The 53676-nt window shown below is 29.7% G+C and overlaps 4 protein-coding genes and 1 pseudogene across 9 annotated transcripts; 2 read left to right on the top strand and 3 right to left on the bottom strand.

The window, feature by feature from the left end:
- Positions 1–4452: 4452 nt before the first annotated feature.
- On the bottom strand, positions 4453–7082 carry LOC120086723 (cytochrome P450 86B1-like). The gene is made up of 3 exons (XM_039043502.2): positions 6050–7082; positions 5205–5685; positions 4453–5127 (listed from the first exon to the last, which is right to left on the bottom strand). The coding sequence occupies exons 1-3, from the start codon at positions 6856–6858 to the stop codon at positions 4726–4728; spliced, it is 1692 nt and encodes a 563-aa protein (XP_038899430.1). The 5' UTR covers positions 6859–7082; the 3' UTR covers positions 4453–4725.
- A 9199-nt stretch (positions 7083–16281) lies between these two features.
- On the bottom strand, positions 16282–18702 carry LOC120084572 (cytochrome P450 86B1-like; annotated as a pseudogene).
- A 13021-nt stretch (positions 18703–31723) lies between these two features.
- On the top strand, positions 31724–40566 carry SCPL34 (serine carboxypeptidase-like 34). Its single transcript, XM_039040952.2, has 10 exons — positions 31724–32260; positions 34817–34927; positions 35517–35612; positions 36657–36749; positions 36850–36938; positions 37020–37310; positions 37390–37526; positions 39147–39239; positions 39461–39566; positions 40212–40566. The coding sequence occupies exons 1-10, from the start codon at positions 31972–31974 to the stop codon at positions 40359–40361; spliced, it is 1455 nt and encodes a 484-aa protein (XP_038896880.2). The 5' UTR covers positions 31724–31971; the 3' UTR covers positions 40362–40566.
- Positions 40567–43243: 2677 nt separating this feature from the next.
- PPH (pheophytinase) lies at positions 43244–47118 on the top strand. Of its 6 annotated transcripts, none has more exons than XM_039042817.2 (8): positions 43285–43478; positions 43593–43642; positions 43817–43887; positions 44039–44746; positions 45126–45352; positions 45459–45650; positions 45748–45904; positions 46693–47118. In XM_039042817.2, exons 4-8 carry the CDS (start codon positions 44054–44056, stop codon positions 46906–46908), a joined length of 1485 nt encoding a protein of 494 aa, XP_038898745.1. In that variant the 5' UTR covers positions 43285–43478; positions 43593–43642; positions 43817–43887; positions 44039–44053; the 3' UTR covers positions 46909–47118. The 6 variants fall into 6 exon arrangements, with proteins under 6 accessions (XP_038898744.1, XP_038898750.1, XP_038898747.1 ...); XM_090317613.1 differs by having other exon boundaries at positions 43338–43478; positions 43593–43665; XM_039042816.2 differs by lacking the exon at positions 43817–43887 and having other exon boundaries at positions 43244–43478.
- Positions 47119–50066: 2948 nt separating this feature from the next.
- GLYI8 (Lactoylglutathione lyase / glyoxalase I family protein) lies at positions 50067–51312 on the bottom strand. The gene is made up of 2 exons (XM_039043683.2): positions 50759–51312; positions 50067–50672 (listed from the first exon to the last, which is right to left on the bottom strand). The coding sequence occupies exons 1-2, from the start codon at positions 51122–51124 to the stop codon at positions 50424–50426; spliced, it is 615 nt and encodes a 204-aa protein (XP_038899611.1). The 5' UTR covers positions 51125–51312; the 3' UTR covers positions 50067–50423.
- Positions 51313–53676: the final 2364 nt, after the last annotated feature.

Raw genomic sequence — 53676 nt, 5'->3', positions numbered from 1 at the left:
TTTACAAACCAAAAGATATATGATATTTATGACATAAACTCCAACAATCTCCCACTTATCCTAAAATGAGTGGGTTGTAAAGTATTAAATACATTACAATCAAATGGAGTATAAATAGTATCAAATACCATGAGTGGGATGTACAGTATCAAATACAATACAATAAACTAGGGCATACAATATACCTAAAAAAATCTCTCACTTGCCCTAGATTAGGTAACTCATATCTTGTAGACCCAAACTCTTTAGGAGACCCTCAAACACTTTAACTATGAGATCCTTTGTAATGGATCAACAACATTGTGCTATGAGGCAATCTGTGTGACAATCACATCTCCCTGTTGCATAATCTCCCTAATGAGATGATACTTGCGCTCAATATGTTTTCCTCATTTATGGCTACGAGGCTCCTTGGAGTTCGCCACTGCACCACTATTATCACAATAAAGGGTGATAGACCTAGTAATATTTGAAACGACTTCCAAATCCGTCAGAAAATTCCTGAGCCAGATGACTTCTTTAGCAGCTTCACAAGCAACTACATATTCTACCTCCATAGTGGAATCCACAATGCAATCTTGTTTAATGTTATACCATACTATAGCCCATCCATTTAGAGTGAACATTGATTCTTATGTGGATTTTCTAGAATCCTTATCAGTCTGAAAATCAAAGTCATTGTATCATGCAAGGATCAAATCCTTAGCCCGATACATGAGCATATAGCCCCTAGTTCTCCGTAGATACTTGAGGATCGTTTTGACCGCTGTCCAATGATCTAATCCTGAATTGGATTGATATCCATCGACAATTCATATTGCATAAAAAGTGTCAGGTCTAGTACATAACATTGCATACATAAGGCTGCCAACGATCGATGCAAATGATCAATTCATGTATTTGTTTGGTAATTTTGCTTATCCTATTTTATAAATTTACTAGTTTGACAATTTACTTAATTAATCCAAGCTTATATAAACTCATTTTATATAATATATATTAATTTTAGAAAAGAGATTTTCAAAAATAGAAAAATAAGGGAAACTAATTGATGGAACTCTTATCAAAGAGGATTTATGAGCAGAAGCAAGATCGTTCCAAATTCATTGTGACAGAAACACCACATTCACAAACAAACATACAAGTTAAGCATTTAACAAAAAATTTTGGCATGCTTTTCAAACTTAAACAACAAAGGACCGAGAGACATACCTCTTGAAGAACTTTTCTTCTTTGATCTCTCGCTCTCGTCAATCTCAGCAACTCTCGTTGTCGCTGTGCACGCCAAGGCTATCGTCCACCAAATCTCGCTATCGCTCACCACCGAATGGTTTTCTACACGAACAAGGCAGCAAGGAGGACACCACTATTCAGTAACCTCGGTATTCTCAGAGTGAGAATCCAGAAGGTGTGGGCTCTGTTGGATTTGGTAGAGTGGAGGAGGAAACTACGACCATTTACCAGGACCAAGCAAGTGGGAGAGATATGGAATCTATTGTATAGACGGATGCTTGATCGTTTAGCAAAAAGTGCACGGTCGTTTAGTAAAACGGGGTAGATCGTTTAGGTAAATCTCTTGCGTGCACGATCGCTTAGAAAAGACTATACGATCGTTTAGGACAACTTGAGCTATCGTGTATGCTCAACTATCGTTTAATAGACGATGGACAGTGTACTAATCGTGAAGCGATTGTCTGATCTTTTCTGCAAAAAATGAAAACTATTTTCATTTTATCCTTCAGTTACAAAAACTGAATGCAACCTCTCACTATCTCATAAGGTTATGGAGAAAAACCACCAACAATTATCTCATAATTGTTTAATTAAAAATAAATAAAATCATATTATATTAATAACCAATAGTTTAATATCACATCATATGTAACATATAAACCATAGTCATTTTCTCCTCCACTAGATATCAATCATATTTATATCTTTTTCCTCCAATTAATGTATCTCATACATCATGTCAACTATATCGTATATAATCGACCAATTTAATCATATCATATATAATCAAACTCCCTTTTGTCAATTTGAACACTTCAAACTGACCCAAAAACTGATTCTCAACTTGAATCCATTGAGCTACCAAGAGGACCTTATGGACTTGTGGCTCGAAGCCCCAACGGTATATGAATAGCTGAATAAACTCTTTAGCCACGATATCTACCATTCGTTAATTGCCAGGCATTCCACTAAAGACCGACAGCTGCACTCTTCTCACCATATATATATTTCTACGTCTATCAGATATAACCAATCAATAGTACGATAACCCTTCATAGATGCTCGTAAGTACAACTGGGCCAATTTATCGTTTTGCCCCTGTAGTTACATCTAACTTCTTAAGTACCACCGATCCCTCTAATGAACAACACAACATAGTTCTACTATGTGCGGACACCTCTTGGACCATGAAAAGATGTGTGTTACCACATCGTTCAAACCCCAAAATTAGCCCTTAAGGGAGCAATCTATCTACTTACCTCTACTTTGGGGAAGGAGTGAATTCCATTTTGTGTAGCCAAGTTCCCAGCTCCCAAATCAGACAAATCCCCAAAGTGGTAGGTTTGAGTCGGCAATCTGGCTACTCGAACCCATGCAAATTAAAGGATCGCCTTCAAAGGTAGGAGTTCCCAACTCATTCAGGATTGAGGTCATGTCACCTATGGTCATCCTAGTGAAGTGAAGTATCTGTCATGAACGACGTTATATAACGAGACTATAACACTTCGTGGTCCGATCTTATACAAATTCCTTTGTATAGGATGCCTCCACTCGCATGTCTCCACATGAATGATCAGGATCAGACCATCTGTAGTAAGTCACAACACTTGTAACTATTCTACAAAGCGGGTCGCATCTGTAGTGTCATCAGGATAAGATTTCCCTCCTATATCCATATACTACAGACCATTTTGGTTATCACTTAAGGCATGATCCACCTGTATGTCTCCACATACATGCTTAAGTTACAACGACAACCAAGGATCTTAGTTTATTGGTTTGTGGTAAAGTAATAAAAACATCCAATGTTTCATAGACAATAGTGAAGAAAAATATCATATATTATTACATCACATGAGTTTGTTCAATACATTGTTTACAAACTACAGGACCCAACGAGAGTTTAGGGCATCAACCCTAACACTAATTACACAAAATAATAAAATTTTAATCTTATTTGATAGTGGGGGATAGAGGCTGATAAAAGTCTATTAGTGTCTATCAGTGATAGAAACTGATAGAATTCTATCACTGATAGACGCTAATAGAAGTCTATCAGGGTCTATCAATGTGTTTTTTTGCTATTTCTGTAAATAGTTTGACATTTTTTCTATCTATGAAAATTTTTCTGTTAAAAACTTGTTGTTAAACGGAAAATTTTGGATTAAACACAAATTGTCACGTCATTTCTCAAATTAATGATGAAATTAAAAATTATCAAACTTGAGACTAATTAAAAGTCGACACGTGTCCTAAATTGAAATTGAAGATAGAAGTTGATTGTTCCCGATATTATCGTTTGTCTTCGTTATGACCTTTGGATCAAATAAACTAGGTTGGTCCAATTAAATATTAGCATTTGGGTCTATAATCAATTAAGTCCAAAAATAAACTTAATTTGGCTCAAAGGCCAACCAACCCAAACCCTAATTTATTGAGTCTGAGGGCTAAGTCCATGGACCAATTAAGCCTAAGCTCACTTGAGACAAATAGATACTCTATAAATAGGAGCCTTACCCTTCATTTTTGGAGAGGATATTGAAAGAACTGAAAACTGAAGCTCCTCAAGCTCTAAGACTAAATTACGCCACAAAAAGATTTAGAGAATCAAATATTAGATATTGAATCACACCCACATAAATCAATATAAACACAAGTTTAGTTCCACAAAATACATTTATTCAAAAACCTCATCAAAACAATTGTAAACTCATAGATGAATACTACCCAATGTGAGCATAATTCATCATAAGATATGCATACTATATATAAGTACTTTTCAAAAAAGAAATCCTGGTTAACCCCAAATAGTCATTTCTATAATTTATTGTTTTACACTCTGTACACAAACTTTGAGCTTTCATAAAACTAAACTCAATCATTATCGTTACACCTCTCCTAAGTCCTTTTCAAAATAATAATAATAATAAATCTGAATATATGTTTATCAAGGGTGTGATCTAGCTTTGACACATATAAAAATTAATTTAATGTTATTTTTAGTAAAACAAATAGATTTGAATTCTCTCCCACGTACTAAAAAATTAATAATAAAAGATTTAAATATTTTTAAATAATAATTTTATCTTATATATATTTTCAGAATTTCAAAATAAAGATGTGAGTCTCTAATTGAGAAAAGGAATATTTTAATAGATGAACTAAGTTTTGACCTTTGAACATGCTAATTACTAATTAGCGTCTAATCTACTAGCTATATTTGGCCAAAAATATATATATATAAATAAAATCAAACATTTAAAAAATATACATTCATATGGTTTCCTTTATTTATCAAATAGATACACCATCTCAAATCCAAAACTATATCAATCAAAGCATATATAATTCCATCCCCAAATTTTCCTCCTTTTTCTTTTCACTCTTTCACTAAAACAAACTTTTTTTTTTTCAAATCTAAAAATAATAATAAAAAAAAAGAAACTATAATTATTTCGAATTATTAACACCCCTCCGATTTTTAGGGCTCAATCAATTTAACTTCATGTATTTCCAAATCTGTCCCTCTTCTCGTTTAATCAAATTGACCTTCAACCCGTTCTTCATGTAGAAAGTTAGGGCAAGCTTCGGCTCCACCGGATGGCCCGTCACCACCGCCACTCGATACCGGCTTATGGTAGAAGCGGCGACGTATTTCATTTGATAGTACGCAAAATCCTTCCCCAGACACAAGCGAGGGCCGCCATTGAAGGCTGTGAATCGGTATGCGGATTCGCTCATGAATCGACCGTCTCTCATCCATCTCTCAGGTTTGAATTCGCAACAATCTTTCCCCCAAATCGCTTCCATTCTTCCCATTGCGTATATTGCGTATATGATTTTCGTTCCTTTCTTCAGAATCGTTCCGTCTGGGAATACATCGTCCTCCACAACCTGAATCAGACAGATAATTGATTAGATTTATGAAATTTGCTTTGAAATAGGAATGTTTATGAGTAATTATTAAATACCTCTTTGTGATCGACTGGAACTGATGGATACAATCTTAGGGCTTCGGAAATGGCGGCGTGCAAATACTCCATTTTCTTGATTTCCTCTGGTTTGAACACTAGCGAATCTAATCGAAGCTCTCTGGTTTTGGCCTCTTCTCGTTCGCTGACGATTCTGCAAATTTCTTCTAGAATTTTGTGTTCTACATCGGGATTTTGATCGAGCAACCAGAAGAACCAACTCAATGCTACGGAAGATGTGTCTCTTCCGGCAAGTATGAAATTGACGCAAATATCTCTGAGAAACTTGTCGGAGAATGGCCGCCCTTGCTCGTCTCTTAGCCTCATAAATACAGTTAATAGGTCGGATCTTTGATCATCGGCCTGCGGTTGTGCCGCCGTATAGAATTCTCTCTTCCTTGTTTGAATCACATTCTCTGCAAATTCGTCTACGGCTTTGATCGATTGCTTAAGCTTCTTTTCCATTCCTAAGTTCAGGTACCTGCTTAAATCCATTAATTAATTTTAATTAGTGTTTCTTGATATATATATATAAAAGAAATTACCACATAACATTCAGAAAATTCATTTATACTTTATTGTCTCAAAATTAAATAATAGTTTCTTTTTTCTAAAACACTTCTGATAAACTTTGTCTGGAATATTTTAGGTTAACCATATCAAAATTTTAATTTAAGCATTTTTTAATACAATTTAACCAATATTTTATTAGAAGTATGGAGTGAAAATTATATGTAACTAATTCAGTTAGATTTTGGTTGGTTGGTCTGTAATAAACTATTTTTAAAAAAAATATGAAGTATTTAAAATTCAATTAAAAAGTTAGAAAAAAAAAAAAAAAAAACCTCATGACTTTCCATATGAAAGTAGGTGTGATGAAGCGTAGAACAGTGACTTCAGTGGCATCCTCAAAGGCCTTAGCAAATGGAATCTCCGGCAAGCCACCGCGCAAGCAGCCAGGATCCACCCCAAAAGCAATCATACACACATTGTCAAACGTCAACCTTAGAAGAACATCTTGCAGGTCCACCACCTCCGACCGTCCGGCGAAATTCTCCAACACCGGTTCGAGCCTCGAGTGCACGAGCTCCACCAACGAGTCCACCGTCATTTGTCGGAACCTCGCCGAGTGAAACTCAATGCTCGCCACCTTCCTTTGTCGCTGCCACGTCTCATCATCGGCACCAAATATTCCGTCACCGAGAAGGTCCCTCACCGTGTCGCGAAAAAATGACCCTTTTGGGTAGGAAGAAAATTTAGTCTTGAGAAGGTGCTCTAAGTTTCGGGGATCAGCAGTGACAACACAATGGAGACTGCTGAGCCACGGACCTCGAAATTGAAATGTGCCCTTGTGACGGTGGAGGAGCTCAGTAATCCATTCGTAGATATTTCCCCTTGCTGCTGTGATCAAAGCTGGTAACATACCAACAAGTGGCCATACAGGCAAGTCATATCGTCTCTTCTGTCTAACAACATGGATAACCAAGAACACAAAAAGAGCGAAAGAGATCTCCAAGATTTGGACATCAAGGAGCGGCCGGAGCCTGAAGTTTGCGACGGAAATTGGAGGGGGCAAGGGGGAGGAGGAGGAGGAGAGGTTGCCGGAATCCATCATAGGTTTGTGATGAAGGAATGGACATGCATGGGAAAACATGAAGTTTTTGTTGGAAAAAGTTGAGAATAAGTGAAAGAGTCATGCAATATAAGGCAGCAGAAAGCATGCAAAGTTAGCTTGCTTGTTTTTACTTGTTTTGGCTGAAAGAACAGTTTTAATTTGGTGAGCTGAAAATGCTTAATTTTCTAAGTTGCTTGAAGGAGGAAGATGGCCTAAATAAGCTAACTTCATCTTTTTTAAAAAAAAAAAAAATCACTATGATCAATATTGAAGAGGTGAGTTGGAAGTTATTTAAGTTTTGGTTTTCAAAATCATTTTGAAGAATTACTAATTTGGTGTAGATTGTATTCAGCCAACAACACAAAACAACTTAAATTATTCTAGAAAACAAGAAAGTGCCATTTGCAAAAACATAAATTTAAAATTTTGAAAAGAAAAGACGAAGAAAAGTTATCCAAACAACTTGTGAGTGCTTTAAGAAACAATTTATTATTATTATTATTTTAATATTTTAGAATAACAATTCAGTTAGGTAACCGTTTATTATTTTTATTTCTAGTAGGTATCATTTATTGGTTAAAGTACTATTTGGGTTCATATGCTTTCAGTTTTATACCATTTTAGTCTCTCTTTTTTTTTCCAAAGGAAATTATATATACACTCAAAGCGAAGAATTAAGCACGGAGAAAAGGCTATCCTCGTTTAAAGTGGAGGATAACCACTCTGGAAAATTTGCACACGAAAACACCTCACCTCATCGTCTTCCATAGAAGAAGACCCGTTCAACTCAACAACATCTTCCAACCTAGTAGCAACCCGAGCAAGGTCATTCGTGAATGGTGTGATTACAAAATGAGAAAATAACACACTCAAATCTTCGAGTTAACACAAAATTTTCATCAATAAGAAAATGAATTTCCGACAAATCAACAACCTCACCGTTCAAAATTTTTACCATTTTAGCCTTTTAACTTTGAATAGTTATTGTACTTCTAACAAATCTTGAATTTTGGCATTCAAAGTTAACTTTCATCGAAATCAGTTTAATAATAATACTAATATAAGAAGACATTAAGGGGGTGTTTGGCCCTTCAAGTTGGGTTGGGTGGGTAAGAAAAACTCACTCACCGTTTGGTTCACCAATTATTAAAGAGGTTTATTACCTCGTTATTCGTGTTAACTCACATTTCTCACCACGTTATTCGCATCAACTCTCCCAATTACTCTCCTCCTATAATAATTACTAACTCAATTCTGCATGCCAAATGCCCCCTAAGTGAATATAATACTTTCACAATTTATAAAAGAGATGTTTTTTTTTTTTTTGAAAAAACAATAATAATCTAACTACATGGACATATTTTAATATTTAATAAAAGTACATGACCTTAAATTGGACATTTAAAAATACAATGACCCAAATAGAATAACACATAAAGTACAAGGACAAAAAAATAATAGTAACAATAATTAATCCTAAATTACGAGAACTAAAATGATATTTTATACCACTGTTTTATTGTTTTAAGTTTTACAATGTATTCCCAATTTAGTCCTTTTTGCTTAATAAAATCTATTAAGTACAAAATTTACAAATTAACCTATTGTTTACAAACGTCTAACCTTTCGATTAAGGTTATAATCTTCCTTTCATAGTTTATTTCAAATTCATAATAATCTTTCCTTTTACGTATTCTTTTGAAATTATTTCAATTTATTTTTTGAAAAAGCAAACAAATGATTTGGGTAAGTTGAATAACTATGGAAAGAATTTTGGTGGGAGTTTGTTCAAAGGCTTAATGGAAGTCAATTTTTTGGGAGACAAGGTGTGTACAAATTAAAGATGAAATTATAACATTCTATTTTATTTTATTTTATTTTATTTATTTTTGGTTTTTTGAGTGTCCATTTTGGTTTGGAGGATGGTAGGGTGGGTGTGGCTGATAACCTACTGATTAATCAATTCCAAACCCTAATTTTAGTGGTTGATTTTCCCCCCTAACTTTTCTCAAGTAGACCAATTTTTTAAAATTAATTTAAGAACAAAAATAAATAGGATATAATATTGTAGAGGAGATTGAGAATTTTGGTAAAAGTTTTTAGTTTAGAATTTGAAATCTGGCAGAATGATTTTTTTATGGATAAGATTTATTGCTAAAAAGGGAATTTTCACACACAAAAAAAGAGGGAGAATAGTATAAAATTTATATATTTTAATCCATTTTCTAAAAAAATAAAAAAAGAAGGTTTAGTCCATAACATTTTGAAGGAAGAATAATATTAAGAAGCTAACTAAAAATTACAGGGTGATTAATTACTTTTCATTGAAGCAGTTACTTCTAAAATTTTCGAATTTATTGCAATTAAATGTACAAATTATCATTAAATTATGGAGCCTAGGGAACCTAAACCCTAAACCCTAAACAGTAATATAACTCACTAAATATTATAAAGTTACTATTAAACTTTCAAACTTATGATATATAGAGATTAATTGCAATGATGTTTGCCTAATTACTTAAATATTAAAATTGGAGGAGACGAACACAGATACGAAAAAACTTGGGTGTACTATGCAGCCTGGTATCCAATTGAAAGCTGTCGCATGACAATGGATTGTATTAAAAAATAATGTAATTTTTTAAAATAATGACAAAAATGGTATATATAGGAAAGAACTTACAAAACTAAGATAAAAAAGAAAAGTATTAACAAAAATAGGGTAACAAAATCGTGTACCCGTACACCATTATTGTTGTAACCTCCATGTTAGCGTAGGACTTGGTCAATGAAAATAAAATGATTTGCTTTCAAAATCCATAAATATTAAAAGTAACTTTATTTTTCTCAATACTTTCAAACCAATTTTGTTTTTGTCAATAAATATTAAAATAACATCATTTATTTTAAAAAAAAAATTAAATTCAAGTCAAATGTAATGTTTGTTTTTAATTCATAATTCATGAATTTTTTTTTAAAAAAAAATGCATAAGTAGATATTGTAAAAAAAAATCTCATAAATAGATTTTAAATTTAATTGATATATATAATACTATTAGTGATAGAATATGAAAATCAATATTTTCAAATTCTATAACAAAAAAAATTCTTAATCTTTAATGATCAAACATTAATATCCCTTCCATTTATTTTTTTTAAAATTTTTTTAAATGGTCAAACATTAATGTTTCTTCCAAAATGGTTAAACTTGATTTAACCTTAAATCTTTACTTGACATGTGGTTAGGAAATCGTGCATTGGGTACACGATTTATGTGACGGTCTACGATTTTACAATCCTATTTTTGTTAATACTTTCAAACAAACTTTTGAAAATATTTACAAGATATAGCAAAATTTTAGAACTATCAATGCTTCTATCCATGTCTATCAATGCCTATCATTGATTGTTATAAAATTTTGTTATATTTTGTAAATATTTGAGCTTATTTTTCTATATTTAAAAACAATAAAAAAAAAATCCATGATAATTTGTTTTCAAAAAAGAAAATTATTAAAAACTTTTTTTTCTTTTTTTTGTAGGAAAAATGGGTGCATGACTTAAGTACAGCCTAAAAAAGGTACCCTTTTATTTGTTTTATTATATATATATATATATATATATATATTGTCTGACCCAAGTAAATAGAGCCCAAATTTACACGAGAAATTAGACTATGTAACAATATTTTGAGTTTCATTTGGAAGATTAGCGAAGCCTAATTCTTTTTTAATACAATCAAAATAAAATAAGGGTTAACTCACAAACTTAATCTTCTAATCTAATGTCTGTCTATTAATTTTTCATTTAGTCATTTTAAAAAAACCACTTAAACAATTTTATTTGAGTTAATCAAGTTAGTCAATTTAAAATAACAAAAATATAAGCAACACAATTTTAATTTTGAGTTTTTTATATTTGAAAAATATGAAAATTAACTTATTTTAAACTTAACTATATTAAAATAATTAAGATGGAAAGTTTAAAATAATCTAAAATCTAACTACTTATTAGATACAAGAAAATATTTCACAAATTAAGATTTATAAATTTACATTTCATTTCCACGTTTTTCCTAAACCTACACTCCAAACACATTTTCTTAAACCTAGGCTACCTAATCCTCTTAACCTAATCCACCAAGCTTACCATTTTCAGACTTAAGATACCAAATCTGCTCATCAAAATACTTCCTTGGGGTTTACTTACTTCTCCCCTTTGAGGTTGTCAAATGAAGGTATTTGTCTCTTTCTCTGACACCTGATTGTGTTTATGTGTAACACCAACGATATCTGGGTAGTTGCAACCCTCGAGGTTGTAAAGCGATAGTATCGATTTCGACTCAGTTTTTTTTTTTTTTTATCGGTATAATTCCTTCAGCTTGAGCAGTCGATCGAGAACTTAAGAGTTTGACTTTTCCTTTCGGGACGTGCATTCACCAATGCCATCTCTCAGTTTTCCTTCAACTTTAATCTTATTTGGGACAATCTTCAACCATTTGAAGATACAAAATTTGAATTTAGACTTCAAGAGAAGAAATATACTTTGATGGATGAATCATCACTTTTGAAAATGGTAATTACTAATCAATGTCTAATTTAGTTGCTATATTTCGATTTAGATTTAAATGGGAAAATGAAAAGAAGGTATAAATCAAATCAAACATTTAAAAAATATACATTCATGTAAAGTACTTTGTTTATCAAATAGATACGCCATCCCAAATCCAAAACTATATCAATCAAAGCATATATAATTCCAATCCCAAATTTTCCTCATTTTCTTCGCTCTTTCACAAAAGCAAATATTTTTCTTCCGATCTAAATAATAATATTAATACTAATTATAATTATAAATAAATAAACTATAATTATTTCAAATTATTAACACTTCCATCGATTTTTTGGAAAAAAAATCACAAAATGACCAAAAAATATAAACATTTTCTATGGCTGAGCTTATTCTAAAAATTTTCTTATGAGGGACCTTTTTGTCATATGAAATATCAGTTATACCCCCAATTTTAAAACACTAAAGTCAACATTTTGTCCATTACGGTGGTGTTTGACCTTCTTCCATTTACGGGCAGTAGTTGGGTTAGCTTTATTCCTCTTACCAACCTTCTTTTTATCACCTTTTAAGCCAGAAGTAGAAGTCCTAGATTTTACACTAGAGGCTAAACCTTTGTGAAAACTTTTATTGACAACATTTGCCTCTCTTTATTGTTCTTTGACTTTCATAAAGAACTCATAGGTCTGAAGTTCATTAAGTAGGGTGTTAAGATTGTAGTCAATTTTTTTTATAACAACATTGTTATAAAATTGTAGAAAACTCTTCAGAAGAGTCTCCAGAATAAAGCTGATCTGACTAGACTCGTCAATGATAATGTTATTCATCTCTATTATATTAAAGTGGACCATTATTTCGAGAATATGTTCCTGAACTAATGTGTCCTCCTTCATCAGTGCATTGAAGATGAAATTTAGAGCGTCATGCTTAACCTGTGAGGGCGGTTTTCCAAACATATCTTGCGATAACTATATGATCTCACGTGGAGTGACTATGCTCTCATGCTTCTTGGCCAAAACATCAGTTATGCTTGTCTAGATATACACTTGAGCCTTGTCATTGGTCTTTGTCCAACTATCATATGCATCACGAACATTTTGTGATGCATTCGAGCCAGGAACTTAAGGACATTCCTTAGTCAAAACGAATTTTAGGTCATCAATCACAAGGATTGTTTAATATTCATTTTCCAGATAGTGTAATTTTCGTCAGTTAATTTTTGAGAGGCAAGTAACGATATTATTGAACTTGACATATTTAACAATTGTTGAAACCAAAACAAAATTATTTATATTAGTGTCTTGTATAACTCTTAATTAAATCTAATCAATTTTAACAATTTTTTTAAAAAAAATAATGAACCCTAATTTCACTTAATTTGCAATGATACTGCAATGATTAGAATAACAGTCATAGAAGGGTAGTCAGTTAATCCTTCACTGAATTGAGACGATCTCAACCAATTATTACACCAGAATAACTTTTATTCCTATAACAATTAGTTACCATTTACTTGGTCAAGGAATTATTAGACTCACTCATGCATGAGTAGATTAAGAATCATTCTTACAATTCTGCTTTATTGATTGATTGTAATTAAATTTCATTCTTCATTGCAATCTTTATTTTAATTGATTGTTGAGACTGGAGTAACAACTTTGTAACTGGAGCTAGCATGTGTTTTATGTTTGCTTGATTAGGTGTTTCTACCTTGCTCGGGATGAGCAATAATTAAGTTGGGGGCATTTAATAACTCTCAAAAAGTGCTTAACTCGGGCTTGTTAAGAGATTTTATGTGTTTATTGTGTTATTTTGTAGGTACCAAGCAATCAAGAGGTAGAATCGACCATTTGATGAGAATCAAGCTTAATTGAAGCAAATTAGAGTTGATTTAAGTATCTGGACTTTAAGGGAGTTAAAAAAGACCAAAATGCCCCTGCTTCAACGTCGCAAAGCTCTTAATTTGCTTAAGTCCAACATTCGCCTAACGCTTGAAGACAGAATGTTGATATGTAGGGTAGCGTTGTGACACAACGAAGTTTTCCCAACGCCACCGTTCCAACACTCGGGGCTTGATTTGTCGAGCGTTGCTATGCTCTTCCTAACGTTGCAATGCTGCGGTCGTTTCCTATAAATACACCCCTTTGGATTTAGGTTATTTTATGCTAAAATTCATGGCAGCTGAAGACTTGTGAACTTGAAAGCTATGGAGGTCGAGGAGAGGTTTTACTATCTTTTATCCCTTTGATGTTTTCGATATCATTTTGTTAGATTTTAGTTTTAATTTTGGATTGTAAACATATATTGGCTTGAACTCTTGAATTTGTCTATGGATTTATGAGTTAATTTTCATCTAGTTTCTTGGATCAAGAATTTGATGTCAATTTCATGAGTTTTCTGTTTTCAATTGATATTGCAATTATGAATTATGCTTTTCTTTGAATCTATTTAAATTCTCAAGCATGATTATTGATGTTGACTTTCACGCTTAATTGTGCATGCTAATGACTCTTAGTCTTACTAAGGTCTTAAGTAGCAATAGTAACGAGGCATTTGATGGCTATTCCTAGAATTTCTAATTGCTAGGTTCAAAGAATAATTTGGTTAATTGAACACGGTTTTCCTGACGATTAATCGACGTAGTTGAATCCTAAATCTTAATGCATGTGTTTCCAGTTCTTTATGGCCATTAAAGACCCAACAAAATTTAGGAGCATGTAGATTAGTTATGGTATGGTCTTTCCAACCTTAATTATTAATTAGTACGCTTGATTGATTTTTATTTAGTTAGTTGTAGGCCTTTGTAGAAGCTAGTTAAATCGCATCAATTCGGTACCTAAGCATGCATAATTCAAACGTATAATCAATTGACAGAAAACGATGATCGAAATTATATTGAATGCTTATCTTGATCTGAAGACTAGATGAACTGATTCCTATTTATATTTTTCTGTTGCATTTCAATTTTGTGCATGTTTCAAATTAATCAAAACCTAAAACCCCATTTTTGTTGTTTTTCCACAGTCAAATTTAACTTAAGAGAGAATTAATTTTGTGCTTCTCTGTGATTCAACCTCATACTTACCACTATTGCTACATCTTTGTAGTGATAGGAGTAGTTTGGTAGTATAAATTTTCTTTTGACCAAGTCTGGAGCTTATTAACGATGTAAGTTTCAAACCTGTCACTAGTTTTTACATCATCGTCATTCAAACAGTCATGAGGTATTGTGATGAGGTTGTTATACGATGGGCCCTCCAATAGTGTGGGTATATCTATAAATGGTTGGGTTGGAATTAGGGATGATCATCAGTTGGTCGGAGTCGTTTTTTCGACCAAACCACCATTGAACTGACTATGGTCGGTATAGTAAATATTCAAACCGACCTCGACTAGAGTAAAAGTCGATCGGTCGATCGATCGATCTGGTTGGTTTTATTCTTTACATCTTTTTTTTTTTTTGAAATTTCTCCATTTGGAATTTTCCCAAACCCACATTGATCGAATCCTCTTTTTCTCCAACCGATCGACTTCGGTTTGGTCGACTTTATTTTTTGGTCTATCATGCTCACCCCTAGTTGGAATAGTGGAATGCATTCGAACTGAATGCAACACCTCTTATTGGATGGAAGCAGGCGGGGTTGGACCATGAATGGAAGGTGTTGGAATTGTTTGTGATCTTAAAGATTGTTCGTATAGATGGTCAGTATCAAACTGTGGAGTACATCTAGATTGGATGTTGATCAATCCAAGCTTCACTTCTATTCAAGTTACATGACTTAATATTTTCATCTAGTGAAGACATGGTGGGAATATTATGTGTTGGAATGGTTGCAAACCCAAAGCTTGAGGGGTTGGAATGGTTGGAATTGTTGGATTGCACTGCTGATACATATTATCTATGTTAACTATATGATCTTCATGAGGTATAACTGATACAAAAAATGACATCTGGGATGCATCACTGCCTTCTAGAAAAAAGCTAAGGACTTCATCATTAACTATGTCAATTGGGGGAGCTGGAATCAATAGATTGTAACAATGTTGATGTGTATATCAAACATATCTGGATCAATATTTAGTCATTGGTGCAAGATACTCACTTGTTCACTACACATTATATCATTTCTAACCTTCAGACTTTTCATGTGACCTCAGACATAATTGTTTCTGGACTAGTCCCATTATCCACCAAATCGTACAAAGATGCGAACTACCATCATTGATATGCAATCAGAAAATTGACAATTAGATTCGAATTACTATTAAAGTAAGCGATTACCCCTCAAGTTATAATAGATAGCCCAACAAATTACAAACGATCACCCATATTAATGTAAGTAATCCTTTATTATTATATAAACAATCACTTACATTATGGTGGGTGATCTTCTATCTTTATGAAAGCGATTTTGGAAGAAAAATACTATGTAAACACTTACATTCTTTTTCGTTTCTGGTTCTGACGAACGTGGATGCTCTATACCTAAAGAGAAAATGAACTGAATGAAGATGAAAACGATCGAAAATGAGAATGTTGGACTGGAACTCCGAGAGAACAATGGGTGAAGAAGTTGAGGAGTGCGATTGAAAGTGAATAACTGAGAATGACCTTCCATGAATAACATTCAATATTGTTGGTAATATTAGTTGAGAATAAATGTTCTGGTGAAATGTTGGTGTTGCATTGAATACATCTGTTAAATCGCTGAAGAAATCGTTGAAAGAGAATGAAGGTAGGCGGGTTGAGAAGAGGTTTTAAATTTGAGGATAAATCTGGTATTTCACATGACATAAAAGATCAATGGTAATAAAAAAAAATTAAAGAGGTCGAAATTTTTTTGCTTTTTGGGCCATTCTATGAATTTTTTTTAGGGCTAAATCAATTTAACTTCATGTATTTTCGAATCTGCCATATTCTCGGTTAATCAAATTAACCTTCAACCCGTTCTTCATGTAGAAAGTTAGGGCAAGCTTTGGCTCCACCGGATGGTCCGTCACCACTGCCACTAGATACCGGTTGATGATTGAAGTGGCGACGTATATCATTTGATAGTATGCAAAATCCTTTTCGAGACAAAGCCGAGGGCTACCATTGAAGGCGGTGAATCAATATGCCGATTCGCTCATGAATCCACCATCTCTCATCCATCTCTCAGGTTTGAATTCGCGACAATCTTTCCCCCAAATTGCTTCCATTCTTCCCATCGTGTATATTACATAGATGATTTTCGTTCCTTTCTTCAGAATTGTTCAGTCTGGGAATACATTGTCCTCCACAACTTGAGTCAGACGGATAATTGATTAGATTTCTAAAATTTACTTTCGAAATATTAATGTGAATGAGTAATTATTAGTTACCTCTTTGTGATCTACTCGAACTGATGGATACAATCTTAAGGCTTCGAAAATGGTGACGTGCAAATACTCCATTTTCTTGATTTCCTCTGGTTTGAACACTAATGAATCGAATCAAAGCTCTCTGGTTTTGGCCTCTTCTCATTCGCCAACGATTCTACAAATTTTTGCTAGAATTTTGTCTTCTACATCGGAATTTTGATCGAGCAACCAAAAGAACCAACTCAATGCTACGGAAGATGTATCTCTTCCGGCAAGTATAAAATTGACGCAAATATCTCTGAGAAACTTGCCGGAAAATGGCCACCCTTGCTCATCTCTTAACCTCGTGAATATGGTTATTAGATCGAATCTTTGGTTATCGGCTTGCGTTTGTGCCATCATAGAGAGTTATCTCTTTCATGTTTGAATCACGTTCTCTGCATATTCATCGACGGATTTGATCGATTGCTTCAGCTTCTTTTCCATTCATAAGTTCGAGTACTGCTTAAAATTAAATTATTTAATTAATATTAATTATAGATTTTTTCTTCTTTTTCGAAATAGAGTTTTTTCTTAGTATAGTGTCTGAAAAATTATGAGATTATACTAATGTTTCTTGATGTATATATATAATATATAAGAAATTACACATAACATTTCAAATTTTCATTGATACTTTGTTGTCTCAAACTTAAATGAAGTTTTATTTTCAAACACTTCTAATAAACTAATTTTAAACAAAAGAAATAAAGTATGTTAAGATTAGAAAAAGAAAATACCTCATGACTTTCCGTACAAAAGTAGGTGTGATGAAACATAGATCAGTGGCATCCTCAAATGCGTTAGCAAATGGAATCCTGGCAAGCCACCGCGCGATCATACACACATCGTCAAGCGTCCTCCAGGTGGCTCGAGATCCTATGAGATTTTAGGTAAAATTTTGATAAAGAAGTTTTCATATAGAAAATATTATTTAAATTTTATTTTTCTTACCTTTTGAGATGTAAAATTATGTATTACATTTTGATAATCTAAATTCATTAATATATCATTTTTAATAGGTAATATGATTGATCCAATTAATTGACCTTATATAAGATAATCCAATTTAATCTTTCTTGCAATATAGTTGACCTTATATAAGATTTAATTGTAATTTTGAAATGCTTCTTTCCGCAGAAGAAAACGTTACTGATATTGTTATTAATATTTTATAAGTAATATATGCATTTGGAAAAAAAAGCTACTTTTTTTTATATAATTTAATATTTTAATAGGACAATCAACTTCATTTTGCAAGATTTCTCATAATATTTTTAATTCAAAAAATAAATCTAAACCATCAATGTCAGAAAGTGTATCATGTTTAATGTATTTTCAAGATTAATACAATATTTTTTCAAATTGTCATCACTCTAATGACTTTAACATTTTCATATCAAATAAGGAGTTAAAGATATTTTCGTATACTTGAAATTGATCAAATCTATTTTTAAGTGAAGAAATTGTTTGATTTAGTATAGTAAAAGTATTCAATTCTAAAATAATCTTAGGTGATCGTGTTTCTTCAATGTTAACATTCTCATCAAATTTTTTCCATCATTCATTTTTCACGAAATATTGGTTGTATTTTCATATCATTTGCAATTTCTTTAGCTGAAATCATAACATTTGTGAATCCATTTTTTCATATTTTTCTAAAAATGAAACTAAACCTTTCAAGTTATCTAAAGCAACATCAATATGCATATCTTTATGTTGTAAGACTTTACTCATGGAATTTACAGCAAATAAGATATACCATATAGTCATGCCTAACAAGAATTCAAAATTTTCAAATTCATAAGTAGCTAAACAATTAGCTTCACTTTTCACTTTAGGATCTTCACTAGTTTCTCTTGATTTTAATAAACCATTTCTTTTTTGAGGCACTTGAAATCTTATTGCTTTAACACTTTCAATCGACTTCCCCATCGTGTTTATGACAATGGTTTGATAGTCAAGTTGGTTATGTGATCTATTATTTCATCATTTCATTACTTTTACTTCCAATAAAAAATTTATCGAGAGCACATTTTTTATATTCAATCACTTTTTCTATTCTTCTTTTCTTCTTGAGCTTTTCATATTCAGATTCATATTTTATAGTAGACATATTGGTATTCTAACTATGCAAATAGAAATAAACCTTAGATGTTAAGGTATTGAACAATCAATCATATGAAATAATTTTTTTTCCAAAAAAAAAAAAAGTAAAAGAACTTGAACGAAAAAAATCTATAACTTTGAAGCAGCTGGATTGAGTTGGGAAAATAATTTCTGCTTTAGCAATCGATAATCAAACTTGGACTCGTGAGGCCATATAGAATATCAATAAAAATCTGAGCATTGAGAGAGGTTTAAAGAGTAAGAGAATTCAACTTTAAATGAATCTAACCTACCATAAGTAATATATTGTTTTAAGGGAGTTGTATTAATGGTTGAGATTTTAAATAAAATTTGAAAGGAATTATGAATAAAAAGACTTGAATTATAAAGAATTAGTCTTTATTATGAAAATATTCTTAATATTTAATGAGATCTCTTACACATATTGATCGTTGAATTAATCCAAAATCAATTTTTTTATATATAAACTATAAAGATTAATAGTTACATAATAAAAATTAACATTTAATTTTAAAGAGGTTTTTCATATGATAAGGACTCAATTGTTACAATTTTTAAAATATAGGGACTATAAAGTGTTATTTACTAAAATTTAAGGATTAGTTTGTTACAAATTTAAAAGTTCTGACTAATTGTCAACTAAAGTTTAAGGACTAAATTGTTATTTTAATGAAAGTTTAGGAGTCAGAAGTGATTTTTAACCGATACATAATTATCTTTTCTTTTACGTATCATTCGAATTTATTTGGAAAACAGTTTTTTTTTAAAGCAAAACAATTTATTTGGGTAACTTCAGTAATTTGAATTTGGGTGGAAGTTCAAAGGCTTTGGAAGTCAATTTTTGGGGGACAAGGTGTGGGGAAATTATAACATTCTTTCTTTGGTTTTTGAGTGTTCATTTGCTTTCTAGAATGGGAGGGTGAGTGTGACTTAGGGGTTGTCATGGATTGGATTGGGTTGAAAGACGTTTTAAACCTTAAATTTCTTCAACTCAAATAATCATTATTGAAAAAATAAACTCAACTCAACCCAACCATGAAATATTCGGGTTGAATTGGTTCGGGTTAATCGGGTCATTTGTTTAAAATTTTATTTTAAAAAGAAGCACAACGTAAATATGTAAAAATCTTATTTAATTATTTTCATATATTGAATTAAGATTAACAACTCAATTTTAATTTATATAGTGAAAATTTTCTTTCTAGAATGCAAATAAACTACTTTTAAGGGTTATTGAATAATAGATTATTTAAAAAATATTGTAATTAAATAAAATTAAAATCAATATATGTATAAATAATTGTGTTATAAGTAATAAAAAATATATTTTAAAGTTAATAATAAATTCAGGTTGGTTTGGGTTATACTAGGTGAACCCATGAACCAATCCAACCCATAAAATTTTTATTTATTTGAATCTAATCCAACCCAAATGAGTTGATATCCAAACCGTACGGAGTGGGTTGGACTGATCGCTTTTTCAGGTTATCGAATTTTTTTAACACCCCTAATGTGACCGATGATCTACTAATTAATTAATTCCAAGCCCTAATTTTAGTGGTTGGCTTTTCCCACTAAATTTTCTCGAGTGGACCATTTTTCTAAATTAATTTAAGCACAAAAACAAATAGGAAATAACATTGCAAAATTGGTAAAAGTTTTTAGTTTAGAATTTGACATCTGGCAGAATAATTGTTTGTGAATAAGGTTTGTTTCTAAAAAGGGAATTTCAAAAATAAAAAAGTTTCGAATTATATATTATGTAAATATTTTAAAATATTTTTTTTTATATATTTAAAAAGACTCCAAACTAAAATATATTTATTAAAACAAAAAGAAAATTCCTCTCATAGTTGATATTTTGCAAATAACAAGATAATCAAAGTTTGAAATTAACCCAAAAAAAAAATTATTACCAAACGGGGCTGAAATAGAAAATGAAATGCTTACCAAATGGGGACGAAATAACTTTTGAAATTTTTTAAAAAAAATTTAAAACAAAAAACCAGTGTTTCGTTTGATAACCATTTTGTTTTTTTTTTATTTTTGATATTTAAAAATTAACCTTATTTCCTCTCCATTTTTTACAATAATTTATATAATTCTTAAGTACAATCATTGAATTCTTATGCAAATTCCAAAAACAAAAATAATTTTTAAAATCTACTATTTTTTAGTTTTTAAAATTTGGTTTTGTTTTTTAAACAATTAATAAAATATAGATAGCAAAAGAAGAAATTTGGAGGTGAAAACAGCGGTTATAAGCTTAATTTTAAAAAACAACAAATCAAAAACTAAGACCTCATTTGGTAATCATTTTGTCTTTTGTTTTTGTTTTTGAAAATTAAGCCTATAGTATTCACATTTTTTACCATGATTTGTAACATTTTTAAGTACAATGGTTGAATTATTATCCAAATTCCAAACACAAAACAACCTTTTGAAAGCTATTTTTTTTAGTTTTCGAAATTTGACTTGATTTTCTAAACCATTGATGAAAGATAAGAGATGAAGAAATTTGGAGATGAAAATAGTGTCTATAAACTTAATTTTAAAAAATAAAATGGTCACTAAAGAGGACCTAAATCATTGTAAGGCTTTATACACCAAAGTGAACTATAGATTTTGATCATATGTAGGCCAAAATTGATGGCGCCCAATATCATTCCTACATATGTCAGTATCTCTAGAAATTAATTTGTTTTAGAGCATGTTGTTTTAAAATTATCAAATCTTGGCTCAAAATCACTAAAAACAAAAACATGTCTTTAATCATTAAAATTCAATCTAATATTTGATTTTATTTATAAACTCGATTTTGATAACTAATAATAATAATAATAATTTTTTAGTGATTAACGACATGTCTGGAGTTAATTTTTAATTTGATAAATGTTATAAATTGTCTTTTTAAAATGAGTAAAAGAAGAGGGAAGGAAAGTTGAGATAGGATAGGTCGTGTTTGGTTGACAATTTGAATTATGTTTTATATTTTTAGATTTATTGAGTTCATCAAATATGTATTTGACAAACAACCTAGATTTTGTTTTTAAAAACTATTTTCGGAATTTGTTATTCATATAAGTTTTAAAATGCAAAATTATATGAATAGAGATAAAAATATATATATATATATATTTAGAAATATATAGTATGTGCATTTTTAAAATTAAAATACGTATTAGGTATATAAATTACATAATATTACAATAAAATAATTATATAATTTTTTTAACTTAAAACATGTCCATAAATAAAGTAATAATAGTTTATTGTCGACTAATTTTTAGTGGATAACTACAACTAATTTTTTTATTTATAGATATAAATAAAATGCATTTTAAACAATTGTTTAAATTAAAATTCAGTTTCTAAATATACTACGAAAATACACATATGAAAACATCAAATGCAACTTTATTTCCATTGAATACTTTATTTTCCAATTCTCTACTAAACAAGCCACTTTTTAAGTATGTTTTAATTTTTAAAATAACACCAACTTTTAAAATAATAATAATTAAAAAAAAAAAACCTTGAATAGTGTGAGAGTCATTTTAAACTTGTTTTAAAAAATTAATAAAAAGTTGATTTTGATTCTTATGAATCAAATATATATATATTATTAAAATTTTGGAGACTAAAAAAGGGTATATTTGGTAGGAAATTCATATTATATTTTATGTTGTTCAAATTTACTAAATTCAACGAATATGTATTTCATAGTCAATTTTGACTCTGTTTTCAAAAACTGTTTTCAAATTTTATTATCCAAACAATGCAAATTCTGAAACAACATATTTATGTTTTTTTTCAGTGTATTCAGATTTTGAATGTGAATTTTTAAAATGCATAATTATATTATAAGAAATACAAACATTAACAAATTTAATATTTCATGTTATAAACTCAATTATTCTCGTTAAATAAATATATACATTATATTATATATTATAAATGATATAATATAACAAGATAATAAACTAGTTCATAAATTAATTAATAATAATTTATATCCAACCTAACATTTAGTTGGTAACTATAATTAATTTTATAGTTTATAAATATATTATCGGACACATTTTGAATAATTATTTAAATTGAAATTTAATTTATGAATTTGATACTAAACCCATATTATATTTTCATTAAAAACCTTATTTTCAAAATTCAGTTTTTAGATTCTATCAAATAGACTCTAATTTTCTCCGTCTCTCAAAATCACCGTCGAAAATGTTCTTACAAAAAGATGAAGACATACAAAAAGTTAAATAGCCGTTTAAAATGTTTAATAAAATACAATTTTTTTTTTTTCTAAATTTTTCAACTTCCATCTGGATGGCTTTCTAAAAGTTCAATTTTTTAATCAAATTTAATAATGTGATATGTGACATACAAATATTCAATCTAATTTTTTTTTATATATAAATATATTGAGGTTGAACGATTTCTATTACGTCAAAATAAATAAATATATGAAAATATTGTATTTTCCATTAACTAGATATGTTTGTCTAAAATGTGTAGTTGATAAGTCCACATCTCCGATGTGGATTTTTTTTTTTTTTAATTTTTGCTTCAATTTCCTTTTTAAATTGCTTCTTCTATTCGGGTTTTAAATTGATTTTCTTTTTTTTTTTAATATTATTATTATCATAAAATTATAAACTATAATTGGAAGAAGCAACGAGTTTTGATGATACTCTAAAACAGTCTTAATATATATTTGGTAGTGATATTGAAAATTTTAAAATCACTTCCATCATGTTAAAGGTCTAACTTACATATATTTGTACTATCAATTTTTAGGTATGAGATTTAATTTTTCATTTTTAAATTTTATGCTAAATTCCTCTTGATTACTTGGTGATACGACACGTTAAAAGAAAAATATGCTTAGATACTTGAAAAATATATATATAAAAAAACTGCTTTTCTTTGAGTTTTTTTTTTTTTTTTTTTTTGGATTTTTGTCTAATCTTAAAAATGTATTTAAAAACTAAAATAAACAAAAAATTAAAGGTCTCATTTGGTGATCATCGACTTTTAATTTTTTAAGTTTTTAAAAATTGTGCTTATTTTCTCACGGTTTTTTATACTTATCTCCTTGTTTGGTACAAATTTTGAAACTTTAGGCATGAGAATATGCTTTTTCCATACATCATTTATACCCATTAATGATACATATCCAAAAAGGTCGGTTTTATTCATTTCTACTCTCTCTTCTCTTCTCTTTTAATACATTTATTTATTCTTTTATTTTTATATATTATTAAAAAGGATTAATTTAAATTATCTATTATATGAAAATTAAATTTATAAGTTATAAAATTATAATGTATGAATTTAACTAATACTATTTAATAAATTAATTAATTTAAATATATATATTAAAACAATTTGATATATATGTACTTTTTTATTTTAGTTTAATAAACTAGTTTATATATACACATATATACCTATTTTATTTTTCAATAAACTGTCAAGAAACGAAACATAATCAAAATAATTATATTTATAGTTTGTTAATGATCATTATGATTAATATAATATGAATTATTTTTTTATAATTATAATTAGTTTATCATTGATTAATTAGAATTCATTGGTTGTTTCATTAATTAATACATCATAATTATATAAATTCATCAAATCGATCCCATCAAATTATGTAATTAAGTAGCTTTAATTGTAAATTTTTCATTTTACAAATACTTTAATAATTAATATTATTATTTGATTGTTAAATAATTAATTTTCTCAAAACTTTGAATTGAATTTATTGTTTATCAATAAATCTATTAAAATTTTAGAGAGTTTTCATGATTAATTTTACAAATAACATTCTCATGCACATCCAAACACAATCATTCTTCATTCTCATTGATAGACTTATTATTCTCAGGCATCATTAATTATTGGGTATATATAAAACCTTAAACCAAATAACTCCTTAGATAAATACTGAAAACAAAACAAGTTTTTGAAACTACATTTTTTAGTTTCAAAATTTGGCTATGATTTTGAAATTACTCATAAAATATCAACAACAAATCATAGAAAAGAAGGTGTCGTCTATAAGCTTAATTTTCAAAAATAAAAAACCAAATAATTACCAAACGGGGCCTAAGATACCATTTTAATCTCTATACTTTGATACTTATTTTATTGTTCCTTTAATGTTTAAATTAGTCTTCGTACTTTTAAAATTCTAAAATTAAGTGTCTACTCTTGTTGTTGTTTGAGGTTAAATTCTTGAAATAAAATTTATAGTCTCTACTAGCCTTCTCTTTATAAATTCTAAAAGATATTTATGTTATGTTTTTATTAACAGAAAAACTATTATTGTTATTTTATCAAAATTGCCCCAAACCCTACAAAATAGTCCTTATAACAAACAATAATGACTGATTTTAAGACACAACTAGAGAATAAGTGACAAGACTCAATCCCGAATAAAATAGAAGGATAGAGATGGAAGAAGAAGAAAGATGGGTAAAATTAGTAGAGAGAGGAACGAGACTAAATTTTTTTTGAAAATAATTAATTTCCTAACTTAAATTGTCAATCGACTACAAAATGTTGTTGTGAATTGTGTATAGCTCATTGGGAGATGATTGAGGCATATTCTATTTGTTGGCTAGAAAATTTTTCGAAACAAATCTCTCAATTTACCGATGGTAATACACATTTTTGCTAATTTTCTTGTACTTCTCAAAAAAAAAAAAAAAAACTCTATTACCAAATACACATATTTTTCAAAATTTCAGGACTTAACCAATAATTTTCATCATCTTTTGAAAAGGGATGTCAAAGTGATGAACGTACACCTTTTAATTCAACTCTTCATTGGTCGAAAATATTCGATCCAAATATTGTCAACCACTTTGTTGGCCAACAAGAAGCTGCCACGTGTCACTATTCAGAATTCCAAAAAAAGCATATTCCTTCTTGGGGAAGATTCAACAGATTAAAAAAAAAGCATCTAAAGCAATCTTGTATTACGAATAATCGTTGAATCCTTGGTCAACATTTTTTTTTGGACCCTCTTTTCAAATAAATAGTGTTTTTTTTTTTTTTTTTTTCGATTGAATGATTAATTACCAAATTATTAAATCTTTTATTTTATTGATCTTTGGGAAAATCCAAATTTTGAGTAAACCTCACTCTCAATTTTATTTAAACATCAACTAAAGAAAAAAAATATATATCTCAAGCAGAAAAAATTAGGAGAAAATGGTAATTTAGTTCAAAACATAAGGACATTTTAGGAAACAAAAATATTGACTAAACAATTCTATTTTGCCCAACTTAGGACTAAAAAGTTGAAAGTTCGCATCTTCTAATATTGAACTAAAAGAAAAAGTAAATTCTTTAATACAAAATATATAAAGATTTTCCCACTATACTTGATTTGTGTGATTTTAATTACTACTTTTTAATAATAATTCAAAAAATTTATTGAAAGATATTTTTGGAGGGAATTTTATTTTTATCATGAAAACTAGTCTTTGAAATGTTTTGATAACACAATCATAAGATACTTGAAAATAATATATCACTAATAGTCTATAGAGTAATAATAATTTTAAGTTATACCTACCATATCTTTTATAATAAGATTTTCTTTTCTTATTTTGAGTGCAACTATGTGTAGTATGATTTGAGCTTTTATTTATTTATTTATTTATTTTGTCAAAGTCATGATATCTTAAAAATTAATTGATCTTTTCTTAATGGATATATATATATATATATATATATATATATAAGTCATAACATGGTTATATATATTGTTGTATCAACTATTAGCAATACCAAATTACATTTTTATTTATCCAATATATCCAACTTTCAATGAAAATTGATATAATTTTAACCTATGGTGAACAAGGCTTAAAAAGTCAACATTGTTTTCTCAAAATCAATTTTTAAGTTAATCATGTTCCAAGTATAAATGTAAAATGTTGGGAAAACCTTATTTCTTTTGCTATTTTATATCTATGCCACAAACTTCACTCTCATCAAATTATATAGGCTTTTTATTTTTTCTATTCAATATTTAAAGAGGGATGGTTGAGTTTACCACCTAAGTAAAAGCAAAATTAAAATAGAGATATTGAATTCTAACCGACAGGTAAAAGGTTCAAATCAGTTTACTTTAATTAAATGGTCAAATCTGGATAAGTTCACGATCAATTTGGGGCATAAGAATTCGAAAATGGACAAATTGTAACCTTGGATGCACTCATTTCTCTTTTAACCCCACCTAATACAATTAGATGTCCAATTTTCCCACGGAGACGAGACCCTCAGGCGAGGATTCCTCGATTAGGTGGGAAATGGGGGAGGGAGTGGAGGAAAAAAAATTTTCGTGAGCTAAACGGGGACAAGGACGGGGAATGCATTCCCCGTCCCCGTCCCCGCCTCCGACCCCCGGCCCCAGCCCCGTCCCGATTAGCTTTTACATATTTATTTAGTATGGTTATCTAATGTTATGTTATTATTATTATTATATAAATATTACATTTAAATTTTAAATTTGATTATTTATTGGGAAAGATAATGAATATGTTTAAATTTAGATTATATATGTGAATAATTTGATTTATATTTATTTATTTCTACTAAAAAAATTCGTGATAAAATTAATTATGTAATTAAAATGTGTTCACATTAGTGATTTAAATTAATTATCTTTTTACAAAAAAAAAGTAACAGAAAAAAATTTTCGTGGGAAACCCGATCCCTGATCCTTGTGAGAAATTTTACGGGGATGGGGAATGGCATCCCCGGTCCCACCCCGCCCTGTGGACATCTCTAACTATAGTTGGTCACTTTACAAACTTTTGTTTTTTTTAAAGAAAATATTTATTTATGATTATTATTTTTTTGCATTTTTGTTTGGATGAACTAAAAGAAATGAGTGCAACCAAAATGTATGTGAATATTATCATTATTTTGAATGTTGTTGTTGTTTTATCACAATTGAAGGTAAGGGATTCTAACAATAAATTTCGTAACTTCTAATACATTTGAATGTCAATTGAACTATGTTCGGTTTGACAATCGAATGTTATTGTTAATGAGCCGTGTTTGTAATTATTTTTGGTGAAATTAAAACATGAACATGAAATTTGAAGTTATCCCGATGAAATGAATCCTAGAAATTAGAAAAGGTAATTGAATTGACCTTGAGATTCGGTTTAATTGCCCTTGAGACCTTTTTTTCTAGGGAAAAGAATTATGAGAAAGATGATAATGTTACATTACCTAAATGGCAAATCGACAAGTTATAATGTTAATCAATTCCGTAAAAATTTCCTAAAATAATGCTTCCATCTAAGTTTTTTTCTTTTTCTTTTCTTTTTATTAAGAAAAATTGAATCACATCTCACCGTAATATGTCAATTCATCAATGTTTGTTTTGACAATTTACATTTAACTTAAATTTAAAAGAGTTTATATATATATAAAAGTTAGATATAACTTTAATAATAAAAAATGTTAAATTATAAGTTTGGTTTTTAAAGTTTAAAGTTTATTCTATTGGTTCCTGAACTTTTCAAAAGTGTCTTATATGTTTATGCACTTTAAATCTTATGTTTAATAGATCGTTGAGATAATCTATTATATATAAACTTTAGTCTTATACAAATTTTACTTTTGAAAATTCAAAAATTCGATAAACACAAACATCAAAATTTATGAACTAAACTTATAAACTAATAATAAAAATTAAAAAATATAATCTTTTATTTAGTATAAATAACTATTCAAGAAATCTATTTTTAATTTCGAGTATCGTTAAATTTTAAGAATCAACTTAAAAGTATAATAAACAAATGTAAAAAATAATTTAATTCAAAGATAATTAACATGTATTTTTTTATGGCTGGTGCTTTATTTTTTTATTGTTGTATTAAAAAAATAATTAAAATTTATTATAGCAATGTTCCATTCCAGCATTAGAAAAGTAATTAAAAGCCAGCAAAGAGCACGTGCGCAGTATTATTATTGCAATATAAATATATAATTTGGGTCTTTAAAGACGTTCAAAAGTTTTATTTAGAAGCAAACCAATAGAATTCAGACTCTAGAGTTCAAATTATTATTATTTACCTTTTAAGAATTAAAAAATATATATCGATTATGACTTAATAACTAACAACTTATAATAAATAGTCACAAAGTGAAGAGAGCATGACGTGACGTGGAATAATAGAAAAATGAAAATCACATATTTCTTATTCTGTAATAAAAATGACTTTTGGTGTTGATGGGTTTGATTGAGTTAGATTGAAAGACATTTTAGATCCAATCTAATTGTCTTTCAATCCAACCCAATTGTTCGGGTTGTAAATTTTTTTAACCCAAATAATTCTTATTAAAAAGTGAATCCAACCCAATCCAATCATCAAATATTTGGGTTGGGTTGGTTTGGGTTAATTGGGTCATTTATTTAAAATTTTGTTTTAAAAAGAAGAAAAACACAAATATGTAAAAATCAAATCAAATTTAATTATTTTCATATATTGAATTAAGATTAACTACCCAATTTCAAGTGAAAATTTTCTTTCTAAATGTAAAGAAACTACTTTTAAGAGTTGTTGAAAAATAAATTATTCAAAAAAAATTGAAATTAAATAAAACTAAAACCAATATATATATATATATATATATTAAAGTTGTTAATAAATTCGGGTTGGTTCAGTTTGGTTTTATTATATTAGATAAATCCACAAACCCAACTCATAAATTTTTCATTTATTTAAACCCAACCCAACTCAAATGAGTTGATAACCCAACCCAAATGAGTTGATAACCCAACCCAAATCACACGAGTTGAGTTGGGTTGATCGGTTTTTTCGAGTCATCGGACTTTTTGAACACCTCTACTTTTCACTTACTTTTAAATAAAAATGTCACATGACAATATATACTTAATATGCACCAATATAGTGTATCTAAAGAAGCATCTAAATTTTTTTCATTTTGGGAAAGTATTTTGCTATTGTTAAAAAAAAAAAAAAAAAAAAAAAAAAAAACAAAGTAGCATTTAGAGATTATTTTTCGCCTATAAAAATATCTTTTAATAATATTTTTTTTACTACTTACACGTTATATTTTTTTAAAACGAACGTATTTTGTAATACTTTTTAAAAAGAAATTAGTAACTCTTTTTTATGAGTGAAATTAGTTTTTTTTTTTTTTTTTTTTTTTTTTTTTTTGAGAATTATGACAACCTAATTACAAGAAATAAAATATTTACTAAAAAAAGTCAATTAATATCTTTATTTTGAAAGATGTAATCAAATAGTTATTTTAAATCCAACAAATTAGGCAACAAAAGAAAAGAAATTTAAGGATATTAACTAATTTCTGTTTCACACAAGTTAACTAAGGAAAGATTTTAGGAAATTAGGCAACTATATAACTTATATTTTATGAATTGACTTAAAATTTCTACTACATTTTGAAACATTTCTAGCATTTTGATCCATTCTCTATCCCCTTTTAATGTTGTAGTATTAAAAAAATTATTTTTAGATTTACTATTAATTATATACAGATTTTATTTTTTTGAAATAGGATTGATTACATTACCTTTAATCAATAAATTTTCTAAATACTTAATTCTTTTCTTATTAAAGTCATTTTTGAATTTTGACTTTCTTTGTGTTATTTATTAATTTTCATTAAGATTCATTTAATGCTAAATTTCAAATGATGATTTTAGGAGATCTCGTTTAATTTTATCCATAATTTCTAACCGAAAATCGATCATCTCTATCATGAGATGTCTAAGTATATGTTGAATATACTAATAATATACTAAAAAAATGTAAACATACATCACATGGACTATTATTTATTTTTTGGTGTTTAGAAATAAATGGAAAATTTTAAACATATATAACATATATTATTCAATATATAAGATGATATTTGTACAAATTGTTTTGTTCATGTATTTATCAAATATATTGTGATTTATTTTTAGAAAAGTTAAATGTGTATTTTGTTTTCTCAAAGTTTTTTGTATTCTTGATTTTATTTATGAAGGCAACAAATTTTCAATTTTTGGAGAAACTTTCCTTGTGTAGATTTTGAACAAACCCGTGTTGGGAAGATCATAACTTAGGGAAGCTTCCTTTACATACTTTCTTCGTGTAAAATAATAGTCATTTAAATTATCAGGTAAAAATAGAAAAATTAGATAATTATGTAATTAGATTTATTTATTAACCTATATTCATAGATTTATAATTTTGTAGCCGTTAAAACTCGGAGTTATACAACTTTTTTTTAGAACACTCATAATTATAAGGCTATAAAGTATACTATATTCCATCTAATGCGAGTTAATGGGTAAAACATATATTTTCGACCTTAATATTATAAAATTGAATATACATAAATATTTCATTCAAAAAAAGAAAAAAGAAAAAACAGTTCATCAAACAACTAACTTCACATATTAAGAATTACTAGACTTATAGACCAATGTATAAACATAATATGAATATTATGTTAATTGAGCTACGTTCTTGTTGGCGGTTAGTCTTATTATTCATTAATACATTATACCGTGCTTTAAAATATTAGTTTATCTAATATTTGAATAATTACTAGTTTTTCAATAATAATGTAATAATAGGATAACGAGATTCAAACCAGAATGAGTAATTTTCATCCACCAGTAAATGACCATAATACCCCTAAAGCATGTATTAAAAAAAAGAAAATATAACAATAATTTGATTGGTGGCATAAGAGTCAACTGAATTGATATTTTATTTTATTTTATTAAAAAAGGTACAAATTAGAAGGCTGCTTTATTGTATCTGCCGTCTCACGCATATGGTTCCAAAAAGCCAATTCTTTCTTTCTTCCATTTCTCCTTCAACGAATAAACAAACCTCTCCAATTAATTACACTGCAAAATCCTCCACACACACAATCTTTCCTTATCTCCCTCTCTCTATTTAAACCACACAGTCCACAAGCAAAAAGAGTCAAAGTCGGGTCGGAGTCGGAGTCAGAGAGCTTCCTGAGATTTCTAATCTAATGGCGTCTACGACGATCTCTTTTTTCTTTTCATATCTCCTTCTTCTTTCCTTTCTTCTCGGGTTGGTAGAAGAAAGTTTCGGTGCTGAATATGGCCTCGGTCGGGACGAATTGGCCCGACGGGAGGCGGATCGAGTCGTCGGGCTGCCCGGACAGCCACCGGTGAAATTCAAGCAATATGCTGGGTATGTTACTGTCAATGAGAGTCATGGAAGAGCTTTGTTTTATTGGTTCTTTGAGGCCATTGATAATCCTCATGAAAAGCCTCTCCTTCTTTGGCTTAATGGAGGTAAAAAGAAAAAAAAAAAAAATCCTAAAAACTTCATTATTTTAGAATTTCTTCATGTTAATTATGTGTTTATTTTAGATGATTTTAAAATGGTTCATCATCTATTATTATTCATTTGATTATATGATTTTAAAATGGATCTCTTTCATCTTTGAAAAGTCAAAGATTGTTAATTACTTACAGAAACGTGAAGACCATATTTTGGATAATTCTGTAATTTTCTTGGATGGAAAATTTTATCACAAATAATAATGGACAAAAAATGACCAAAATTTTAAATTGAATTAATTTTTGGATTATTATTGAAGTCATGAGTCAAAGTTATTTTGAATACATTTTTTGAAAAAGGAAAATAGTAAATGTCACTATCCAAGTATGATTTAATTTTTGTATTTATTACAAAGTTTTTAAAATATGGTCATGTGTAACAACCCATGTTCGATAACTACCTTTCAACATTTTGAACATTGGTTCTTTCTTCTTTTCTTGTCAAATTATTATATTATATATATATTTTTTAAATTTTAGTTGTCATTTAATCATTGCTCTTTGATGTGTAAGGAATATTTAAGTACAACTGTGTCATAGAATTTTAAATACACAATAATTTTAATTTTGTAGAAAAAGATATCAAATATCTATCTCATAAATATGAAGTTACGACATAATTTCATTTATATATCAAAATAATTCTTACTTCTAATAAATAAGTGATGTAAACTAGGGATATTAAAAAAATCTAATGACCTAAAAAAATAGTTCAATCCAATCTAATCCGTGCAGTTTGGGTTGAGTTATCAACTCTTTTGAATTGAGTTGGATTTAAATAAATGAAAATTTGATGAGTTGGATTGGTTGGATGACCCATATCAACCTCAACTTATTATTAACTTTGAAATGTATACATATTTTTTTGCTTATGATTTAATTAGATATACATATATTTATTTTATTTTTTTAAATTTCATTAGCTCTTTAGATAATTTATTCTCCAATAGTTTTTTAGCACGTTAGAAGGAGATTTTATATTATATAAATTAGTTATTAATCTTAATTCAATATGTAGGAGTAGCTAAATCAATTTTTTTCGTAAATGACCCGAGTAACTAGAACCAATCAAATCCAAATGTTTCATGGTTGGGTTGAATTGAGTTTATTAGCAGCCGAACAATTGGGTTTGGGTGGAGAAATTTACAACCCAAACAATTGGATTTGGTTTTCAACACAACCCAGCTTACGAATACTCGTATAGAGTAGATGAACTATATTAAAGACGGTTGTATTTAATATGTAAAAATGAGAGGAAAATTAATATTATTTAAACCAAAATGGAATGTTTGAGAGTAGGGAACTTGAGAAGGGGTACAAATTATAGGAATTAAAATAGCCAAGATAGGGTAAAAATGGGAAATTGGTTTTAATTGCAGGGAGGTCCCTAGGGGTCACTACTTTTCTTTTTTTGGTTTGTATTTTAGCCTTTTTTGACAGAGGAGCAGATGGCCAATGGCAATCCCCAATGACATTTTCCTAGCAGATGGATATGAAAAAGGAGCATATTTAGAAGATGGAGAGAAAAATGTCACTGTCAATGGGAATAATTTATGTGTTTTTTTTTTTTTTTTGGTTCTATTTCAATTCCTTGGATTTTTCATTCATTTTGGTTTCATGTTTAAATGTTTTTAAGGTTAAAATACTATTTTGGTAATTTAGGAAAAGGTTCAATTTTAATATTCATAGGAATTTATTGTTCTTTTTTTCCAAAAAAAAATATATCTATTAAAATTTTCACTATAAATTTTTTAAATATAATATCGATATAGTATACTCTATAAACAAATATTATTGTTATTGTTATTAGGTTTCGATACAATTTTTTACCATTGATTCTCTATTTTTAATCCCTATACTTTCAATAAATCTTAAATTTAGTCTAATCTATTGTTCATTTGTTAGAAAACTTTTTGTTATCTATTAATCTTTTTACTATAAATTTTGAAAATATTTTCGTATATTATATTCATTGCATGAAAATTATTGTTATTATTTAACCAATTTTGGTAAAATTTAACTTTGAGGGACTAACTTTAATGTTTAGTATAAGTATATGAATATTTTTATTATATAACCAATTTCGATAAAAGTAAATTTCCAAGGATTAAAATTAGAGATTTGAAACTACAATGACTAAAATTGAACAGATTCTAAAGTATATGGATCAAAATAGTATTTGTTTAATAAAAAAATTCATTATAGTTCATAGGATTTAAAATATATGTTACACTTTCATTTCAAGTTTAATTTTCGTTAGGTCAGTGGGTTTCAAAATGTATTTTTTCCTTTCTAATCCACACGTTTAAATATTGTATTTGTTTAATATTCACTTTCATACCAAATTTGTCAAAAAAAAAAAAAGTTGGTATATGTTGATATTCTTTGGTTTGTTTGAATGAAAAATTTATGACTTTCTAATATTCATTTAAAGTTTGTAACACATGTTTAGATATTATATTAACATTAAAATAGATGTGATTAATTAATGTTTAAAACATTAATCAGGACCCGGATGTTCATCAATCGGGTTCGGGGCAGCCGAGGAATTGGGACCTTTCTTTCCTCAGAAAGGGGACAAGCCAAAACTCAAGTTCAACCCATACACTTGGAATAGAGGTATTTCTTTTTCTTGAAAATAATAAATTTCATTTTTTGTTAATTAAAAAAATATTTATTATTATAAAGGAAAATATCAATTTATAACTTAAGTATTTTTGTCAGTATAATTATTAGTTTGAAATTTTAATTTATAATACTTCAAAGTTTTGACATACAAATTGATTAAAAATAGTCGAGTTGTATCAATTTTTATCCAATCGCATCTTGAATTTAATTTTATTCTTTATTACATGTTGAAATTTTAACCCTTTTTAAGTTATTAATCTAAATATTATTAAAAATATCTCTCATGCCCTTAATGAATAATAAATGATATGAAATAGATAATGTTTTAGAGAAAACGATAGTAGAGATTGAAATTTATGAAGTTTAACACGATAATTCAACAGGTAATTAATTAGTACATTGGTTAAACTTAATTCTTACCAAACTTTATTTTATTTGAATTAATCAATTTATGAAGATGCAAATTCAATGGGTTTTTTTTTTTCCTTTAACAAATTACAATTATAACAAAAATCGAATGATAGATTCGTTTGATATAATATGGCCATAACAATAATAATAAACATTTGTGTTGATTCAGCGACAAACCTATTATTCTTGGAATCACCTGTTGGAGTTGGATTCTCCTACACAAATACTAGTAAAGACATTAGTGAACTCGGCGACACGATCACAGGTATAAATAGTCGTAACGCAAATTATTCTAATTAAGATTTGTTTGGATTGATTTTCAAGTATTTGGAAAATATATATATATATATATATATTTTCAAGTACAAAACAAGTAGCTTGAAAATCCATTGCAAGTGATTCCCAACTTATTCTTTAAGTTGATTAAATCTTAGTTCATATATTTTTATATCGATGACTAAATTTTGTAGCAAGCAACAAGTAGATAATAGTTGTTTAACTTGGAATATTGTGTCAAGCATGCCTATATCATTTTTAAATTGTTAAAATTTATTCTTAAATATAAATTTGAATTTTATGTCTAATGAAACTCTAACATTTTAATTTTATGTTTAATAGCGAATTTCAATAATATTGAATAGGTCGTTAATCTATTAGATACATAATTAAGATTTAAAGATTTATTAGGCTCAAAGTTGGAAGTTTAAAGATTTATTAGATACTCTTAAAATTTAAGGACAAAACGGGGCTTTATTTTTTGTTTTTAGTTTATGAAAATAAAGTCTATTAACACTTTTTCCACCTCTAAATTTCTTGTTTCGGTTATCTACTTGCTAAGCCAAAATTTGAAAACAATTTTTTTTAAAAAAACCTATTTTTGTTTTTGAAATTTGAGTGAGAAGTTGAAAGAAAATAGAATTAATTTTCGAAAACTAAAAACAAAAAAAACTAAGTCCCCATTTGATTACTATTTGGTTTTTTGTTTATGATTTTAAAAAATTAAGTATATTTCCTTAAATTTTATTATAATAGTTTACATATTTCTTGAGTAAAAAAAAGTTGAATTTCTTAACCTAATTCTAAAAATAAAAAACAAGTGTTTAACAAATTTTTTTTTAATTTTCAAAATTTGGTTAAATTTTTGAAAGTATGGGTTAAGGATTGATAAGAAAACAAAAAAAATCTAAAAATGAAATGAATATTTGTAGGCTTAATTGTCAAAAACTAAAAAACCAGCCTAAATGTTAATTTCTTTTGTTCAGTAAAAAAGATAAATAAACTATTAACTATTTTTTTTCTTCTTCTTTAGCCAAGGATTCTTATGCCTTTCTAATCAACTGGTTCGGGCGATTCCCCCAATTCAAATCACATGAGTTTTACATCGCCGGCGAGAGCTACGCAGGTACCGGAATCTCTCTGTTTCTTCAAATTCATCACAAAATTCCGATTCCTCTCTCTAATTAACTCATCATCATCATCATCTTCTTCTTCTTCTTCCTCAGGCCACTACGTTCCGCAACTTTCAGAGCTCATTTTCGATGAGAACAAAAAAATCTCAAAGAAAAAACGCATAAACTTCAAAGGCTTCATGGTAATTCATCTCATCCTCACTAAATCGCTTAAAAATCGCTCACTCGATCTTCATTTCCTAACAGTGTGATTCGATTTACAGATCGGAAACGCCTTACTCGACGACGAAACCGATCAGCGAGGAATGATCGACTACGCTTGGGATCATGCCGTGATCTCCGATAAATTGTACGAAGAAATCAAAAGAAACTGCAATTTCAGCAATCCGGCTCCGTCAAACGCCTGCGATGTTTCTCTCAATCAGTATTTTGCAGTGTACGATATCATCGATATGTACAGTTTGTACACTCCAAGATGCGTTGAGAAGAATTCGAGCGGCGGCGGCGGAAGGAAGCAGCGGCGGTTCTCGATCCACGGCGTTGCGCCTCAGAATGTGAGTTATTTGAATTGGATTTTACAGAAATATTGTGGAAAATGGAAATAGATCGGTGATTGAAGATGAATTTGTGCAGGAAGGATGGCACAAGAGGCCGATTGGATACGATCCTTGTTCGTCGGATTATACCGAAAAGTATTTGAACAGACCGGACGTTCAAAAGGCTCTGCACGCCAATGTTACTAAAATTCCATATCCTTGGACCCATTGCAGGTACTGAAACCGATTCACGCTACATATTTTTGCTAAATTACAAAATGAAAATGAAAAAGGGAACCCTAAACTTTAGTCAATTATTTAAAAAATATAAATGCTTCTTAAAGAGCAATGATTAGCTGCAGTTTTTGCCCACGTCTCTACTACATAAAAAAAATTAGAAAAAACAAATATATTTTTAAAAAAATAAAAATACCATGTGGCAGTGTTTTATTGAACTATATTTTGGATACATCAAGATAGGTGCCTCTAATGGAGTGCCCAATTTTTTTTTTTTTTCTCTTTCTTATAACTGGCATGATTATCACTAACCTTTCATAACTATAGTAATAATCATTAGAATGTTGGATGAAAATTAAAATTGAGAATGATTTGATGATGACCGAAAAGTGTGGAGTAATTTTTGTTCTAAGTTATTGTTCACAACTTTTTAGATCTCAATTTCAAAATTTTCCACTCCAATAATAGTTTTGAAACAAATAGCATATTTTGAAGGAATTTTTATAATTAAGGTCTAATTTGTTTTTTGAAAATTTAACTTATTTCATCACAATTTTGTACCATGATTTGCATCTTTCTTAAATAAAATAATTGCATTCTTAGTCAAATTTTAAAACAAAAGTAGATTTTTAAAAACTATATATATTTTTTAATTTTCAAAATTTGGGTTAGTTTTTTAAGCTATCGATAAAAAGTAAATTACAAATCAAGAAATTTATAAGTAGAATAAGCCTTTATATGATTACTTTTCAAATGGTTACCAAACTAGATCTTAACTTTTTATTTTGAGATTATAATTTATTTTTATCGAAAACTACGACCTAGTTTGGTAGTCATTTGATTTTTTACTTTTAGTTTTTTAAAATTAAGCATACAAACGTATCTTCCACCTTTAAATTTGTTGTTTTGTTATTTATTTTAGTCAAAATTTGAAAACTAAAGAAAGTAGTTTTAAAATTTTGTATAAGTTTGGTGAAGATCCAATTCATGTACTTAAGATTAAAAAATGAGAGGAAATAAGTTTAATTTTCCAAAAAAAAAATAGTTAATAAACGGGGTCTACACAATTGAATACTAGTTTTTGTGGTTATTAGATGTCATTTAAATAACTACTCATAAATATATGATGATATAAGAAAGAAAAAAAAAACTTCCATGCATCCTAATCCTTTTGAAATACATACTAATTGTCTAATCATAATTTGTTAAATCACAAACTTTTTTATTATGTGATTGAAGTAGATTGTAGCCATAAATGACAATATATATATATATATATATATATATATATATGTGTGTGTGTGTTTTGTGCTGACCAATTGCTCATGTAATTATTTATACCTATTAAAACAAGAGATTTTATTATTCATATCATATTTGTTTTAGTTCTAAAAATCTACAAACTATTGCCTCAAAAAATCTACAAGCTATAGAAACTACAATGAGGCTTGCATAACCTATTTTAAAATGACAAGATTTTATTTAATTTAGGTTAATTTTAAATTAAATCAATTTACTATTTTACACAATCCAAAATATATGGTTTGAATTTATAGTATTTTTTTTTTTGGTGCTAAAATGTTTTTTTTATTGATCAATATGTGGGGTTAATTGCAGTGACAACATCACATTTTGGAAGGATGCACCATCTTCAGTACTCCCTATAATCAAGAAACTCGTGGCTGGGGGCCTTCGCATTTGGATTTTTAGGTAAATCAATTCTTCAAACCTATTTTTAATTTCAATTAATTTTCTTTTTCTATACTCTATAATTGATTTTAGAATGCTCGAAATAGAACTTCAATATTTCTATTCTAATAATTTTTTATTACTTTTTCTTTTTTAATATGAGTTTGACTTTAGTTCGATTGATCATGTTTTGGAGAAATATAAATTTTATAAATGACTGATGAAGCCCGTTTAAATGGCAGTGGAGATACCGATGGAAGAATTCCAGTGACCTCAACTAGGTTGACTTTGAATAAACTTGGTTTGAAGATTAAACAGGATTGGACTCCTTGGTACTCTCATCAACAAGTACGTTTTTTTTTCCTTTTGGTTTTAATGATCTATTAAACATAAAATTAAAGGTTTAGATAATAAGAATGACCAAATCAAGTTGACCAATCAAAACAGACTAAACCAACTTTATTCTATCGATTGTATTGTATAATCATAATCATTTTAGTGATAGTCTGCAAAGCCCTTGACTCAAGCCAATTGAACTAACCAACGTTATTTTTTAAATAATTATGTTTATGTTTTGTTAACTTGAAAGACAATATGTGTTTGAAGAATAAATGGAAAATGTAGACACCCTAAAAGTACACAAATTTATGAAATATAAATCTAAAAACCACTCATAAACTAAACTAATTTTGAGAAAATCAAATTATTTCTAGTTGATCACTAAACATGTCAGGTAATATTTTAAACTCCGTTTGATAATCATTTAAATTTTTTTATAATAATCTAAAAGAAGCATGTATATACTTAATTTTAATAAATATAAAATCAAATAATGGTAATCACGGTCTAAATAATTTGAAAAGAGAAAAACTTAGTGCTCTCTTGGATACACCTATCTAGTGCGTCTCAAATATAGTCCAATAAAATGCTTTTACATTTTGTTCTTTTAAAAATATTTTGGATAAAATAAAAACACGTGTGTCTTGTTGATAGGTTGGTGGGTGGACAATAGAGTACGAAGGGCTAACGTTTGTGACAGTCAGAGGTGCTGGCCACGAGGTTCCACAATTTGCTCCAAAGCAAGCTCTCCAACTTATTAGGCATTTCTTGGCCAATCACAAGCTGCCAACTGTCTCTTTTTAGCTTCATTCTTAAAAATCTTTTTTTTTTTTAGAAAAAAAGTCGAGGTGTTTTGTTTTTAGTTTAATCCACAGGAACTTGTCCACGAAAATGCCGAGGGCAAAGAAATTAGGCTAATTTTTACCTTCTTTATTATCTTGCAACTTGTGAATTAAAATAATAATAATAATAATTTCGTAGTGGTATCTATTTCGCCACATTCTTTCAATGTTTCTTTAAATTTAAAAAATTATATATATATTTTTGACATTTAAATTAGCTATAACTATATTTTTGAAGACTAAAATTTAGATTATCAAATATCATGTACAATCTAGATCAAACCGCTAAAATTTATATTATCAATTTTGAGGTTTTTCATATATTACAAAAAGTAATAATAATAAAAAAGAAAAAAATGTAAATATTAAAGCAAAAATGTTTCCTCATATTTTTTGCACATGGGAAAAACAACCAAACCTAAATATTTTTTTTTCAAATTATTGTTCTTTCTTTGTCTTTTTTCACGTGTGAAAAATCTAGATAGTCTTTCAATAATTTGTCATTTTTTTTCTCTCTCTTTTACATTTTTTCATGTATAAAAATGGTATTTTGTTATTATTAACAAGACTAAATTATAAAAAGGGACTTTTTAAATATAAAAAATAGGGATATTTTTAAATATATGAATCAAAATATTTACAAAAATAGCAAAATTTTAGAACTGTCAATTATAGATTCTGATTTCAAGTCTATAAGTGTTTATCATTGATAATTCTAAAATTTTACTATATCTTGTAAATATTTTCAATAGTTTTACCATTTAAAATAATTTTTCTAAAAAATATTTAAAAATATTTATACTTTATAGCAAAAGTTTCAAAAGTACAAAGTATTTTTGTACTTTTGGAACTTTTTGCTATAAAATGTAAATGCTATTAGGATTTTTCTATTTATAAGAGTTTTCCTTATAAAAATAGCTTTGTATTAAGCTATGAGTTTCATCAACAATATTTATATTCTTTCAAAAGTTGTAATATTGTCTTTTTGATATTTTATAAATATTTCAAAACTATTCTTCATGTAGAAATTCATCAGAGTCTTAATTGGAAATTAGATTATATAATGAGTTTTGTTGTGAGATCAACAAACAAAGAAAAAAAATGTAAACAGTAGAGAAATCGACACAAAAGATTTATGTGATTCACTAACCGTGTGTTAGTAGACGTCCACGAGCGAGGGAGAGAACAATTTATTATTAAAGAAAAAATATCATATTGCAGTGAAGGCGCCTCTAGGTTAGGGAGTAAGTTTATATTGGTATCTTCTCATTTAACGTGGGTCAATTCGTTGTGGGTTAACTATTTGGGTCATTAAGTTTGCATCCGTTCGATTATTTGGGTGAGACCAATGTATCAACTAGGGATGTCCACTTACCCTACGGGGACTCACCCTAAACGGGGCGAGAAATCTCCGATTAGATGGGGAATGGGGGAGGGAGCGGAATAATTTTTTCCCTACTGACTAAACGGGAACGGGTACGGGGACGAAGATTATATTCTCCGTCCCCGCCCCGATGAATATATTATGTAATAATAATTACTTCTTCCTAAAGAAGAAGAAAAAGAAGAAAAAGAAGATTATTATTATTATTATTATTATTATAACACATATTCTGTTTACATAAACATAATATAAGTTTATCATAATAAGTATTATAAGATGATTATTATTATTATTATTATTATTATTAACTCATATTCTGTTTACATAAACATAATATGAGTTTATAATAATAAGTATTATTATAATTATTATAATCATTATAATAATAATTATTAATATTTTATCTATATACTTTTTACAAAAATTATGGTATAAAAAGTTAGTTATTTTCTAATTTTCATTTCAATTTTTTTCGTACTTTTATACATTTCTAAATTGTTTTAACATTTAAGATTTTCTACCTTAAGATATAAATGTTGTAGTATTTTAATGGAAAGCTTGACTATGATATTGTAATATTTAAATTTTAACTTTTAGAAATTATAGAATTAAATTATATCTTTACACATATAATAGTATTATTTTTATAATGATTTTTTGTACTATTTTTTTGAATGAAAAAATTATTGAAAATAACCAATTTAATATATATAATTTTATTTGGTTGAGAATAAAAAAATTTGTTAAAAATGAATATATTAAAAAAAAAAAAAGAAAATTTTTTTCCCACGAGAAATCCGATCCCCGCAAAGAATTTCGCAGAGACGGGATATGAAATAAGAGTAGAGATAGGGATAGAAAAGCCTTCTCCATTTCCATCTCACCCAGTAGACATCTCTAGTATCAACTCTTCTTTATAAAGAGCCATGGGTGTAAGAAAAATTATGAGAGATTTTGCTCCACTAATAGAAAGCTTTCTCTTATTCACACTAGACTTTGGTCAAACAACTATAAAGGATTGTGTCAAGCTATCCTTCTTCTTCCTCTTTATGATGTACTTTGCTTTTTGTTACTTTCAATTTGCAATGGATTTCTCTATCTTCAACTCATTAATAACGAGATCTTGTGCTTGGTGAATACTATATAACAGATTTTAAATATTCCAATCAGTATAGTGACAGCTTAAAATGATGTGATAGTGTTTAGATCTCTATTTCTATTAAGGTCTCACAATATCGTTTTAGGTCTCGATTTTCGTCCAACATTCTAATCGATTACATACGTAAAAGATAGTTAGAGCAAAATGTTTAATTTTAGTATACTTTGTAATTTAGCTAGAAACAATTTGTCAAATAAACTCTGCCCAATTTCCATTAATCAGACAAACACAAAACCATTACGTAACGCAACTGTCACTATTCTCATCTAAGTCAAATTATTGAAAATATGAAAAATATGATATCTTTTCTTTATAAAAAGAAAATTATTAGTTAATAATTTTATTTTTATTGTCTGATTCTTCGACAAATCTCCAAATATTAATTCCATAATCGAAGTTCCACTAATTTTCCTGGCTTCCAAAGCAAGGCGAAGCGTCTAAGCATCAAATTCGTAGCTCAGTTTATTTCGCTGGAATCTCCCGGAAACTCGAAGAAGACTGTGACCCATGCGATTTCTCGAGGCTAAGTAGTAGAGGTAGGAGAACAGAAGTAGCATTATGAATTCTTCAATTTCATAGATTTGGGTTCGTTTTTCTGCTGATGGTTCTGTTTTACATGTGATTAATTGTCGATTATTCTGTTGAATTAGATGTAATTTCATCCTGAAGCTTCTGGGGGAGTCGATTTTTCGCCAACACTGTACGGAGTTTGATCCTCAACACGTATTTCTGAAAATCTTTTTGAGTTTTGGTTATCTATGTTATTTTTTTGATCGAGGTTGTGGGTTTCTGGCTTAGGTTAGTATTTGAAATTTTTGTTGAAAATTACTATGTTATTCAAACTAGTTTTGTTTTCTTTTCGTTTACGAAATAGTTTTTAAAGAATCAAGATTCACTAGTTCATGATTTTGGTCGGAAGAAGAAGCTAAAAGAACAGTTACCCAAGTATGTATTTGCTTAACTTTTGATCTACATAATAATTGAAAACAACTCTCAAACAACCCTTTTTTGTAACTGAAGTGATTACTTCATTCAACAATTTGTTTGGTAAATTTGTTGCTTAATCAGTTTTCTTTTCTTTGGTTTATCATTGCAGAACTATTTTCTAGGAATGGAAGTTCTGTCTTGTAGCTCAGTTCCAAGCAGTAATATTGTGTTTTTAAGGAGAAAATGTGCAAGAAAAATCTTGAATCCAAGTTGTGTAAACCTCTCTAGCTTGAGAAAACGTAAAATCTTGTGTGCTAAAATCAAAGCCAGAACCAGATTTTCTTGGTCAAAGCAGCCACTTGAAAGCTCTCAACCGAAGATCCTATGTAGAAGCTACGGTGGTTATGTCATTGATGGAGAAGAAGGGGGTTCAGTAAGTATACCGGAGAGTGGCGAGTCGACGAGTAAAGTTCAAATTCCTGGTTTGCCCGATGAATCTAATGGTGAATCCAGTGCTCAAATCAGTAGTGGCTTTTGGGAATGGAAACCAAAACTTAGTGTCCACTATGAAAAAGCTGGATGTGAAAATTTGAACTCTCCACCTGTGCTTTTCCTTCCTGGTTTTGGGGTTGGTTCGTTCCATTATGCGAAACAACTAAAAGATTTGGGATGTGATTACAGGGTATGGGCCATAGATTTTCTTGGGCAGGGCATGTCATTACCAGTTGAAGATCCCACTTCACATTCTAAGGAAGGAAATGAATCAGATGGGAAAGATTCTTCTTGGGGTTTTGGAGAGGAGACTGAACCATGGGCATCTGAGCTTGTTTACTCTATTGATTTGTGGCAGGATCAAGTTCGGTATTTCATCGAACAGGTATCCAAAATAATCATTCATTTTCCCTCATGTTTTCTCCATATTCAAAGATAGAGAGTAACGTGCTTGCTTTGAGTAGGGGGCTGACTCATAGATTAGATTTATGTGGCGTATGTGGCCGAGCCTGCTAACTTCATGTAAAAAACAATCAACAAGTTACATTAACCTTTTCACTAATCTATAAATCAAACATGGAAACAGATTTTCAGGCTTTTGAAACTCATTTTTCTATCCACCTGCTACTACGCAGACAGATTTTCCAACGTTGGGCTATACAAACTTAAGACTTCCAGAATCCGTAAATGAAGCCTCTCCTCTAAGTGTGAATGCTTAAGGTTTATATTGACATTGATACTGATGTCTTAAATGACCATTGCAGGTCATTGGTGAACCAGTCTACATTGTGGGCAATTCACTTGGAGGGTTTGTGGCATTATACTTTGCAGCATGTAATCCTGAATTAGTAAAGGGCGTCACATTGCTAAATGCAACACCGTTCTGGGGATTTTTTCCTAATCCCACTAGATCACCAAGGTTAGCAAAAATGTTTCCTTGGAGTGGAAAGTTTCCATTACCAGAAAGTGTGAGAAAACTCACAAAATTCGTGTAAGTTCTTCACTAATCATTCAATGAAGTGTTAAATATCTCTATGTACCCTTTCTTTATAACTATTCTCTTCTTTTACTTCTCTCACCTCTCTGTTTGATATCAGTTGGCAGAAAATAAGCGACCCTGAAAGTATAGGTGACATCCTTAGGCAAGTTTATGCAGATCACACGACAAATGTCGATGATGTATTTTGTCGAATCGTGGAAACAACACAGCATCCAGCTGCAGCTGCATCGTTTGCATCAATCATGTTTGCCCCTCAAGGGAAACTATCATTTTGGGAAGCTTTATCAAGGTGGGATATAATTTTGATATTAAGATTCAATTTGTTGGCTTGAGAGCTTTAGTCTCTGTCCTGTTTTGGCTTAAATTTGTTTCTTTCTTTTGAGTAGATGCCATATGAATTCAGTGCCAGTTTGTCTAATATATGGAAAAGAAGACCCTTGGGTGAAACCTGTCTGGGGGCTTGAGGTGAAAAAGCGAGTGCCTGAGGCTCCATATTACGAAATTAGCCCCGCAGGCCATTGTCCACATGATGAAGTTCCTGAGGTATACTTCTGCTGTTCACAAGATCCATTTTTTTCAATCAATTCAAAAGGGATTCTAAAGTTCAAAGTCCATATGCTATTCTAATTTGTTTTTTTTACACTGGATTCTTCTTTTGCTTTTGTTTATTCAATTTCTTTCTTTTGATGATAAATGAGTTGGAAGAATCAAATAGCTAACCTCGAAGTTAATAGTACAAGCATTATATCAGTTGAGCTCGACTCATTTGGGCTTTATTTCTTCCTCTAATGTAAAATTTGTTTATAGATGAGAAATACCAAAAAACCACCTCTTGAACTTGAACAACTCAACACTAGAACTTACTCGAAAAACAAAACACTTGAAGGGACCTGATGTTAGAATGAGAAATTGGTAGAATCCAAGTATATTAAAAGCTAAACGATAACGAGATGAACTAAGTTTTCGAGGTACTTAGACCCTCCTAATCTTGAGATCACTCTCAAGCCCTAATTCATTCATCAAAATATTGTTTCTTCATTCCCCTCCCTCTATTTATAACCAACAAGTATAGCAAACTTCTTTGTTAATTACCAATATACCCTTAATACTCTAATAACACCCTAATACCATACTATTCCTAGGACAACATAACAACTGTACCTGAATCTATTAGTTTCAAGATGAGATATAAGATGTTTACGTTCGAAATGTTTCTCTTCTTTCGATGTTTGATCTAGAAGATCTTCTGATGAATTCGTGGGTTTGGCTGATTTTAGTTACATTTTCAGTCTGTGGATGCAATAATACTGAAATATGGGTTGTAATTACAGGTTGTGAACTTTCTACTACGTGGGTGGATAAAAAACTTAGAGACAGAAGGTTTAGTGGAATTGCCACTAGTGGAGGAATCAAACATCATTGGAGAGGACAACGTTGTTAAGGATTTGGAGTTTTTAAGAGAAGGATCAAAGAAATCTGTGTCTGTCCAATTGTATGGACCCCCTTCTTCAGTTTTGGATCGGATATCCTCTTTATTAAAACTGTAGGAGTCAGAGCTTAACAATTAAGCCTCATAGTCTAATTATTCTTAAGGATCTGTTTTTTCTCTTTTTTCTTTTGGCTGCTTGTTTTATGCTTGCCTTGCGTTGTAAAAATGTTATGCAAAAAAAGAAGGAAAAAGAAAACAGAAAAAGAAGGGATAGAGTTGGAAATGTATTGTTTGAATAGAAAACAGGCCGTAGTTGTTCACTCTTTCACTCTTTCATGTTGATTGATAGATTAAGTTCAAGAATAATGTGATTTTTAAAAGTAATGACAAAAATGAGTTACATAGAAAAGAAATTTCAAAAGTGATGTTGAAGATAAAATATTGACAGAAAGAGAGTAGTTTTTGGTGGAAAGGAAAATCGTGTACTTGGCACACGATTACCTTTCAATCCAATCAGCATCCATATCAGCCACATGGATTTGGTCAAAGGATCAAACTTGTGGACGTGGTCTACGATTTGAATATTTTTATTTTTTTTCTTTTAGCATAAAAAAAATGTCTCATGATAAAATATAATTCAATTAGTTTGAATTTAAAAGTTTGAATTACGAGTCACTTGATTCATTGTAGGTTGTCTTGTGCCTCTAGATTAACTTCATCTTGTTGCCGTTGTCGTCTACAACAAATACGTCTTCAATCAGTATTAACAACATTGAGTCGCCTTGTTTGCTGAATACTTTCTATGTTTACTAAGGTTTGGTCATGCATTGAACCCAACTCTAACAAATTATGGTGTACTGAATATTGTTGTACGTCTTGGATAAAATTATTCAGTACGATGAAAAAATTAATACTAAATAATATTTATATTATATACTTGAAAAATGTAAGATAATCCAATTCTTATCATGTAGTAATAGTAAATGTCGTCAAGTGTGATAAATCGTCTCAGGATTGAATTGTATAAAAAAAAATAGTCATATGATACAGTTGGTCCATTTGTTATTTCTCCCTATGCACAACAATCATGACGAGCACACCAGTACGATATATATTCTACGTGAATTCGACACCAATCTTGGACTTGCTTACCCCTCAAATCAATATAGTGTAGTGTCGGGAATGTATAATACAATGAAGGTATCGTTTTCGTAGACCGAATTGTCTCAACACACGATTTGAATGATGCCATCTATTATATGAAAGCATATAAGAGGGCTAACGATCAACCAAATGTCTTAACCATGTCGTAATCAGGGATTAATGACCAAATATTTTACGTGTATGACGTCTAATTAATCTAAAAAAAGAACTAATTAGATACCAAAAAAGTTTGTGAGATTCATTTGTATATTCATTTGTTACCTAATTGTGCCATAATTTTATTAGTATACCGATAACCCAAATAAAATCCGACCTAACTTTCAGTGTGAAATTACGAAATCAAAACAGGGTGGATTACGTAATTTTAGTTGAAAGGAGGGAAAGAGAGAGAGGTATCAAAATCTTGTTCTTACAATTTGGGCTCTTCTCTCATGTTGGCGGTTTGTCAATGGTGAAAGGAAGTGGCCAAATGTTGAAGAGTCTGGCGAGTTCTTTTATAAGGAGAAACATAAAAATAAACGCTCCAATCTTCAACTCCATTGCCGTCGATCATCTTCTTGATGTTCTTTCCGCATTCCTCCGCCTCTTTCATTCCTCAGTTTGCGATTCTCGTGTATGCGTTCCCTTTGCTCTTCCCGTGTCGGACCAGTATGATCCGCTACAACTTCAATGGCCGAACTCCCAACGAATACCCATTGTTGTTGCTGGATTTTGGTTCTTCGCCGTCGCATCGAATTGGAAGAACTCTGGATTTTGGGGATACAATCCTGAATAAAAGTGTGGCCATTGTTTTGGGAGAGATTTCCTAAATACTTATATGAGAATCGCAATATGGGGAATGTTCGCATCTCGTCGCAAGGCTCATTTTGAGTTGTGGGTCATAGGGGGATTATGCACACTTCCATTTTCCCTAACCTATACAAGAGGGTGTAATGAATAGAGATCTCCTATCAGTTGTCTTCTCTTCCAATCACTTTACTTCATTCGAGAGATGGGTGATCCAAGAATAACGGAAGAGGGCTCGTAACCCCTCTCTCCTTCTTCCTCACACCTATTTGTTCTTCTGAGAAGAGACTAATACTTAAAAGAAGCAACTTTATTCGTTGAAGTGACATATTTTCGAATTACGAAGAACTGAACGATAAATGAGATTGCTACTGCTTCACTTAAAAGACCCACTTTTGGGAAGAATAATGCTAGTGCATTGATTAAGAAAAAAAAAAAAAAAAAAGAACTAGTGTTGCTACGGGCTACCAACCTAGAAGGAATCTTGGACAAGACGATAATTGAGAAGCTGTTCATGGTCCAATCCTAGAAGATAACAAACTTGACCTATTGATCTTGCCCCAGCCCCATTGCTTTTTACCGGCCTAACCAACCGATTAGCAGTTCCATCGACCTCTTTTCTACTACAGTGAACTTCACTTTAAGCTAATCCAATTCTCTGCCTAAAGGTTCACTTGTACCTACCAAGCCCAACACCTTCCCACTCATTTATGAAGGAGAAACATGTATATCTTTTACCTATGCTTGACGGGTGGAATAGACCATTGCATTTTTTTGAACTACTAAAAGCTAATGATGACCTGTGAACTCAATCGAGATCGATCGCTTTCAAGTAAAAAATGCTTTCAATTCCTCAGAATTAGAAAGAAAACAATTTTACTAGTTAGATCCATATAAAAACAAGTGCATCTCACTGTCACGAAATAGTAGAGATCTATTACAACATTCTATTTCTTTCCGTATAAGAAAACTAGATTCGATTTTTGACTTGGAAGCCCTAAATCAAATTATGTACCATCATAATACAATCTCATGATAGTATGGTAATAGATCTCAATTAAATTGAAACATGTGACAAATACGATCTAATTGCGATAGAAATGGGTTACCCTATACTTGTAATATAACAATATACTATTACTAAAACTACCCATGGTAAAGAAGTAAAATTTTCAAATTTCATGCGATTCATACAAAATAACAAAGGCAGTTACACAATAATCCTTTAGTATATTTAATTTCCATTCCGCATATTCCATATTGCGATATCCACAAACAAGTTTCATAAACTCTCTTTATCATAGAGCAATAAGATCGATAACCATGTACCAAAAAAGATAAAGTGACTTTTATTTAATGCTCGTTACCGATCAACCAAATCGGTACAAACAATAATTGACAACATGTAAAGACAAACATGACTTTCAAGAACACCGATGGATCTCACCTAATTTTCAATTAAATATAATTGGAGTGTTATTTTCAAATGTAATTGAATTGTTCACTCTCATCTCCACATGAGATTACTTGTTGATTACGAATTTCGAATTCAAATGAAACCCACACTTCAAATTACCTTAAAGGGAATTTTCAGATTACCATTTACTTAAACGTGGCCTTAGGTTAATTTGTAAATTATCCCTACTTCTCTCCGATAACACTTCTAAATCGAAAATGTCCAAATTATTTCTTGTCATCATTCAATTCCAATGGAGGGTTATGGCGACCGGCCGGAAGCTTAATCCTGCCGGACGAACCCGTCGGCACCACCTTAATATTCTCGCAGTTGCAGATCTCGATCATGAATCCATCGGGATCGTTGAAGAAAAGCTGTTCAATCGATTCTCCATTCTCCTCTTCTTCCAATGTCCTCCTCATGTATTTCACTCCCAATACCTTCAATCTCTCTTCTATCGCTTCCATGTCTTCACACTGCCACAGTTCAATTTCAACAAACCTATACAAAACCCTAGAAATTTCACCTAAATTTAAGTTTCAGAAAAAAATTAAGCCCTAACCTGAAATGAGATGTGATTGTCCAAGGGATCGAGATGATCATCATCCTTATTGCCTCCACGAACTCCAAAATTATCTTCCTCCTCAGATTGCATCAAGTGAATCCCGACGCCGTAGTTGAACAACCAAGCCCCTTCGAAATCGAAGCTCTGCGGCCTTTCAATGAGGACGAACCCTAGAACCTTGGTGTAGAAATCGACGGAATCCTTGACGCTTCTGCATACTCTGGAGACGTGATTGAGCGCCATTAATGGAAGTGGATGCTCCTCTTCCTGTTTTCTTGTAGTTTCTTGGGATTCTTCGTTGTTCTTTGATTGGATTTCATTGTCGACGGTGGGATTCCGATCTGCGATCTGTTGTTGTTCCATGAATAGCAGAGCGGGGGCGTTGAACTGGAGCAGAGGAGTGGAGAAGAGTGTTGACGGTGGGTGGTCTGAAAAAGGGGGGAAATGGCGGCGGATAAGGGATACGTGGGGAAGGGAGGAGAGTGCCAAATGCCATGGAAGAAGAAGGAGGTGCTACAGTACGTGGAAGGTTTTTCAGAGAAGACGACGACGTACGCTTCATTGCTTTGCGTTGGGTTTTATGGGGAAATGGATTTTTTCCCCCTAAAAGTGAGATTCATTAAAACCCACAAAACTAACTAAACAACCAAATATCAATAGCTATCCAAGTGAGAGATTAATCCCAAAATGAATAAATAAATAATAATAATAATAATAATAATAATATATAAATAAATTAACCTTCATCGAGTTAGAAATCTCAAGATTCAAGAGAGACTTCAATTGAATTGACTTCACCTTTATTTAGGATTCTGTCCATCACAAGAAATAAGTATGTGTTTTAAACCAATAAAAATAGCTTTAGCTTTTAAGGTTTTGATCGACCAATTACTAAATATTAGGATGTACTTACCCTAAAGACGACAATTATTTCAATTACGAATAGTTCAGTTGGTCCAATTGTTCCGAGTTTTCTCCAACCATGCGGCAACAATATTCATCTTCTAGCAACCTTCTCTTGGCAACTTTCAACGGCTAATAGGCGAATTGATGCTTAAACTGATCCTAAGAGGACCGACTTCCTTCTTCAAAGAAAGAGTCTCTAAAGTTTTCAAGAATGTTTGCTTGAAGATTAGAAGGGACGTTCTTAAAATAAATTGCGTTAGGATAATTCCAAATTCCCGCATTATAGACACAATTTTTCATAAATCATCTTTGTTGTTGGGGTTTACAAAGATTGCCCCAATACTCCATCCGCTTCCAGCAACCCCTGCCCAAAGAGAACACATCAACATTTGAGGAAAAGTAAAATTTCCATAAGTTTCTAGTCATTTTGCAATCCTAAATCAAATGACTTAGTAGTTGCCAAGTGAGTCTTGTAAAAAAAAAAAAAAAAAAAAGAAAAAAAAAAAAAAAAAAAAAGAAAAAAGAAAAACATTCTTTGCACCAACCTTTCGGAAAATAAAAACATGATTAAATTGTAAATTTGGTCTATGATATCTTGTCCCTATAATCTTATAGGTTAGAATTTAGTTCTTATGTTAGATAAAATTTTATAAATACTTTATATAATTTCATAAAATTCTCATAAATTCTATGAAGATTATTTATGAAGTTTTTATCAAACCATATTAAATTTAATTGTATAAACAATAAAAACTAAGTCCTAATTTTCTTCAAACCATAGAGACCAACTCAACTAAAATAATATCTAGCATTACATTTTTATGAATTTTTCTATCAATTTTCATGAACTGACATTTTTATTATATCATGAAAAAGTCTATGATAGATAAAAAAGGGAAAAAACAAGCAAAAAATGTTACTAATATAGGTATAATATAAATTATAGACATGTTTAAAAAAAAAATAAAACGTATATTCACTTTAATATTTTTAGTGATGTTTTCAAATATAGTAAAATGAACCAAAATATTTACAAATATAATAAAATGTTACTTTCTATCAATGAGAGATATTGATGAACTTCTATCATCTATAACTGATAGACTGTGAAATTTTTCTATATTTGAAAAATATTTTCAATAATTTTGTCATTTAAAATAATTTTTCTTTTTTCTTTTCTTTATTTATTTCATTAATACTCATCAAACATAACATTTTATTAATATTTACATTAACACTTTTTGTCACACCCCTTACAGATTACCCTCTTAATCTATGTAAAGAGAGTAAATATCAACCTTCTTATGACATTTACTATCCAACTGCTTCCCACTTAACCTGATATTTGACATAAATAAATATACATTCACATCATAATTCACAGTCTTATAGGCATTCAAGAACTTCATACAACCTATACATGGGCCCATACATACATGGATATTTATAAACATATACATACCAACAAAACCAACTCCTTTCACATCCTATCAAACCAATCAACAAATACAACTGAGTAGTTTATCTCTTATACCCTGCTAATATGTTTACATGCCAGACCATACCAAAATTATATACATACAAAAATCTAAGAAAACTTGAGCTATCTGACAACTTGATGCAGTAGTAGACTAGACTTGTGTAGGCTAGGCACTGAGAACTCTTTCGGTACCAGAAAAATATTTAAAGAGTAAGCTGTGAAGTCTTAGTTGTTGGGAATGTCCTAGAACTTGTAATTCATGTTAAACATTCTATTTTATTAATAACAATGACTTGTTGATTTTGCATCTTATTATGAAAATCCAATAAACGCATTATTGGCTATAGTTTGAATGCTGTAACTTTATGTAATGAACATAAATAGGATCAAGTTGACAGTATATAGCCTAAATGGTCTAATAAGTATATGGATAAAATTGGGTATCTCATCCTAGTAACACTATTGAATGCGCCCCACTCTGTAATTGTTACAAGAACTTGTAAGGTGCTATAAATGATGTGATCCACAA

The sequence above is a fragment of the Benincasa hispida genome, chromosome 9, assembly GCF_027475165.1.
Source record: "Benincasa hispida cultivar pf3 chromosome 9, pf3_genome.v1.1, whole genome shotgun sequence".
NCBI lineage: Eukaryota > Viridiplantae > Streptophyta > Magnoliopsida > Cucurbitales > Cucurbitaceae > Benincasa > Benincasa hispida.
Note: the sequence above shows the minus strand (reverse complement) of the source record. Positions and strands in the feature narration are given on the sequence as shown.

Coding starts and splice junctions, on each gene's coding strand:
- LOC120086723 (XM_039043502.2), bottom strand. CDS start 6,858: ATGTTTTCCCATGCATGTCCATTCCTTCATCACAAACCTATGATGGAT. Junction 5,686..6,049: donor TTCATATGGAAAGTCATGAG/GTTTTTTTTTTT, acceptor GGATTTAAGCAG/GTACCTGAACTTAGGAATGG. Junction 5,128..5,204: donor TTCCAGTCGATCACAAAGAG/GTATTTAATAAT, acceptor TGTCTGATTCAG/GTTGTGGAGGACGATGTATT.
- SCPL34 (XM_039040952.2), top strand. CDS start 31,972: ATGGCGTCTACGACGATCTCTTTTTTCTTTTCATATCTCCTTCTTCTT. Junction 35,613..36,656: donor ACTCGGCGACACGATCACAG/GTATAAATAGTC, acceptor CTTCTTCTTTAG/CCAAGGATTCTTATGCCTTT. Junction 37,311..37,389: donor ACGGCGTTGCGCCTCAGAAT/GTGAGTTATTTG, acceptor GAATTTGTGCAG/GAAGGATGGCACAAGAGGCC.
- PPH (XM_039042816.2), top strand. CDS start 44,054: ATGGAAGTTCTGTCTTGTAGCTCAGTTCCAAGCAGTAATATTGTGTTT. Junction 45,353..45,458: donor AGAAAACTCACAAAATTCGT/GTAAGTTCTTCA, acceptor GTTTGATATCAG/TTGGCAGAAAATAAGCGACC. Junction 45,905..46,692: donor CACATGATGAAGTTCCTGAG/GTATACTTCTGC, acceptor TTGTAATTACAG/GTTGTGAACTTTCTACTACG.
- GLYI8 (XM_039043683.2), bottom strand. CDS start 51,124: ATGGAACAACAACAGATCGCAGATCGGAATCCCACCGTCGACAATGAA. Junction 50,673..50,758: donor ACAATCACATCTCATTTCAG/GTTAGGGCTTAA, acceptor GAACTGTGGCAG/TGTGAAGACATGGAAGCGAT.